Raw genomic sequence first — 60,948 nt, 5'->3', positions numbered from 1 at the left:
TTTATTTACAGCCACCAGTCCTGGCTCTCAGTGTTCGGTGCCGAATTTGGCCCTAAATGAATTTTCAGAGCCAAGTAAGCAGAGGAGGTCTTTGTAATGCTTCTGAACAATATTGGCCTCCTGTGGTCTGGCAAATTCTCTCGTTCAGCACCAGTCACATCCCGAGGGAGCCAAGAGAGGTTGAACCTGTAGTTTTCCCTGGAGGGGTAAAAACCATTATTTATTTCCTGGTTAAAGCCATCTCTGGTAAATACCCTGACGGGCAGCCATTAGGGCTGGGTAATGTATAGGGGACGTCGTGTCGCACCCCATAGAAAGGTCCCAAAAATTACTTTCCCCCTAAGCAGTTAAGAGGGACCCTAGAGACAAGGAATTGTGAGGGTGCCTCCTTCTTTGGGGTTCTCTACAGGCCCTTACTCAGGAACAATAAACCTTTGTGCATGGGATGTCTTCCAGGTTGGACTAAACCGGGTCCTGATCTGAGTGAAACCAGCCTGTCTCCAGAATAGCTCCGTTCTCACCCTCTCCCTCTATCTCCTCATCCAGGCTGGGCTTGGATACCGTAGTGAGGCGTGTAGCATAAAGCACACAGGAGAGACAGAGCGAGGGGAGAAGCCCGTGCATGTGAATTGACACGGGGGGAACACAGGGATAGCTAGCTGGTAAGAGAGAAGATATAGGCCAGTGGTTCTCAGCTCAGACTCAGAGGTCTTCCCGGGGGTACTCAGCTCATCTACATCGGTGTTTCTCAAGTGTAAGTGCAAGGCTGGCAAACAGGGTGGTTGTCCAGAGGCCACACGAAGCTAAATTACACACTTCAGCCCTGGAGGGTAGTACTTGGAGTTCCTATCTCCCCTGTGACTGTGGAGGTGGGTGATTCTGCTTAGGCTTCCTCTCCTTCATGGGGGTGGAGGAAAGAGGGCCGATCCCCTCCTCCCTTCTCATGAAGCCCTAGGGGAATGGAAGCAGCTCAGCCGGTCCCATTGTTCTTCTTGCGATTTTCATGGCATCTATAAAGGAGGGATCGTCACGCTGAGTATTGCCACCTCTGTGCCTTTGGGGTGGACCAGAAGGAAGCTGAAGCTGGGGATATTCCCAGCAAACAGCACTGTGGCTGTGAGGAGGACTGAGAAGGGCACCACGCAGGCAAACAGCCCTGAGGCCAGAGAGGGGTTGTTGGGTTCATACCACAGACACGTTGCCAAGTCCCTGACAGCAGCAGTGCTTCCAGAGTGCACAAGCACTCGGGGTGGGAAATGCAGACTAGGCACTTCTGGCTGCCCAGCAGGGAGGCAAAGTATTTACCAGAGATGTTTTTAACAGGAAATCAATGGTGGTTTTTACCCATCCAGGGAAAAGTACAGGTTGAACTGGTCTGGCACCCTCAGGACCTGACTGGTGCTGACCAAGAGAATTTGCCGGACCATGGGAGGTTGATGCCAACATTTCGTCATAGGGAAGTAGACCTGAGAAACTCTCCCGTCAACTTCCCTTACTCCTCACAACAGCCAGGAGTGCTGGGGTTGACACCCATGCCATGACAGTTCGATTTAATGTGTCCCCACTAGGCATGTTAAACCAAATCCAAGAAGTCATTCTTCCGCTCTACTCTGCAATGATTAGACCTCAACTGAAGTGCTGCGTCCAGTTCTGGGCACCACATTACAAGAAAGATGTGGAGAAATTGGAGAAAGTCCAGAGAAGAGCAACAAGAATGATTAAAGGTCTAGCGAACATGAGCTCTGAGGGAAGACTGAAAGAACTGGGCTTGTTTAGTTTAGAAAAGAGAAGATTTAGAGGGGACATGATAGCGGTTTTCAAGTACCTCAAGAGGGTTACAAAGAAAAGGGAGAAACATTGTTCTCCTTGGCCTCTGAGAATAGGACAGGAAGCAATGGGCTTAAACTGCAGCAAGGGAGGTTTAGGTTGGACATGAGGAAAAACTTCCTGTCACGATGGTTAAACATGGGAATAAATTGCCTAGGGAGGTTTTCTCCATCACTGCGTGCCCTAAACATGGAGCCTGGAGCCTCGAGGTTGGCATATCCACGTCAAGCAAGTCTTTGCCTGATGTATAAGCCTGTGGATTCTACTGCCCTTGTCATGCGCTTTCCCCTCTGGGCACGGCTGACGACTCAAGCACCACGCAGGAGAACATAGGGTGGTGTACTGAGATTAAGTCTTATTTATACCGCAACAGTGCCAGAAGGTTCTGTCCCCACTGTTAATTTGCTGTGCAAATAGTGAAGAGGTGGCCCCTCCCCAGACACACATGTGGGGTGACAGACAGACAGACAAGGGTTTGTTGGACAGACGGGTATTTATCTTTTCCATTTAATGTAGAGGTGGAAAATAATTATGATGGGTGGGGGGGGCGGGGGCACTTCATGATATTAATGGAGGAGGTGAGGAGTCAGGAACAGAGGTTTGGTGCAGAAGGGAGCTGGAGGGAGGGACTGAGGTGCAGCAGGAGAAGGTGGGGTCTGGCACAGAGTTAGGGGGCAGGACAAGGTTATGACCCGGGGCAGGGATTGGAGAGCAGGATCTGTGGGGGGGTGTAGATGCAGGAGGAGGGGTAGAGGATTTGGGTTAGGTGGGGTGTTGGGCAGGTGGTGGGGCAGAGGTTGGGGGTGGAAGGGGCAGGAGTCCCAGAGAGGCAGGCTGTGGCTGGGAGACTTACCTGGGTGACTCCTGGCCAGCAGCTCAGCAGGTTTCTTAGGCAGGCGCCATGTGCTTTCTGAGTAGCCAGAGCCTGATGGGAAGTGGAGAGGTGCTTTGCCCACCTGTGCTTCAAACAGCAAGCTCCCATTGGCCAGAAACCAGCCAATAGGATTGTGCTGGAGGCGAGGACAGCAAATGAACCTTCTCCCCTTTCCCGCAGGATTCAACACACCTGCAAGATAACCAGAGCCACACAGCCCCTTTCCTGAGAGGTGCCACACTGTGTCCACGGGCGGGATCCAGCCTGCAGGTCAACCCCAATTTAATGTCCCCCTCTTCCGGTGTTGCAACCAGTCTCCTCCTCCAGCCTACATCTGTATTGCTCTTTCGAGCACTGTTGTGATCCCGGAGTGACCACTGGCAAAAGGGTCCTGGCCTCTGTAACAGCTCCCGACATGCCTGAGAAATTGGCTTCACTGTCATCGCATTTATCTGTAAGGAATGGTACGTGAGAGCTGAAACGAGAGTGAAAATCACTTTGGTCCACCTAGTCACAACATGCTGTGGGCGCGGACAATATTTAAGAAGTTGTCGTTATGTCCTAGAGCTATGCCTATGTCCCAGGCAGGGAGATAGAAAGAGGATAGAGAGATGTCCCCTCCCTCTCTTTTCACATATAAATTAAGAACAGTAATCCATGCAGTAGAACCTAAGCCAGGATTCTAGCCTGGGTAAAGTGAAATTTTGACCTCAAGAAGCATGTTATACTTTTTGTTTTCCGTGTAACCATTGCTGCGTCCATAAGCCGTACTCAGAGTCTCTTAAATACACTTAGGATGCTTCACTATAAATCTCTGTCCATGCTGTGTGGTTACAAAGGATCAGATCTTGAGTTGTACTACTCATGAGGTGTATTCGCTGTTCCCTTGGAAACATAGAACCTGGTAATTTACATCAGGTATCCAGTAACAGGTTGGCTACCCCCAGGGCACAGTTTCTGAGGGATTTGGTGCGCCTATCATTCATCTGCAAAGCACAGTCAAGCTGGAAGAGCTCTGAGGAAATAATTTGAGCAGCATGAGTGGGAAGCAGGAGCAGGGTCCATGTACAGTGATCAGTTGAGCAGCCACCCAGGAGAGATTCAGGTGCTGCCCCGCTGATTATCAAAGCGCCCATGGACACACTCAGTCGACAGCATGTGTTACAATTGGTGGTGCACATCCACTCAGGCTTTGGTGCATAACAAAATTTATTCCATGCATGGATGGAAAAATTGAGAGGTTAACCCTGGAGCAGGAGCTGACCCCAGGTAAGCACCAGCAAGCCTGTCTCTCACTGAAGCAGGGGGAGTAACACGTGGCTCGCAGGTCTGGCTGCCCACCCCCTCAGCAAGCATCATATCTGCTCCTGTTTCTCATGTCACATCCCTGTTTCCCACAGCTGTGAGTGACTCAAAGGCAGGTTGCCAGAAAGGAAGACAAAGAGGCAGCGCTTGGTAAGAAGAGACGTTTAATGAGACTCAGTTATGGGTGTTACAGTATCTCTCTCTTACTACACATGTTCCTGCCGGCCCAGGGTGTGCTTTGTAAATACACCGGCTATGTTCTACGTGAGACGGCGAGTTCTGTGCTTTGCCCTGTACAGAAGGGTTTTGTCAGATATGTGCTTTCCAAAGCGTCATCACCACAGCAGCTCACACAACACACCACGGCCACACTTAGGGTTCTGCCACTGCTACTGCTGGGGCCATCTCACCGTGGCTGAGCCTCTGGAGCCAACGGGAGCCTTTCCATCGACTCCCCCTCCTGGGGAGCAGACCCTGGGTTTCTAAATGCGAAGGATCCTGGGACATCCTTCAGGCATGATTCATACTTCAGTGTTTGCCACCCTGCAGTAGCAGAGTGCCCACTGGGCTCAGGACAGGCAGAACCCCCCATTCAGGACTAAGCCAAAGCTCTTTGGAGTGAATGGAAAGGGATTCCCAAAGACTTTGGATCAGGTCTGTAGGCCCACCTGGCAAGTCCCTGGGCGTTGGCAGCACCGCTTGGATCGCGCTGACACAGGGAACAATAGCAGTGTGGACGCAGCAGGGTGGGGCAACAATGCAAGGACGAATCCACTCTCCACAATGCACTCGTCTTTGGGCTGCCAGCCCCCACTAAGCCCAGGCGCCTGTCCTCATTCCTGTTACTACACAGGCTAGCCAGATTTATGGCCACACCGACCCACCTGCAGCGTAGCTACACCCTGCCTCTGGTGGGCAAGGAGATGCAAGGCTGTCCCACCTCTCCTCACTCCCACACGGTATCACTGAGGAGGTATGTCCACACTACGGAGTTATTCCAGAATAGTTTATTCGGAAGTTATTATTTCAAAATAAGATAGTCCAGAATAACACGTCCACAGGAAAGCTCCAAAATAAGCAAGTTATTCCAACATAGCGTGTCCACACACAATAGAGCCTATTTCAGATGAGAGCCCCTGGAAGCACTTATTCCATAAGTTATGGCTCTGTCTACGCAGCAGCGTTATTTTGAAATAAACTAGTCTGGAATAATTTATTTCAAAATAGCCCCTCCTCCCTGCCTACACAACCCCGATTCCAAAAGATCAACTTTAGAATAGGGGCTATTCTGCATCCAGTGAGGTTTACAGAATTTGAAATCAGCCACCTGCTATTTCGGACTTATTTCAGAATAGCAGCTTTGCTGTGTAGACACTCACCAAGTTACTTCGGAATAGCCGCCATTATTCTGAAATAAATTTGCTGCGTAGACACACCCTGAGTCAATTGAACCAGGAGCTGTGCAGTGATTCTGTAGCTGTTCAGGACTGCCTGGGGGGTGAAGTGGGAGGGCCCAAAGGTTCCCCCTTTGCCAAGGGTCATGGCAGAGTCTCCATCACTGGCCATTTTTCCATCAAGACGGGATTTTTTTCTGGATGATCTCCTCTAGGAGTTATTTTGGGGAAGTCCTGCAGCCTGGGCTGTACAGGACATCAGACAAGAGAACCACAATGCACTTTTCTGGTCTGGAGATCTCTTTCCGGTCTGCCCCTTTCAGCTTCCCACTTCACCCCTCGCCCATGGACTCCCCTGACCAGGAGGAGTCCCCCTCTCGGTACAATCAAAGGCAGGGGATGCAGAGGGCATAGCTACAAAAATAAACTCCAGAAGACAGGGAGATCTGGCTCTTGTCTAAAGGACCTGAGCAAAACACCAGCCAGCCAGAACGGTGGGGTATCCGGAGTGCAATGCTGCGGCACCCGTCTTTTATGGGTAATGGAGTGGCAGGTGGAGTTGACATCACCCAGTAATACTGCACGTGGCCAGTAGGGGGCAAGGTGGAGGCTCACGCAGCCCATTCCTTTGGTGTCAGAAATGGCATGTGGGCTGTATCGTTCCCAGAGGAATTACACCGAATATTCAGATGCTAACAGGTATTGGCAGAGATGTTGGTTATCCACAGTCTGGTATTAGGAGTACTGTGCATGGGAAAGTGTTGTTACCCACCCCACTTCACCACCACCAGGCTAGAAATGTCACTTGGCGGTGGGGTAGGGCTGCCACTCAGTCCCGACTGTGGCTTTGCAGTGAAAGGGAAAAAGCAGGGGTCTGTTCAAGAGACACTTAGCAGCATCAGGCACAACCCCCCAAACCTCAGATCTGGTGTCTGACCAGCTCCAAAGCACAGCTCCAGCATTTTGTAAAGACCTGGGTCAGACCTAAAACCAGAAGTAGGATTTTGACTGTCCCATGGTTGGGAGTGTTTGCATCAGGGGGTTATTTCACACCATTAGAAGGAGGGTGGTGGGGAATGAGCCCCAGCAGGTGGACATGAACACAGCTCTACTGATGCCAGTGGAGCTGCAGTGCCTTAGGATCTGGTCCAGCACCCCGGGCTCAGATTTCTAGTTCAATTCTACAAAGGGGCCACCACATGGGAGCAATCCCCTGTGCTGGCCATTTAGCTGAAGCAGCAGAGACTGATGCTTTTGGATGCAAGCACTGTAGCAAAACCATCTGGAGCATCTTTGCCAAAACATCACCAAAACAGTGGGGAGTCTGTTACACCCCCAGTCTACTCTACAACCCTGTGGCCTGGTCCCCAGAGTGATATAGGCCAACATATACCATGAGCACAGCCATCTAATCTGGCATTAGTGCACAAGGATGCTGAGCCAAGCCAGTAGTAGCCAGCATGAGCTTTGCTGGGAGCAGCCTGAAATGTAACCCAGTTGCATTGGCGGGGGCAGATGGGTTGCCCCTGTTGGGTTTTCCATCCAAAGGCAGATCAGTGGCTCAGGACCTGTGAAAGTGAGTCTCCATCACCTGGGTTCACTCCCTAACTGGGGAGAGACCCTGTCCAACAGCCAGCTGGTGAGAGTGGGGTTGCAAACCCTGCTGGTAACTCCTAGGCAGACTGTGTGAGTCGGCCAAGTCTCAGAAAGTCAGTTCTTCCCTAGAGGCTGTTGTGCTTCTTGAGGTTGTATCCTGTGCTGGAGTAAACTCACCTCCCCTAAGCAGACAGGTGAGATGCCAGCTGAGTTTCCCCTCCAAGATAGGTGGGGACACCTTTGTGAGAATCTCTCTTATTGCAACCCTATCCTCAATGGCCCTGATACTAATTCCACAAGGTGTCAACCTATTTGATTTTTGCAACTAGGAAAAACAAGTGCATGCAGCCATAATATTGGCTCCTCCTCACCTCTGCGGGAGAGCAGTAGAAATTGATCATCGCCAATAAAACTCTGCAGCTGTTATGCTTTAACACTTCCCCTGGCAGGAAGAGAGCAAGACCTAGGAACACACCTGAGACATGACACCGAGGCCATGTTTTCGGCTATAAATAGACTAAAGTTGGTCGGTAATACAAACTGAAGAGTGGCCGGATTACAGAAAAATTTTAACATAACACACACACCCACACACACACACACACACACACACAGCATCTACTAACCATAACACACACACCCACACACACACACACAGAGTGACTGCATACAGCACCTAACACTTGAACCTGCCCTGAACGTAATATCTAGCAAATGCCACAAACAATACTGTACTTCCACAGGAAAAAAACGAAGACAGCCCCCCCCGTGGACAGTGCGGTGGTGAGGGGGTAGCTGCGAATCGCGTACTAGAAAAAAGAAATTATAAATATATCAAATATACAATGGAAATAGATCTGTACAGCACTGAGAATGAAAATAGCCCACGGGTCACTTTGGAATATGTTCATCATTTAACGAAATTTACACTGATATTTACAGAATAAATATACAATAGAAATAGAATCTATAGATCACTCTGTATATATGTATATAAGTGAGCGAGCTTTTCTCCCCGTTCCTGACTCCCTTGCCACCACGCAAGCAGCAGGAGGGGAACAGAGTAGATTTGTTGCTGGCTTGAAAACAGAACTCAGGTGCTCTCAAGCTCACCTAAGTCAGCATTGCTTCAGGGAACAACGTGATTTTACACCAGCTGGAGCTCTGGCCCCATTGATGACAATGGGAGCTAGAAAGACATCAGCCAGGGATTGTTTGGGAATGAACTGATGCCACTGGAGCTACAGCTGATGTACAGGCCCTTAATTTGAGTGGCATGACACTGATTTACACCAGCTGGGGCTCTGGCCCTTAATGCTAGTAGAGCAGTATTTGCACCAACTGGTGGCATGGTCTGTGGGCTCTATAGACAGCTAGGGAAGGCCATACTGGGCATAATTATTGTGCTCCTTTGATAGTCCCCTGCTTGTGTGGCCTGGAACTCCAGCCTCAGCCCTCAGCGGGATCCAGGAGGGAAGGGCTGGGAGGGGGAGAAATAAAGGGAGTTTGGAAGGACCCTCCCCAATGGGCACCTTATTCCATGACTGAGCATGAGGCAGTTCCTTGCACATTTCTCTAAAGCACCTGGTACTGAAAGATGGCCCCCGGTGTGATGCGGTGGGGCCATTCCTGCATCTGTATGCACTGCGGGAAGGAGAAAGTCACAGAGACGGAGATCGGGAGGGGGGGGGGGGGCGGGGCTTGGATTCTGACTGCACACGGCCAGCTGTCCAAGCAGAAGTCCTCTGCAAAGCCCTCCAGGGGAGAGGGGCCCTGAGTGGCAAGCAGAATGGACTCTGCTGTGGACAACCAGCAGAGTGGGGTGGGAGGACGGAGTTGCAATTCCAGGGTGGTACACTGCTCGGCTGAGCTATTCAAATGCCAGGCCCCATTCTCCTGCACCCTAACCCAAGGGCAGTGCTGGATTGCTTTGAAAGGGGGAAGCCGGGGGGAGCAGAGGGGATCCCTGACAAGGGATCAAGGGAAGCTACTGAGGCTGGTGGAGAAGAAGGGTAAGGAAGGCAGCTCCAGGTCTGTTGGACTCACTCTTGCTTTACATTGGGGTGAGAGGGGGAACCAGGCAGTGCGTGGCCAAGCCATGCAGCTTTTCTCAGCTCGGCAGCCAGAGAACCTGCAAGGCCGGAATCACCTCCCTCCCTGAGGCAAGATCTCCAGCTGGTGTAAACTGAAGTAAGAGCCATGAAGTCACTGGACCTCCTCTACTTTACACCAGCAGGGATTTGGCTCGTGAGGGCCAATTCTGATCTCATCTGTACCAGTGTCGGTGAGGAGCGTCTCTATTGGCATAGACCCAGCTAAAACCATGGTCAGTTCTGAGCTGGGCTGGTTTGGCTTTCTGCACAGCCCTCACTCAGCTCCGAGGTAAGCGGGTGTTACACCCACTGAAACCAATGGGAGCCATGACCATTTCAGCTTCGGTTGAATATACACCCAGGACAGCACATAAAATAGAGGATGGGGGTGTTTTGTTTCATCAAACTACCACTTACTAGTGGTCCCCCAGCTCTGCCCTTACTGACTACCATGGCAGTGCTTGAGCACCAAATCATGGCAACGCCAAATCTGACCCAGAAGATTACAAAGGAGACGTACCTCTTGGCCTGCGCTTGCTGAGTCATGTGACCTTCCCTTGGAAAAGCTCCATGAGTGGCTTAGGGGAGAAGGCCTGATTGTTAGAGTAGGGCTCGGGCACCCCGGTAACCATGGCCTGATTTGTGCCTCAGTTTCCCACCTGTAAAATGGCTTCGAAAGGTTTCAGTTAATGTCCATAATGTGCTTCTGGATGGGTGTAAATGGTGATTATCTAAAGGCTCGCAGGTTGCATCAAGCAAGCCCCTCTGGGCAGAGAAGGTGCTAATGAGAAGGAACGGAGCAGCAAAAAGCTCTGAGGCTTTTCACCCATCCTTCAGTCTTTCCATGTGCTCTCAAGAGTGGCCGGACCCTCATCAGAGAGGAAAGCAAAGGATGAGAGAGGAGGAAGATAAGTCCAGACCATGCACTTGCCTGCAATACCATCCAGCTGTCTCTAAGTGTACCAGGAGCAAGGAAGGGCAGGTTACAAAATTTACGAGCATCTTCAAGATCTCTGTGAACTGCTCAGAGGGCAACAGTACGTGAGCTAGCAAGACACCAGCCTCGCCTGACTTAGAGGGACCTGGGAAGCAGGATCAGTAAAACTCACTGCCCCAAATGACTCTCTGATTCCAAGGAGAACCCAGCAGATACCCTCCCTGGCCCAAGATAGGTCCTAACCTCTCTTGGATGGATGGGAGAGCCCCACAATGATTACCTGCCCATTCAGGCCCTAAACCCCACTGATGGGTCTGACAGACAGGGGCTTCCCGCCTTGCTACAGGAGCCAAGGTGGAATGCCAAGACCCAGCAATAACGCACAGGAGATTCCCTAACACAATGCTCATGCTGATGCAACCCGCGTTTCCATCCTGCTGCATTCTCCACACGGAGCCTCTAAGCATCCACATCCCTGCTATAAGGCCACTGACATCTATGGGGATACACCACAGGGAGGAACATGGACCCTCCCTAGTAGTTTCATGAGGAGTCAGCATCCACTGCATCCAGATGACAACCATTGAGGTGTAAGAAGAGCAGAATCTAGATCATGGGGTTCTACTTCCCACAAAAGCAAACCCAAAACTGTCAGTGGAATCCAACAACCCCAGTGTCTCCCTACTCACCTCTGCATCTAGGACACTACTTGCTATTCCAGGGGGGTTCTTTCACTCAGTGCATGGAAACAAAAGCTCTAGAGCTGGAGCACCTCCAGTGGTCACTCCTGATCTACACCAGAGTAACCAGGATCAAATTCTGTCCCATGGACCTGACACATGCTCACACGCCAGAAGTCATAGGTGCACCAGAGGTTCTGTGCCACTTTTGATGGAGTAACACTGTATGGGATGGGGGTGTGCTGGGTACGGCTCAGTTTAGAATGAGATCCTACCCCACCCTGACGTGGCTCACGGACACACTTCTGACAGCTGTAGCAATGCAGCAGACACCAATGGATCAGCTATTCGCTGCCACTCACTCTGAAACGTCGTCCACTCAAGATGAATCTCCACTGGGTAACAAATGTCCACTAAAGCTGAGCTCTTTGGCTCTCTCCAGAGCTACAAAACCAAAGGAGGTGCCTAACCACTAGCCCAGCTCAAATCTGGTCAGGAGATGACTGTCCATCGTGCTATGAACCAGGATGGTCAACTGTGATCAGTCGAATAAGGGCCATGTCCTCTCCTAGTTAGGGGAAAACAAGAGGAGTGGGAAGAACTCCAGGTTGTAGGAGGAAACATCTTTGGCTGTTGCCTCATTTCGTGTCCCTTTTCCAAACAACCAATGCTTGGAAATCTAGAGGTGCTTGGTTTGATCTCCAATTTTATCTTTGCGGAAACGTATGAAAAAGTTTATTGCAGTGTCTTGTTTTGTTATTTTCACAAGGGCCGCTGATAGAGGATCCTGCCTTTTTGATTGGAGATTGCCAAGATGGAAAACCCACAGCCTCCCATGATCCCTTCTTCACAACCTTGCCCAGGGAATGGCTGCTTGCTGGCTAACGTTCTAGGAAGGGTTTCTTCTTTTCCTCATTTTGTTCCACAAATGGGCAGGATCCATTCCCCAGACTCCTCCTCTCCAGGGGGAGGGGAGACCATGGGCAGGGAGTCCTTTACAGTTCAGATTCAGGAGTGCTGGCCATTTGGAACCCACTCCCATACCGTCCATTGGGTGCACTGCTCATCTCCATTGGGGAAGCATTTCCCGGGCCCAGGTAGGAACGGTGTGTGGGCATCGGGGATGGGGTCTCGCTGGGCACTTTGCTCAAGATGAAGCGAGTCTCGTCACTGTCCTCCAGGTTGGAGATGTCCTTCATCATCCGGCCCTTCTTGTAGGTGACAGAAAGGGCGTTGGAGCCATCCGACACCAGGTGGAACTGACGGAGGATAAAGACCACGGGCAGCGGGATGGAAGCCAGGATGATGAGAGAGATGAGGATGGCCATAGCCCACGTTGGGTAATAGAGGAACTTCTCTGCAGCCTGGAAGAGAAAGAGGCAGCATCACTACAGTGGATGAGATGACTAACTCCATGGATGCCCATGGGGTTATCCCAGTGGAGTTACGTCATTCCTCATTCCTCTGGTCCTAGGGAGGACCAGAACTTGTTCTATAGGGGAACTCAATAAAGCCGGGCAGGGGGCCACTGCCTAGCTCTTTGATGATTCACTTGATATCTATGTCTGTTCTCCTCTGCTCCTGCACCGGTCAGGATCGCTCCCAGTATAGTTCCAGGACCAGCCTCTGCTATTGGGAGAGAGGAGGTGAGGTTTTATTTCCAAGAGCGAGCTGTTGGGCCATCACACTCCTTCAGGGTAGCCCCGCCACATGGCATTGCAGCGGCAGGAGAGGTGCGCAGGGTCCGCTACAGAAAGCGGCACTCAGAGGAGCTCCTCAGATCCCAAGGTCAGATGCTGACCACAGTTACCATGATATCAATCTGGAGGCACTTCACTAAAGCCTACAAAGCTGGTGTAAATAGGTTCACTCTGGATTTATGCTCCCATTGAGATCAGAATTTGGCCTCTAGCCTCCAACTGTAAAAATGATCCACAAGCCCCAGACCGTGAGTCAGAATTAATGCTCCCAGACACCCCAGGCAGCTGGCCTATGCAATGGTGCATCCAAGCCAGAGCCCACCCTAGCAAGCTGGATTCACTTGTAATACCCAGAGGCACTAAGACCTCATCTGGGATGAGTGAAGTCTCTGGTCTACAGCCTCAGCCAAGAGCCAGCTGGCCTTCATCTCACATGGTAGAGTGCCAGGCTTTAGACCCTATGCTCGCAGGTTCTATCCCTGGGGCCAGCAACCCAGGTCTGTCAGTGTTACACACACAACAGTGTGTGAATTTGAGGATTCGCAATGTGCAGATGAAGCCACATGGTGATACACTAGTAAGGGTTCACCCTGTTGCAGCTGGAGCCCCACAGCTGGGCACACTAGGGAAGAGCAATTTTGCAGTAGTGGTTGTACTGGATATGCCCCTTTCATTGTAATTTGCAACATCCACACGAAATTTTAATTTGTATTCATAGCAGCAGTCGCACCATTTGCTGTCACAGACGTTTTTTGCTGCAGGCAGGGGGAGGGTGATGCGGGAAGGGGCACCAGTGAGATCGATGTACTGCAGATATGCTTAATGGCTGCACTCAGGAAGGAAAAACTTTCCCGGAGTCTGACTGCCCCTCGCTTGGTCTACACCAGCCAGAAAAGGCAGTTCAGAGCTTCACGTGGAGGTCAGTCAATCACCGTGGAAGCTGAGAATTCCCAGTCACCAACCTGGAACCAAACCTTCAAGTCCTTCACTCACTGTTGACTCCGGAAGACTTCCCACAGAGGTGGTAAGAACTGAGTGAAAACTGAGTAAGGACCTCAGGGTCGGAAATGTGGAGGAAGGAACTTAACAGGCGACCAGGGCTGAAGTCTCAGTCCTCACCTCCTCTCTGATCCAAGCACTGTAGCCCGGCGGGTTGACTCCCAGCTGAATGATGCTGGCTGTCATCAGCACCACCATGCAGAGGGGAGAGATGTACTTCCAGGCATAGAAGTAGAAGATACACGGCCGGAAACCCAGCATTTCTGTCAGCTCCTGCATAAACCTAGAGAAAAAGGATGGGAAACCCAATTAGCTGGAGCACAAGAGTCCTGCTTTCTCCTCACCCCTAACGTCAGGTGGAAAACTCCTACACAATGGCCTCCTCTGGGAACCACGCGGTGAGCCTAGAGAAGGACATCAGTTACGTTAGGTCCAGAGAGGTATCCAAAAGCTTCTCTTAACTCTCCAGAGCTCTTGAAGAGGCCTGACCTGGGAAAAGTCCACACAGGTAAATCCTGGAACTTCCTCCGGTTCTGACCGGCCCCCAGAGCCTCCCAAGATCAGCCACGGTAGGACTGTAGCAACATACCTGACTCTGGGCCCATCTCAAATCCTCAAGCAAAGGGGAATGACAATGAATGAAGATGAGTGTAGCCAAACATTTCTGACAGGGTTTGGGTCCAGGGTGGGGTAAGTTTCCAAATTACTTTAGCAGTCTGAACGCTTAGATCCAGTTCTAGAGTTCCACTCCTTATATCCAGGTGAAATGCGGCAACTTAGGACAAGCAGCAATGGGCTTGAATTACAAGGAGGAAGACTGAGGTTGGAAATGAGGAAAAAATTCCTGACAAGGTCATTAACGACTGGAATAAATTGCCTCAGGAGGCTGTAGAATCTCCATCATTGGAGATCTTTAGGAACAGGTTGGATAAAGATCTAAGAGGGATGATCTAGATAGCGTGTGGTCCTACCATGAGGGCAGGGGAATGGACTTGATGACCTCTTGTGGTCCCTTCCAGTTCTAATATTCCATGAGTCTCTGACTTGCGTTATAGGTGGAAGATCACAATCCATGACAATAATGGCCCCTTTCTGGCCTGTGGGACAGATTTTCATTAGCTCCGTGTCTTATATAATGTTGTACAACAGACTGCAGTGGATGCAATAAGGGCCCATTCTGGTCTGTACTCTTTTGCATGGGAGTTGACTTCAGGACAAGGGAGAACCTGGCCCAATGATCTGGTGATACCAGCTTCCTTTCCCCGAGGTTAGAACTCCTTGGTGGGGACATCTACAAATGCTTTCCGGTCTAGCTTCAGCTCTGGTCCTAACTCTGTGTCGTGAATGAATGCCTGGAAAAGGTCAACAGAGGCTCTCTGCAGAGGGTGGTAAGGTAAGCCAATGAGAGGAAGAAATTTTTATTTTTTTAACCGAGAACAACTGCAGTCTGAGGGATCTTTATGTGGGTCTGCGACTGGAAAAGGGACAGATCAAAAATGCTTGAATGAATCCAGTAAATCTGGCTGTCTCATAATCAGCACATGGATGTGTAAGTAGAAAGGAAATGTTTAGTTAAACATGATCAGGTTATCTTCATGTTGGAACTTGGTGTGGAGGTTCTCTAGTTAATGAAGTAATTCTCTGTGCTGCAACCGGAATGTTTTTGAGTTGTTTTCTCTCGTTTTTGTGAATAAATTAATTTTCAAAGGCAATGATTTGATTCCTGTGTTGTAGAGAACGGTCTGTATACACTCATGCCTTAGGACTGGAAGGCTAGCTATCAGATTACAGCTCTTTGTTTCCAAGATCTCTCTCAAGGAAGGATTAAAAGTTTGACGTTACCCCACAGGGAGACATCCCAAGCGTGGGGTTATTCTCAGTTGGGTGGTGGTGGTGGCTACCCCCCAGGCTCAGGGAATCTGTGACTTTGGGGAGCTTTTTTTAAGCAGAGCCTTTAAAGGCAAGGTAGTTTTAAGTTGGGGGTGTGGGTTGTGGGCCCACCCGTTCTGCGCTTGGAGTGTCAGAGTGGAGAGGCAGCCTTGACAACCTGTGAAAAGCAGGGCATGTTGAGTCCTCCTTCAGGCTTTGCCTCTCACTGCTCCAAACACTTAGGTGCCACCTTGGAATGGAGGTAGGTGGCTTGGCATTACCCCCTGTCCGTTACATATCTGGAGCAAGAGCAGAAAGCTTAGAAATGCAGCTGGGCTAATAGAGGCAGCCATAGCATTGCCTTGGTACGAGTTCTTACTTCTTGGTACCATAAATCCAGGCCACAGCAATGTTCTCCAGGATCACCACGACGGTGAGCGGCAGCGTGGCGGAGTAATCATCGAACATCGTAACAAAGTAATTCCCCGAGCGCTGCACGAAGATCAAGCCAATCAGGAAGGCGACGAGGCAACAGCCAACTGGAAAAAGCATGTGGTCACCGTCAGCATCCCTCCTCCAGGGGAATTCAGAGAAGGGCAGTGCAGGGGGAAAACAGGGCTCTAATAATCCTCCCGGGACAAATTATCGTACCCTCATATCTGCTGATGGAACAGTCAATAATAACAACAACAACAAGCATTACCGAGCCTGGAAACTGCCCGGGACTGCTGAGACAGTTGTAGCTACAAATCTACACTAACATACCCGTTCCTATTGTTGCCTCATCATCCCACTGTTTATCTCTTCCGTCACCTGGGCCCCAATCCTGTAAAATCTTGTGCACATGCTTAACTTTGAGCTCTGGGATCAGTCCCATTGCAATCAGTTGCAGGAGCAAGACAGACAGTCCTGTGGCTCTCAGACCAATATGGGAAGTTTATCATGCTAATGGTTTGCATTACAGCAGCACATAGAAGCTCCTGTCATGATTAAAGCCCTGTTGCACAAGGCAGAACACATACAGAAGAGACAGCCCCGCTCTGAAGAATTTCTTAAGGACAAAGGGAAACTGAGGCACGGAGTAGCCGTGTGACTTGCTCAAGTGGCAGGAGCTAGTCAGTGGCAGAGCCAGGAGTAGAACCCAGGTCTCCTGATGCCCAGTCTAGTCTCCTCCCCACAATTTATTCCCCTCTGCTTTGGGATTTCTAACAGGGCAGGTGCTGTGTTACCATTACATCAGTACATGCAATGAAGTGAGCTAAGGACGGAGGCGTACGACCATGGTAGAGGGCACAATGTGTGTCCAAACCAGTCCTCAATGCTGAGGTCACTCAAGGTAAAAAACAGGCCCCCCGCATGGTAAGGAAAAATATACGCTTTGCTGGGGCCTGGCCCAGGTTACAAACTGCGGTCTGTGTGTGGGACAGGACCTGTGTTACAAGTTTGTATTATGACCCAAAAAATTTGCTTGGGCCCTGGATCCAGATCCAGAACATCCCCAAACTTTTGGAACTGGAGTCTCAGTTTTGGGTTGTTCCCTAGTTGTTATTCTGCTTCAATGTTATTTGCAGTCCCGGATCCTCAGCCTGGGTGCTCCCAAGAGCAGAATGAAGCAGGTTCTTCCCACTTTCCAAAAGTCATCCTCTTTCCAGCCAGCTCCCAGCACCTGCGCAGTGGGACCAGTGCCCAGGAAGTCCTGGGCCCCATTAAGATCCAGAGTTCTATTTGCTGCCCTCCCTCACAAATTCGGCCACCTCACTGCCCAGGTGTTACTCAGGCTCTCTCTGGGAGCAAACTCTGACCCATTTCTAAGCGTCTGCTGGTCCTGCTCACTGGGCCCTTCCCATGGTGCAGACAGAGAGCCGCAGCATCTGCACACACGTGTGGGACATCCTAAGGTTCAGCCCAGCTGGTAGAGAACCTCTGTCAAACCTCCCGTATGAGACCCGACTGAGCCTCACACGCCAGCCGATGCCACAGCCTCCAACCCACCTTCTTGAGACACCGTGCCTGACCCAGGGAGTGCCAGGGACAAGGAGAACCCCCTCCTAAAAGTCAGCACAGCTAGGAAGAACCTCACCTGTGAACACTTCCTTCCGCACCTTGAAGGTGTCAACGATAGGGGTGGTGATGCCGGCCATGGTCCCAATCATGCTGCCCAGCCCCAGGTTTATCAGCATCAAGAAGAACATCACAGACCAGAAGGGAGATGCTGGGAAGTGGGTCATGGCTTCTGTGAAGGCAATGAAGGCCAGGCCGGTTCCTTGCACTGACTGCACAGGGGGAGAAGAGGGACAGCTGTGTCAGACCCATACACTTGGGCTCACAAGCACTGCCAGCCATCCACCCTGCTCCCCTACACAGTTCTGCATGTCAGCTCACCCCCACCCCTACACTCGCCGCACATCACTCGTACACCTGGCCTCACATCCAGTCGTACACTCCAAGCCCCTGCACACACCCCTGAGCGACCCCAGGCTCTGAAGCGAGCGCTCAGGACCATCCCCAGGCACCTTGTTGAGCTCGTCCTCCAGCAGGCAGGGGTCCAAGCCCAGCTCCTTGAAGTGGCCCTCCTTCACCGTCATGATCACTTGGTACATCTCGCTGTAGTCCTTGGCCGTGAGGTGGGAGAAGTTCACATGTGGCGGGATGAGGTCGTGGCTCAGGACGTGGCTGTGCAGGTAGCCCAGGATCTTCTCGGCATTCCTATGGGGAGCAAAGCCAGAGTCGCTCATGAACCCCCCTGCCCACCCATCAATGGGGATGTGGTTGGACGCGATCACCCCAGGTGGGCCAGACAGTGTATAGAGGGGAGGCTGGCGCAAGGCAGGTTATCTGCACTGGGGGTGATGCTCAGTAACTTCCCCCTGCTACATCAGCGTGGGGGGCTGCAACCCTCCATCAACTGCACTGAACGGTACACTCCCCTTCCTCCTGGTTCCAGCACTAGGCTCCCCCTCTGCAGCTCTCACCATGAGTCCAATGAGGAGAAAAGCTGCCAGGGCTACCAACACAGTGCTTTCTCCCCCACCCACCCAGGAGCTGCAATCCCTGTCCATTGCCGAGGCTCCAGCTCAGGGATCAGCAAGAGTCAGACCAGCCTGTGCACTGGGGACTGAACAGGGGCCTCCTTAGCCTGGAAGCATGAGCCTTTTATTCCTGTTCAAGAGGAATAAGGCCCAGATGCCCAATGTCACGTAGGCACCTAACTCCTATTAAACTCATCGCTGAGCACCTGGGCCTAGAAGATACTGAATGTCTGCCCTCTGGGGGGGTTCGCCCCATGGGCAGAGACCCCGGCCAGGAGAGCGAGAAAAATGCACACGTACTCCACCACACACTTCTCGTTCATTATGTTGGCCTTGAACCCCAGAACGGCGAAGACCACCAGGGTGGCCAGCACGGAGGTGAAGAAGTTGATGAAGGAGACGAGGGTGGCGTCAAAATGGCAGTTATTGTCCTGCTTGTTGTAGCTGGAGAACGCGATGACTCCTCCGAAGCCCAGGCCCAGGGCGAAGAAAACCTGAGTGGCCGCTTCCCGCCACACCTGAGGGTCCAGCATCTTGTCCAGCTGGAGGGAGAGAGAAAGGGGGAGGGAGCTCGGTGAGTCCCACCTACCTGTTCATTCAGCCTGGTGGGACTACACCAGGGTGGTGGGGGTGGGTGATGGCGCTGTCGGTAGGACCATCTGCTAGCTGGGGCCACAGGCTCGTACCTATTGTATCCTGGACTGCACTTCACCCAGATTTTCACGTACGCATAGGGATTTGGAGAAGCAAAACCAATAATTCCACTCCCAATCACTCACTCCTGCTAATGAGAGTACGGTGCCCATGGTGTCTATTCCACACACACAGCTCACAGAGTGAGGTGTTGCCATCTTTCATTTACAGATGGGGAAACCGAGGCACTGAGCTGGGAGAATGGCCACAGGGTGACAGAGCCGGGAATAAGCAACCAGCTTGCTTGATGCCTGAGTCTGTCCGTGTTTCGAACACTGGGCCACAGAGCTGTCATGGAGCCCAGAGCCCCTTCAAAGCAAGTAGGGTTAGTTTCCTTTTGGAGATGGGGAGGGGACAAGCCCAGAGAGTCAGACACTGAGCCAGCAGGGCTGGGAAGAGCACCTGAGTCACCTGATGTGCAGTCAGTTGCCCCAACCACTAGGCCACGCTCCCTCTCCAGGACCTCCCCATCTTTGACACTTCGCCTCTGTCTCCCTCCCACCCATCACACAGCTAGATGGAGCCATCTGCTTTCCCGACATTCTGGCAGCCAGCTCCAACCAGCCCAGCAAGACCACCGGCTGCTGCCTCATCCCGGGAGGACTGCACTGGGTTTGCTGCCCCGGGGAACCTGCGGAGGGAGCTGGATGCTGAATTAGGTTTGCAAAGCAGCCCGAGGATGCACAGAGCCATCTCTCTAGCTCTTCAGAGCACGCGCCTCCCCACTGGGCCCCAAGTGCCTTAGGAGAGCCCTGAGCATTAACATCATGTGAGAGCTAATGCCTGCGATTAGCCCAGTTTGTTTTAACTTCTCCCCCATCGCAGCTTCCCCCTTATAATAAGGACAGAAACGGCTGGGTATCACTCATCAAGCAATCATAATTAATATCTTGCAATGGCTTTGTGGGATGAGCTGATTCATCTACATCTCAGCTGCATTTAATTAATTAGCTAGTTAATTAATTGGTACAGAACACTGACAGCTGCCTGGGTTGGTCATGGTGGAGGTTTGCCTGCCTGCCAGCCAGCGTCTCTCATGGGGGCAGCTCCTTGGAGTCTTAAGCTGTCCCCCATGTCCACCAGCAGAGAGACTGCCGGTGCCAGCCAGCAATGCCCCAGCGAGAGCTAAGAGATCAGGCCCCCGCAGCATTGCATGCTGGGAGCTGCCGTCTCCATTCACTGCACGCCTCCGGTAACGTTAGTCTGCCCCGGTTGTGTAACTTAGGTGTGGTCTTGACTTTCACCTGGAGGGGGCATGTGCACCACTGACTGTACGTGTCTGTAGGGTTGCGTAAGGCTGTGTGCGGCTCCATTGCGTGCTATGACTGACTTGGCGGCACGTGTGAGATTAGTGTGCATATACAGCTGTGCATGTGAACCTGCTTCCTACTGGGAACCAACCACACAGGTAAATGGGATGGGGTGCGTGCACGGGGGGGTGGGGACTGCCTGTGTGGAGAGGTAATTGCATGTGCGCAGGGGTGATTTTGGGTGTGTGTTGTGTTACTGTGCCCTGAAGGTGGGCGCACCCGCCTGGGGTTGCTTAGGAAGCAGCCTGCTGCCGGCGGGAAGTGAAGGAGCCTGGCAGAAGGAATGGGAGCCTGTCTGAAAGCTCTGGTGATCATGGACCTCTGCCCCTCTCGCCCAGGCAAAATCGGACTGAAACCAGCTGAGCCCCCAGGCTTAGGAACTGCGCCTGTCCCTCTCCGGCCAGGCAGAGGGGCCGGCACTTACCTTAGGCGTGAACATGTGCAGGATCCCATCTATTGCTCCCCTCAGGAGCAGCCCTCGCACTAGGAAGCAGAGCAGCACCACGTAGGGGAAGAGGGAGCTGAAGTACATCACCTAGGAGACAGAAGAGCCAGCATGACAAGGACCTGTCTGCACAGCTACTGCCCCCGATGCTGGCACCCAAGCCGGGCCATCCTCCATGTCCTACTGCACCCAGTAGAGGGGAGAATGCCACTCTGCAGCAGCAGCATTACAGGGCATTGTGATGCTGGGACTATTCCCCTCCAACCCTGAAATATCAGCTCTCCTCTGCCGTGGCACCAGGGGGCAGTGCGCTACTCGAGATGCTCCCTTCCACATCCTGCAAGAGGGTGCAACAAGACCCTGCCCAGTACAGTCTCTCAAAGAGATTTGAACGAAGGTTATCACATGTGACCTTTCAAAATAAGAAGACACCTCTGAGAGGGAGCGTGCCTGTATGAGTATCCACCCGCACACCTTGTAGTCACGTACTATATATATATATATATATATATATATATAAAAAAATAATAATACAGGTTGGACCTCTCTAATACAGAACTGTCTAGTCCTGCAAACTCCGTAATCCGGCATGATTTTTGTTATCCAGATGACTTTTTATCAAGTCCCATAAGTTTCCCACGGTCCCATAAAGTTTTGCTTACAGCCACCAGTCCTGGCTGTCAGCGTTCTGTGCTGTTATTTAGCTGTAATTTACTCCTCCATGTCTTCTAAGAGCCCAGTAAACAATGGAAGTGTTGGTAATGGGCAAGGCAATATCGTCCACCCATCTGCCAGAAAATTCTCTCTTCTGGCACCGGTCAGGCCCTGAGGGTGCCAGACGAGAGAGGTTCAACCTGTAACACATTAGTACAACATGAGTTGGTGGAAACTCATAAAGATACTCTCCCTCTCAGGGGTGTCCCCTTTTTTAATATGCTAACCCTATTTGAACCTATCACCTTTAATCACTGGAACAACTTGAGCAGCCTTTAGTTGGTTGTAGCAGTAGTAGGTTGTTATCCGCCATCAGAGCCAGCCCCTAGGGAGGAGTAGGGGTGCAACACATCCCTTACTCGTGTGCTGCCATGGCAAAAGGGGCCCTTGTGCAGCGAATGCTGGCCACCTGTGTAACCGGAGAAAATTTCCAGGGCTCACATGAGCACGGAGTCCAACTTGTCAGACTCATTCTGAGCAGGGAGGTTTGGCTGCTTTTGGCCTCCGCGTGCTGCCAAGCATCTGGTGTCTCTCTGTATTGCAGGAATGGCAGCAGGGGACTCACTCTCCCGCCTCACCTGTCCACATGGCAGATGCTCTGCAGCAAAGTCACCGAGATACACTGCGTTCTGGCATCTCAGCTGGGATTTTACCCTTCAGAACTCCCTTGCCTGGCTCAGCAATGACATGCAGCCTTTTCCGTAGTGCCTAAGGCATACATAATCTAAATGTTATTTATAGCCTTCTCTCAAGCCTCTCATCTGGCCCTGCTGTGCATTTGGTGCCTGCACCAAGCTCCATGGCTGCTGCCCACCAAGCCAGTAAGACGGGCTGGGCATCACTGCAGCTGTCTTGGAGTAAAGATTCTTCAGCAAAGCCACAGGCAACTAACTATGAAGATCAAATCTCACTCTGGGCCAGCACTGGCCTACAACACTCCATAGCCAGGCATCTGGGCTGTTCTTCCAGGTGCAGGACACGCACAAGCCCCCTGAAGTCAAAGGGACACATGACTGGAAGGGCCCTTCTGGGTGATTGACTCCAGTCCCCTGCTGCTGTAGGTGACCCCCTTCATAAACCTCCATGTTAAAATGAGGGAAGGTGTTTGCCACTTCTATTGGAAGCCTCCTGTGAAATCTCGCTCCTCTGCGGGTTCAAATTTGAATCACCAGCCTCAATTTAGTCATAGAATCCAAGGGCTGGAAGGGACCTCAGGAGGTCATGGAGTCCAGTCCCCTGCCCAAGGCAGGACCAACCCCAACTAAATCATCCCAGCCAGGACTTTGTCAAGCCGAGACTTAAAACCTCGAGGGATGGAGATTCCACCACCTCTCTAGGTAATGCATTCCCGTGCTTCACCAGCCTCCTAGTGAAAAAATTCACAGCCAGTTGTTCCCCCTTTTTTCCTGGGCCAACACTGGCCTTTAACTAGCTCTTCTCCCTCCCTGATGTTTACCCACCTGGTGTGGTTAGAAAGGGCTGAGCACCCCACTCAGCTTTTTCTTGCAAGGGTGCACAAGTCAAGCTCTTTTGTTCACCTCTCATGACAGCCTTTCTCCATTCCTCTCCTCTTCCTAGCAGCCCTTCCCTGCACCTGTCCCAGTTTGAGTTCAGGTTGTCTGAAGAGGAGTGACAAGCATCCAGACTCACTACTGAAGAGGTCTCACTAGGGTCTTGTACAATGGCATTCACATATCACTGGAAACGCCTTGTCTGGTGCTTCCTGGATCATGAGACCACATCTGGAGTACGGTATCCAGTTCTGGGCCCCCAGTATAGAAAGGATGTGGATGCACTGGAGAAGGTCCCGCAGAGGGCAACCAGAGTGATTACGGGGCTGGAGCACATGACCTACAAGGAGGGGCTGAGAGATCTGGCCTTATTTAGTTTGCAGAAGAGAAGAATGAGGGGGGATTTGATAACAGCCTTCAACTTCCTGAAGGGGGGCTCTAAAGGAGATGGAGAAAGGGTGTTCTCACTAGTAAGGGATGGCAGATCAAGGAACAATGGTCTCACGTTACAGTGGGGAGGTGTAGGTTGGATATCAGGAAAAGCTATTTCCCCAGGAGGTGGGTGAAGCACTGGAACGTGTGACCTAGAGAGGTGGTGGAATCTCCGTCCCTAGAGGTTTTTAAGTCCCAGATTGACAATGTCCTGGCTGGGACGATTTAGGTGGATCTGGTCCTGCACTGGGTGCAGCCCTCGGATTCTCTGTTTCTGTGCTGGCCTTTTTCCCCAGTGGTCTCATCAGTGGGGGAAATGCAGGTGGTCAGAACATCAGATCCTCAGCCTGTTTTTTTTAGGGGACCTACAACCTGAGATTTCCACATGGCTGCAGAAGTTAATGACCTCTCAGAGGTCAGGATAAGTATCTGCAGAAGCCAGTCACAATGGTTGCACCAGCAGGGCCACATTCTTAGCAGGGATAAACTCGCTAGCTGTAGAAATGACCTACTACCAGGCACAGCCGGCTGCAGAGAACTCTACCTTCTCAGACGCTCCCTGGCTGCACCACTACTCAGTTGCTCTTTTGCAGACATGCCCCAGCAATGGACACATTTACTCCAAGTACCCTCAGCGTGTGTAATATGACATCAGCCACTGCCAGGAAACACGACTGTTGAGGCTCTGGTCTCTGCTGATACTCACCTTCCCCGAGGACTGGATTCCTTTGATCATGGCCAACCCCACGATGCTCCAGGCCGTCAGCAGGCACATGGTCATCTTCCAGTTCAGTCCTCCGCTCTCGGAGATGGAGCTGGAAATGTCCAGGGCCTCACGGTACCAGAAGTAGGTGGTAGCAGAGCTCTTCTCACATTCTGCCTCCATAACTGTAACAAACCAGGGTGGCTAGAGGTTGGGTGGGGTTTGCTGGAAAGCACCCCTCATCCCTGGAGGGCAACATGCTGCCTAAATCCCAGCGCAACCAACCAGGATTTGCAAATGTCTGTGCCGCACTTGGGAGATTGGATCTCAGTGCATTTTCATAGCAAAAAATGGGATATAAAGCAGCTAACAAATGAAAATAAGAAGTTAAACAAATGGGGCAATTTATACTTGCCATAAAATAATCGCAGCTCTACCAGGAAGAGGTTCCGCTGCTATTAAACGCTCTATTAACTTAAACATACTCTGTGCTGAGCTTTCAGGAGCCAGCTAGACGAATGCTCTGAGTGCACTTAACAGCTGTCGAATCCATCTGCTATCCCGCTGGCAAACCCGCCATGGAGGCTACCACCTTAGAGCAGCCAGGCCATCCTGGCAAACGGTCCCAGTACAACGCCACATCCCAACAGTAGGGAAATACCCACCAACAGACAGCAAGCGTCCCCTGGGTTGCCATATCACGGGATCCCAGCCAAGACCAACTATCAGCAATGGCTCCCCGAATCCATGAGCAGATGGAACCGTTTGCAACCCAAACGGTCCCGTCTCCAAGCAGCTGGAGAGACAAGGAAATTACTCACCGGCCATTGTGCCATTTTTAACGATGGGGCACTCGCTCCAGGGGAGCGGATACTGGAAGGATTTAAAGAAGTAAAAGATGCTCCAGCCGATGATCACATTATAATAGAGACCGACGAAGAAACAGACCTAGGGGAGGGGAAACGAGACAGTGTTTAGCTCCCACATGATGCGTCCCTCACACTGACCCAAGGCTGATCAGGAAGCCCGGGGAGAACAAGACAGATGGGGAGATGGGACCGAGTTAATTTGGCCCTCACCCAAAGTCTAGCAATGTGTATGGGAAAACTCTCCTGGACTGCAAATGGGCCTATCGGCCATTAAGATGTTCAATGCCAATGACCATTAGAGATCCAGAACTTTCCTATGATGAACGCTGAGAAAAAAAATACATTTTAAACTTGAATTCCAGGTCTCTCATCTAGTGTTTTAGTCCAAGTTCTAACACAGTCCAGTGGTTGGGGGCTGAAGCTAAACAAATGCAGACTAAAACCAAGGTGAACGTTTTTAACAGGGAGGGTAAGTAACCACTGGAACAATGTACTGGACCTGGTAATTTTTGAATTGGAGAGGGTGTTTATAAAAGGTTTGTTCTAATTCAACCAGGAATTAATGTGGAGAAGTCCAGTGGCCTCTACCATGCAGAGCAGACGATTTCAGCGATCCCTCCTGGCCATGTGATCTATGAATTCCATCTTCTCTGGGGCATTTGCAGTTTGTGCTGCATAAGCTTATTAAATACATGTTGTCTTTTGTGCTTTATGCAACAGCAACAACATGCAAAACCACACAGCTGGGTCCCAAATAACTGTGGTTGCTGACAATACAGTCAGGACAGGACAGACCTACTTATGAACAGACTCCTGCTTCATCTGGTTTCTGCCTTGGTCTAAAGACACAGAACACAGCAAGCATCACTGGATATTTAAAAAGAGATGCTGCCTTATTCTTCTATGTGATTCAACCTGAGCACAGGGTCGACCCCACTGGACCCCCATAACTGACAAACACGGCAATCCTTGGTGAAAATTCCTGCTGCACTGTCCTTAGTCTGAGCTTTATACAGAGAAGAAACTTGCAGGGAATTTTATCTAAATGGGTTTAATGACTTTGCGGTCTGCTTGTGTAACCCACACACTGATGGATGCGGCTCCCTGTCCCATGAAGTGGCACCTAGACCACTCACACAGTGAGAAACTGCATCTCCTCTACAGCCTGAGCTGAGCAGCACATGGCTTTTCACTCAGCCTGGGGAGGCTCCTACACAAAGCCCCAGAGGTTCCAGTCCATCTGTGGGTGGTTACATTTGCAAGCCAGAAGCAAAGGTGACCTGGGCTGAATGAAAGAGTCCTCACGAACGATACCCCCAGTTGTAGCAAACTATGCTCTGAGTTGCCTGCGTAAGCCAGTGATCAGGGTGTGGTGAGTGTCCCTTTCTGCCCGTGATCCACAGAGGACAAGCGTCTGACACAGCCCTAGTAGAAGAGGCTGGCTTTTCGCTCAAGCTGTGGAGAGTCATGTTTTCAGCTCTGCAGATCTCCAGTTCAAACTCTTGTGCTGAGCAAGGTGGCACATGTTTTTCAGTGATGTTGTTTTTCACCCTTAGCTAAGAAATGAAAACTTCACAGACAGGCCAACAAGGTCTGGGCTGAATGTCTGAGGCTTGGCCTAGATTAATGACCATAGTGGTGCACTGGACACCCATTAAACCCCAATCTCAAACTCCAACAGAACCCACAGGGAATTGCTAGTGAGGGTAATGCTGGGAAAACCCAGAGCCAGGAGTTAATGAGGCTGTAATTGGACCCATTTACTACCTAGGCAACATTTAAGAGTAGCATCTGCTGCAAGCCAGCACAACCAAATGCTCAGCACACATCTAGGGCAATCCAAGATGAATACCCCACCCCGTCATGCCCTGGAACTATGGTGAGAACCATTATCCATTCAGAGACTATCCAAGGGACTGATTCTTTAAGGTGCTGAGCACCTTCTAATCGCCACTGAAAGCACTCGGTAGCTCCCAGGAGATGCCCAGCCCTGTGTCGAACTCTGCCTCTCAGAGAGATGCCCCCCACGCTGAATTCAGATGGAGGTGGACAGTCGCACCCCATCACAGGCTAGATTAATTACACAAACAACAATGCATGTAAATTTCCATGCATACGAGTTACCTCCTCTGCTACCAAACTGCAGTCACCTCTGGGGCAGAACACGGCAGGTGTTTAACAGAGCTCATCACTGACTGACAGTTCCAGGCCAGAGATGAAGGATACGATACCCATTGGCTATGTAGTGAGCCATTGAGGCATCTGACCAGGACACTGAGGCTAGTGCATTGACTCTTGAGGACTACAAGTAGGTAGGACCCTGGTTTTACATTGCACTCACCTCATACCAATACTTCTTCCCATGCTCCACCCCAAGATGACTCAGGATGCCCAGCAGGGCTGCTAGAAACCTGCCTTGTATTGGGCTGGTCACACCCACCCTTGCTAGGAAACCAGCTGTTTGTGGCCTGCAATGTGTCCAGACAAACGGCCCATCCCTCCTCCCCACACAGTCCCTCCTGGTGAAACTCTTCCAAGCACTCACGAGACAGCTGGCGTATCCAATGCCCCCCAGGCGGGGACAGATGTAATTCCACACGCCGATGCTGCCCCGGCGGATTCTCTGACCCACGGCCAGCTCCAGGAAGAAGAGAGGGAGCCCAATGATGATGAGCAGCACCAGGTACGGGACCAGGTAGGCACCTGGCAGGAGACAGAAGGGTCATTACAGATCCTACCCGTGAGTGCCCAGTGAGAGCCAGGGCTCTTCTCAGCAGTGGGACAGGCAGCAAGCGGGAAACAGGGAAGGACAAGGAGGGAGAAGAGAGAACAGTTTTAACCACAATGTCTCACCAGCTGCTTGTTCATGACAGCCCAGAATCACCAGACTCACCCCCAGTGCCTGTTGTTTTCCTTACACACTGAAACACACCTAGGATAGTTGTGTGTGTACAAGAAACAAGCCCAGAGACGCACAAAGGCCTACGTGGCTGCACACTCAGCCACACACCCACAATTGACGGCACTGACTGACACACTAACACACTTACAAGGAGTGCGTACACACACACACACTCGCTATTCTGGCACTTACAGACACTGAATATATACAGCTGCCCTCCCACTTGTGCTTGGCAAAATTCTAGCTGCCGCACTAGAGTAAGTAGCTCCCACGAGGGCTAAAGGGCAGTGCTCCGTGCAGAAACTGCTTTCAATCGCAGCCCCATTAATCTCTGCCTAACTGGGAAGATGGGAGCGAAATTAGCAGTTCAAGCAGCGTGACCAGATGACCACAAAGAACGACTCACGCTGGGGCTCCCTGCTGATGGATGACGCAGGCACTCTGGAAGTCTCAGAGCAAAGAGGCAATTTTTCTGGCCTGTTTTCTGATTATGCTGCTTGGGAGGCTGTGGGTTTTTAGCTGCATCTTTCTGATGCTGTTTTGGACACCACACAAGGTCGCTCGTGCCTTGTTTGCAGGATGGGCTGGCTCTAAATACACACATGGGCTGCGTGCTATTATTAAGGCAAAGCACCTTCCTGCAACTAGCAGAGCTTCAGTATGTTAGCAGCACACCTGTCTTGTGCATCTTCACCCTTGTGCACCACAACCAGGGCTCCTTCTCATTTTTACCATCCACGGACAGAATAAATTTTGTTATGTGCACCAAGTCCTACATGGATGTGCACCACCCATAGAAACACACACTGCCCCCTGCAGGCTCTCTGCTAATCAGCTGGGCAGCACCTGAATCTCTCCTAGGCGGCTGCCCAAGTGCTCAGCTTACAGGGAACACTGACCCCAACTCATCACACCGAAGACAACGCAACAGCCAACACAATCCCGAGTGACACACATCAATAGCTTCTCCAGCCTGCTGTGAGCCTCGCCCTGCTCCTAATGCAACCTGGTGGTTGCATCCAGCACAGCAGCCTGACTGTGTTATCCACTGCAAACACAGACCCTGCGTGCAGGCCTTGATTAGCCCATGTGCGCTTGGTATCCCAGTCCCGGAGGGGCTTCCTGCCCAGAGGGGGAAAACCCAACACAAGCCAGAGAGGCACTGCGACACTGTGCACCAATCAAAAGGTCTTTTTCTCCAGTTTAGCCTGACAAGCCTCCCCGCCCCATCCTGATGCTGGGGCTACTGGATCAAACCTGAGTGGTGCTGTAGCCAACCAGGCTCGGGTTCCCCAGAAACGAGGCGGCACCCAGAAGGCGAGTGCTATATTTGGTTTATTGAAAGCACGTGACACCCGCGGCGGGAGCCCCGGAGACGCTGCAGTCACCAGTGGGGGGGAAAACCCGACGCGTTGGAGCTTTGCTCAGGGAGAGGCTCTGTAACAGGCCTCCTAACACTAGCTGATAAAGCTGAACTTATTAAGATAAGATTGCCTAAAATTGCCTATGCATTTCTTATCACTATCTTTTGTGGCCTACTGCCAGCATAGCCTTGAAGTGTTGGCAAGTGCGCCTTGCTCTGCAGTAGTCCCCATGGCAGTTATTTTGCAGCTTTTCACCTTGCACAGACTGGTTTGTTTAGATTCTCCTGAGGATTCACAGAGGGGTCGGACTGCACGTTACAATGTCTTCTTGCACCCTACGGGTGCAGAGCCTTCAGGGCAGGCCATGGGAGAGATCAGACAGGGTCAGAAGCAGCTGTCCTAGCCCAGAATGGGGACTGAGCTGGGGGGCGCCAGTAATGGCCCAGAAGATCCTGGGTTCCTCAGCAGATGGGGGTGGAGGTTTGATGCTGGTGGATTACAGGGGGTGGGGCTGGGGACATGGAATGGGGCCAAGGTGTTGGGAGTTATGGCCAGTGGGGCTGTGGTGAGAGGAACCTCAGAGCTGTTGGGATGTGGGAGGGTAGGAGGGCTGGCAGGATAACTGGCCACTGGGGGAGGGTTGTTGGGGTAGAAGTGGAGTGGACGGAGTGGGAGAGCATTCTGGGGCGCTGTGAGGGGTGACGTGTGGGAAATTCTGCGGCAGGGTTGGAGGGCATCCCAGGGTCCCTGGATGGACTATGCATCGGGACAGGGTGTTGCGAGGTGGCAAAACGTTCGAGGGTTTGCTGAGGACAGGGCATATCTGGGGGGAGCACGTATGGGCACTTTAAGAAAGAAGAGCAATTTCCAAAGTGCATAGAGCCCCCAAATTCTTTCATCTGGGCCTGCCTTCACGTTGAGCTCACGGACACCTCTGCCGCTGGCAGCAACATGTCCTCAACAACCACCACCAGGGCAGCCCACAGCACTGGAGACACCCAGCACAGAACCCTGCCTTACCACCCGCACGGGCACAGCAGGGCAACATCAGATGGTGGCCAAACAACGTCAGTCAGCTCTGGAGGCAAATGCACCCACAGTGCTCAGATACTGCCATGATCAGCAGCACCAGAGGCTTGAGAGAGAGAGACCATCCCATGAGCTGACAGGGAGAGACAAAGACCATCACTCTCATTGACAGTAAACAACTCCACCAGCACCCAAGGTGGGAACTTCAGCCCAGTGACATTAAGTCTTCCTACCTGCAGAGTACTTTTTGTCCAAGGATTACGAAGCACTTTATTAAGCTGGGTGAATGTGACAATCCAGGTCCCATTTCAATCAGCCCCACCCAGAGCTGTCGGATTATATTACCAACGCTCAACGCAGCTTTGTGCATCTTGGGCCAGATCCTCAGCTGCTGCGAAGAGACAGACTCTAGCCCTAATTTCTGCCCCGATGCTAAAACCTCCCCACTCAGGAAAGTCAAAGCAGCTAGCTTGCCACCTGTCATGGAGGTCACCCATTTGTGAGCACCCCTGTATGGGGAAGGGGTGCTGTGTAAGGTCTTGGCGTGATCATCTTTAAGCCCTGCCCGGGACACGGCTGGTTCTTGTGTTAGGCTTGCGGACAGTCTTCAGCCACTCAGAGTTGTCCAAAGTGCTGCTGGTCTCCCAGGCAGTATCTAGACCTGCCTGGGTCAAGCTCCCGTGAGGACCTAAGAGGCCCTAGCCCAGCAGCTTCTTTTATATCAGCCTGCTGGATCCTGATTGGCTGCCGCAAAGATAGCCACTCTATCCTGACTGGAGGACCTCTTTTCTGCTCCTCTCACTGGGATGGAGTGTGGCAAGGCCTCTGTCATCCTGAAGGAGGATCGGGGCGTAGTCCACCCAATTACACTATGCTTTTAGCTACTCTGTAACTCTGGCATTCAAGGCAACCCCACTTCAACACACAGTCCCTAACAACATGCTCTAGTGCAACCCTCTACTGTAGCCAGGAGAACAATAGTCTGCCTTCGCAGATGTCTCCACTTGCAACCGCATGCACCCAAACGCACGCGTGGCCATGTCTAATTTGCATGTGACAATACTCTGATCATGACTGTAACCCCGGCAACTGCGTATGCTAATCAAGCCAACCACTTGCATCATTGTGGGAGCTTTCAAGCACATTGAGTTCCGAGGCGCTGGCCGAATATCACTTTGCTACCAATTCAACATAGGCACACTTGGTAACCAGGCAAAACGCAGCCTGCCACCCCCACACATCACAGCGTTTCCAACCCACGCCCACCACACACCGGCTCTGCATCCACTGCACTTACCTCGGCCTCTGGTGACCTCAACCTAATGGCCCACAGCTATTACTCAGGCCCCAGGTCAGCCAGGTATGTAAGGACGTGCCTAACTTTAGGCATGTGATGATGATAAATACTACTTCCTTGGAACATAATGTAGCTGCATTTCCATCAGACACCCTATAAATACCTTACTTTGCCTGGGGAAACCAATGCTACCCCAACAGGCCAAACCTTTCAGATGCTCATGCAATCTCCAAGGTCTTAACCGTGGTTTGGAAACTTTGGACATTGGTCTATTCTTGAAAATCCTTCAGCTAAATGTTGAAGGTCTCTCAGCTGCTAAACCTGCTGTTCTTCGGCCCTTGGTCTTCGAAACAGAACACGGAAGAAACGTGCCTTCTGGAGATGCACGCTGACTCCCTATCAGCCAGCTGCTGTAACTGCAAAGGTTCTGACCTTGTGCCAAACTTTTTGCATCCTTAGCGTTGCTGTCCTACCTTAGTTGGAGACATAGAACTGCTCCCACCAATGTCAGGCCTCTGCGACATTGAGAAGGCTGGTCATTTCTGAGAGGTGAGCGTGTACCTGTCCCTAACCAATCTGGACCTACCCAAATATTCTAAGCTGCCACCCCCTATCATTTGTGTTGGAGATCTGAATAGCCACCACCCCAGTGGGGGATACAGGGCCTAAGATCAAACAGTTGACCTTTTGAACTCCAGGACCTTCACCTTATCCCAGCCAGAATCATGAGCTACTGGCCATTCAGCCAGGTGGACCAAAATGACTCCCCTCCTCACAGCTGAAGAACCAGCACAAACAATCGCCCTCCTAAAGTTATAAGTCAGTGTATTGAACAACTTCTCACAGTCCATCTTGCCTGACCTTTGCCACGGCTGGAATAACCAGAGCCTCACAGGAACTGCCCAGCAGGTCACACTTCACTGATTGCCAGGGCACTTGTAACATCTCCAGCAAAGCAGCTCACATGCATTTCATGAAAGCCATTACAGAACTGCCAGCAAGTCAGTTCCCAGAGGGTATCTGACCTACATCCCCTGGCTAGATAAGATATGTGCAACACTCCAAAGCATTGTGAGGAAAGTAGCCATTCAAACCCACCATTCATTCTTTTGGACCCTTATACAAGAGTGACATGGGCCCACACTTCCACAGAACTAAACACACTAAGATCCAATAGCAGAACCCAGACACTCATTAGTTCCTCGTTACCCACCTGATAAAGGCGGGTAGGACAAAAAGCTTCCAGAAAAGGGGAAGAAGAAATGGGGGCAATACAAACAGTGCATACCAGAAACCAAAGAGGATTTCCTGCCTCTCCCTACAGATGAGATAAAGGTGATCAAAATGATGAAAAAGGGAAGGCCACGGTCTTGGTTCCAGCTTTCCCAAATTGCTGAAGAACCTGGGAAATGCCAGCAGACCATCTTTCTATCTCAAGTCATCCAGGAAAATAAAATACCCAAGATCTGGTGTAGAATAAAAATACTAGCCTTGCCAAAACCTGGGAGAGACCATCCACTTGTAACAAGTTACTGCCTCATCTCTTGGCTACACTGGGTAAACAAAATTACTTGACAGGCTAAGCCTTCTGAAAATGAATCATATCCTGAGTGCAGATCAAGCCAGGTTCACACCAAAAAACTCCTCGCAGATCCGCGCATACATGTATACATCTCCCTGCACACACAGCGCGACCCCTGCACGCATCTCCCTGCACACACAATGCAACCCCTGCACGCATCTCCCTGCACACACAATGCAACCCCTGCACGCATCTCCCTGCACACACAATGCAACCCCTGCACGCATCTCCCTGCACACACAATGGAACACAAGCCATGCATATCCCTCCGTTTACTCTGTCTTGACCCAAACTAGGTCACTCTTAGCTATATATATCAGATCAGTGGCGGGGGGAAATCAGGTGATAGGGAAGTGCTGGCACACTGGAGCTGGCCTCAGCTGTGCTCCCTGGACCGACGGGGGCAGGGCGCGTGAACAGGCCCAAAATGTGAAGTGCTGACAGTTCAGGTTCAGCCCATAGGGTGATTCATCCCCGAGATCACACTAGAGGCATTTTAATTATTGAGACTGCTGCAGCCTTTGCAGCTGCGGAGATGCTGAATTATGCAGTGCTAGGAATAGACACAACCGTGAGGAGGGGTCATGTCGGAACGGGCCTGGTGACTTGCAAGGGGGCGGGTAAACTGTGAATGGAAATCCAAGTTTGGCTCCGGAGGAATGAATTCCACACTGGGGAATTCAACCCTGACAGAAGAGCTGTATCTGGGCACCAAGAAAGGTTAGCACGAGTCTGCTGCAGCCTCCGTTCGCTCCAGGAAAGGTTCGCACTGCAGCGCAGACACACCCAACACTGGCTCTTCTGAGGTGCTGTGCAGCCTCAGCTCTTCCAGGGGAGCCCTGGAGCTAGGAGCCCCGGAGTGCCAGACTGAGCACTCAAACATGCACCTCATTTGGAACTGGACATCCATGATCCGGCAGCAGTGGAGACAAAGAAGTAAAACCAAATCTAGTACAGTGCTGCGTTCAACATAAAGTAATATCAGAAAGGGAAAGCAGTCTGGTTCCTCTGCCCAGTGCCAGGCCAGAACCAATGTTCAGTTGTGAACTTGGAAAGAACTGCCGTAAGGTTTTGTTCAGAGTTACAAACAAATCCTTTCCTGGGGGGTTGTAACTCTGAGGCCAGGGCTACACTAGACCTGAAAGTCGATTTCAGATTCACAATTCCAGCTATGGCAATTGCATAGCTAGAATCGACATATCAGAAACCGACATTTGACTGTCTTCTCTAAGGAAGGTTGATGGAAGCTTCTCTCCTGTTGACCTCCCTTACTCCTTGCGACAGCGAGGGGTACAAGGGTCGACTCCTGACCCCAGACAGATCGATTTCACACATGTTTAGCAGATGCACAAAATCAAACTCTGGAAGATTGACCCTGTCTGGGAAAGTTGAGACATGGAGTGGTTAGTTGACTTGCCCAAGGTCACAGAGCGAAGCAGTGGCACAGCAGGGGATAGCGGCCAGGAATGCAGTCCTCCCTTCCCTGTTCTGTTCACTAGATCACAATAAAACCAGCCAGAGCAGAAAATCAATTCTCCCAATTGCATACAAACAAAATTCAGATGCCTGTTCCCAATACAGAAGTCACCACTAAAACGCTAGCTAGCGTTCACCCACATTGCGATGTCCGATGTCACAGCAATGACGGCTTGTTCTACTCCTGCAAAGGAAACCAGCACAATAATGTGCTCGCAGCTGTGAATAAATCTTTATGCCCTTTTAGAGTGACTGACAAGTGAGAAAGACAAACAGACAGAGACATTTGGTATTAATTTCAATGATTTTTCTGAGCACATTTATACCATTTAAGGAGCTGACCCCCTCCCATAGGCTAACTTGGTTCAAATATCTAATGCAATTTACTTTCCTCTAGTAGGGAGTGTAGTGATGGCCATATAATTGTTTTTTTTTCTGGTAATTTTGGAGGGAAAAAATAATTTCATGTCAGCCTGAAGCAAAACACGCTTTAACTTTTCAGCAAAGAGAACGGTTTAAAAAAAATTATTGAAGGTTAAACAAAAGGTTTAGTTTCACTTTAATGCTTTTTTTTTTTTTTAAATAAAATTAAAGAAATATCTGAAAGAAAATACTGGTCCAACCCGGAGGAAAAAAAAATACATTTTTCAGTTTTCCAATTTTTTCCCCCAAACAAACAAGCTGGTAAAACTGATGAAAATTTGCTGGAAGTTTCTGCATGGCTGAATTTGCATTTTCCCCCTGAAAAAAGCAGGTTCAGACAAACACTGGCACAACCATCAACTCTTAATTGCCTAGGGGAGTCTCTCTGCTCAGGTAAGTCTACACAGTATTAAAAAACCTGCAGCTGCAAGTTGCAGAGCCCAGGTCAGGTGATTCAGGCTTGCAGGACCCTGAAGCCCAGACTCTGAGACATTCCCCCCATTGCAGGAGCTGGGAGCCAAATGTCTGCACTGCAATTTGATAGTCCCACAGCCCAGTCCCTGCAGGCCTGAGTCAGCTGACCCAGGCTAACCACAACTGGGCCACTGGTCTTTTACTGCAATCTAGATACCCCCTATGTACATGCCCGGAGCCCAGGTAGTACGTGTGGCTGAACCCTGCCCCAGCTATGCATTTCCATCTGTGCTGTACTCAGTGTGGCCAACCACCACCACCAGCCCTGGGGACAAAGTGGGAGGGAGGCCTAGATCCTCACGCCTTGAAGAGGCAGGGCCAAGGGCAGAAGGGGAGGGGCCAAGGACAATCAGCTCTCAGCGCCACTGGTCCTGCAACAGCCACATGAAAAGGACCTAGAGCGCTGGCCACCGCTGCTGCCAAAGTAGCAGAGGTAGCAGAAGAAGAAAGGCCAAGCCCCACGGCAACTCCCTCCCCGACCCCAGACTGGGGGGGCCTGGTTGCACCGAGTCTGAGCCTGCTGTGTCTCTTACCTCCTCCATTTTTCTGGCACAAGTACGGAAACCGCCAGACATTCCCCAGCCCCACCGAGTAGCCGATCTGCGCCAGGATGTACTGCAGTTTGCTGTTCCACGCTGGCCGCTTCTCCACACCCGGCTCCTCTTCCACATCCTTCTGCTTGTCCCAGGCCTCGCCCGTCACGTTCAAGACGCTGCGCTTGTAGTCCACGGGCTCCTCGTGGGCCAGCAGGTCAGCCACCGATTCGGTGACATGCTCGCTGCTGTGCTCTCGCTGCGTCACTTTGCTGTTCTTCGGCATTGGGGATGCTCTGGCGGCCCCAAGAGTCAGGCCGGGAAGAGACGGGAGGTGGCAGGAGAGGCAGGCGCTGCTTGGAGGTCAGCCCCCTCAGCTGCTGTTCATCAAGGGGACCTACAAAATAGGCACAATTAGCTACCACTTAGGACCCAGCTGGGGCTGTACAAATAGAGGCACTAGAAGAGGAGGAAAGAGGACTCTTGCTCCAGCTGTGGAGCAGAAGGGACCTGGCTGCCAGGGGACCTACAAGGGCTGCCTGAGACAGCACAGCTGGGGGAGTTCTGGCCAGGCAAGTTCCCAGGCTGATAACAAGGCCTGAAGGTACTAGAGCTGCAGGGAGACAGCTAGGGCAGCAGAAGGCAGCAGGCCCCCAACCCCTTGCCAATGACGAGGAGCCATTTCAGGCAGCAGTTTGCCCGGACGTAAGGGACTAAGTGAAGACCCGCAGTGGGTCACTGAGGCAAGGTGGACTTCAGGGCTCGGGGATCCCTGTGGGGGAGGGCCCCAGTGTGTGGGGCACTGCCTGAGGGGAGGGCCCCAGTGTGTGGGAGAGATGCAGGCCCTGATGAAAGGTGGAGAACAAACAGGTGACAGCGAGCGAGGCACTGCCAGGACAGGGCGCTCCAGAGGCTGGATTGAGCTAGTTTCCAAGGAGACCAGCAGGAGGCAGTAGCAGTGAGTCGCTCCCTGTGTTACAGAGACCCACTCTTCACCTCGGGGTGCAGGAGAGATCACCTCGTTTGGGGGCATAGCTGTTTAGTTGGTTTTTATGGACTGCTAGTGGCCTGAGAACTGCTGTGATAGCCAGAGGCCAGATGGGCTAACACAGGCATCGCACTGCATCAGGGCCTTCATCAGGACCAGACGGAAGAGCTGGAGGTTTCAAGTGTTTTGGTGGGTCATTCCCCTAGTTCAGGAGATGTTTGGAGGAGCCTCCAGGCACCCACTGCAGGTGAGACCTTCCCCTGGTCCAGAGGGGATGGCGAGGGCCATCAGTGCTAGTGGGGACCTGCACCTGCTCAAGGTTGAACTGAGATGATATGGCCCACACCTCCCTCCTCTCATCTCCCCACAGCCTCCTGCTCCACCACCTTCGGCCACTGACTGCCTCCTGCAAGGCCTGATGGACATATCCCAGGTAGCATGATCCCTGCCCTCCTCCAGTGTCCTCTTTCCCTACAGCTGCTCCCTGGCCAGCCCCTTCCCCATTGGCTGAGAGCTGATGAATGCCACCAAAACATCTGAAAACATTTTAAAGACAAAAACAGACATCAGTTGCATTGGTAGGACAGCGACAACCTCCAGCGTTATCTCTCCCTCCTGACATTATCAGAGCAGCTGCAATAGCTGGAAACCTGTAGTAATTCTTCCAGGGCTGTTTTACAACAGATAACGGCTACAGCTCATTGGCAAGCTGCGTACAGAGCCATCCCTGGGCCTTCCCCTGCGCATGCCAAGCCTGCCGCTGCTGCGGACTGTAAGATCACAGCTTCAGCTCCTGCAAATCAACACGGTCCCCTTGACTCGGGCGGTGCTCCAGTGAACTACCTCCGCTGGGAATCTGGCCCATAATGTATCCAAGACCTAGGGTGTCTGCTTCACTTGAAAGTGTTTCCGAATGAAAACGATGAGGGGAGATGACTTTGGAAAGCTGTTTTCATCAGGGTTTCTCCAGGGCAATGACAGCTCCGCAGTGTAATTGCATTATTCTGGGGAACTTCCTGCCGAGCTTATTTCAGCGGGTCTCATATGCTGCATCGTTCAGTGACCTGACCCCATACAGGTCATAGATGGGGGACAGAGGAACTTGGGACCCTGTTTCTTTTGCCTTTGCATGAAAGAGCATGTAGAAGCCCTGGCCAGGATCAGATCCCAAGGTGCAAGGTGCTGCACGCGTGCGAAGAGAGAGACAGGCCCTGGCCCCACAAACTCACATCCCCAACAGATGAGGTGGACAAAGTGGCAGAGAGAGGGGAAGGGACTTGTCCAAGGTCGCATAGCAGGACAGCAGCAGAGCCAGGAAGGCACCCAGGGCTCTTGTGCCCCTTTCCTGTGCCCTAAGCAGTAGCAGAGCTAGGTTTTGCAGGTAGGATTGGTGAGGGCGGGAGAAGAAGCTCATCCCACACTCACCCAGCAGCAGCAGCTCTTGTCCTGCAGGACTGGGCCAGGCAGCCGCTCTGGGCATTGTATGGGGCTGCAGTGCCATTCAGGGGCAGCTCAGGCATCCCTCATGCGCAGGGGGGCAGCTGGCCCCTTTGCATGAATGCTGTGACAACCTGGCCAGAGGACTGCAGCACTGGGCAATCCTGTCGCCATCTCACAGCTCCTGGAGTGGGCAGCTGGGCCCAGCCCCATGGGACAGGAGCCTTCACTGGCCAGGTGAATGCTGGATAGATTCACTCTCCAACCCAGGCACATGTTGTCTATGACACGCACACTCCATGCCCTAGTGCCACCCCTACTCATGCTGGGCCAGATCCTCCGCTGCTGGAAATTGGTGTAACTCCACTAAAATCAGTGGCGCAAGACTGGCTTGCACCAGATGTGGGGCTGGCCAGTGGGGCAGTAACTTCGTGTTCAGTCCTGCCCACCCTGAAATCAGAGGCAAACCCCCCCCCCCAAATTACTGTTAATGGCGTAGCCCTTCTTGGTTCACTGGAGCAAACCACAGACATAGGATTAGTCGTGTAGGAAAGTCTTGTTCCACATAAGCACAAGCAGACTGTGAGCTTTAATAGATGTCCAGGCTCATCTCCCACCAGCAACGGAAACCCAGCAAAACATTCAGTGGAAGCTATTGCATGGCATGGGCCAGATCCTCAGCTGGGAGAAGCCAACAGAGCTCAACAGACCTCATCTCTTCCAACCTCACTAACAGCTCTGTGAAGAGGAGCCTCAGCCGGGAGGTGGCAGCTGGACTCAGAGCTGATGTCCTGGGAATAAACCTGTGCTCTGACCCAGTGAGCTGACTTCAGTGCTTTGGGACATCGGAGGAGCCTGTGCTCTTGACCCAGCGCTCCCAGAACGTGACAATTAGCAGACTCTGCCCAGTCTCCTGTCACAGAAGCAATCCAGAAACGCCTCTCACCAGGATCAGGTGAGGTCGGCTGCACAGAAAACTGTCAGACTAGTCCTGGGCTTTGACATTCCAACCCAGCCACTGATTAGACAGAAAGCTGTAAACCACACAAATCCACTGGACTTTGATGGTCTTCTGCCAGGCCAGAAATGAAGGCACTGGATGGCAACGTGCAATTTGCAAAGCCACCTACTGTGTTAACTCAGTCACAGGCCCAAAGATAATACCAATGTGACTGTAGTTCCACCAGAAGCATTTATTGGTCCTCACCCCCCACCATCTACAAATTGACAGAGCTATGGGCCGTCTACTTCTACTTAACCCTTGTATGCCAAGTGGAGCACAGGTCATCTACAAGTCTCCTCCATTTCACACTGTCTTGGGACAAAACTTCTAGCTGATTCCAGGAGTACCCCAGGTGTGGTCCTTAAATCTCAGTAAATCTTCTCCACGTTATCCCAGGTCTTCCTCTTTTGTGTTTTCCTCACAGGTTCCATGGGAAAGCTTGACAGACTGTGCTGGAGGATGACTTTCTGATAGCGTGGCCCAGCCATCCCCACTTTCTTCTCTTGATTTCAGTGTCAGTTGGTTCTTGTCCTGCTCTGTTCCAAAGCTCCTCATTTGTAATGAAGTCTTGTCATTTGATGTGATGGGCTGTCTAACAGACAGATATGTTTGGAACATAAATGATCCTTACTCAAATGCTCCAGGCCTCAGAGTCGGTGGTTTTCTCCATTTGGCTTCAATGACACTGAGATCTGTCTTGTGTCAGTATCTGTGCATATCTGAGACTTCTTCTTTACTCTTTTATTTCCTTTTTCTCAGCCCCTCTTTTGATTTTCTTCTCAAAAACAAGCAAGAAATTTTCTTGGAAGAAATACGCTTTCCAAAGAGCCCATGTTGTGTCTAATATTGTAGGGGTCTTGCATCCTCCCCTGTAACAGCTGGCGCTAGAAATCCCTCTTTCACCAGTTTTACACCAGAATATATCCACCACCCTGGACAGAGTCACTCCTGATTTGCACCACAGAAGGAGGAAGGAATCAGGCCTTGTGGAGTGACTCTTGATTGACACTGGGGTGAATGAGACAAGAAAACTAATACACGGCAAGAAGCGCCAGTAACATCTGATGACACTGGTATTGAGGATGCTGGCACATCACGTACCTTCACTGCATTATAAGCAGATCAGTAGGAAGAAACAAAGCCATTAAAGCCCCTGGAGCAAAGGCCAACAAGAAAAAGCAGAAATCTTGCTCTCTGCGCTAATCTTTGATATTTAACACCATTGTTCAGTCTGTCCTGCTGTATGATGCTATAATTTGGAGACTCATTAAGACTGTGACGGGATGTTCCCTGGTGTGCTGATCATGCCATGGACACCCACCTTGTTGCTCTCTGAGGGGAAAGAGCCCTAAAACAAAGGATTCCCACCCCAGGGGACGGTCAGTTTAAGCCATGGCAATCTTTCCATTTCTATGCGGGCAGCCTGCCTGGGAAAGTGCCTAAGTGCCTGATGCACCCCAAGAGGGAGAAAGACCTTTACAGTGAACTGGAATAGGCTTTTTTCTGCCTTTTCTTGAACAGCAAGTACAGCTGTTTAGGGTAAGAACTCACATGTGACCAGATCCTTAGTGGAATAGACTAGCCCTGTGTTTTCTGTTCCTTTGGCAACTCACCGCCAGCTGGCTATTTTTACTTATAACCATTTAAATCCTACTGGTTATGCTTAAGAAACTTTTGTTTATAATCAAGCCCAGTGTAAGTAATTATTACCTGGGGAGGGCTTCCACTTTGCATCTCCCCCTTTCATTGATAAAGGGGGTTACCTAATGAGCCTTCCCTGTACAAATATTTTGCATGGAGACTAATTTATGTGGGGTTTAGAGGCCTTTTGGGGGCTGATTTCCCAGATGCTGTGCCCCAAAACTGCATCTGCCCAGAGCTGAAGTGGGTCAGAGTTTGCATTGCTCTGCAGGGGGGTGGTAACTCCAGTTCTGTGCCTGCCTCAGCAGGACAGGGTGGTGAGGAGCCCCAGAGATCAAGAAGATAGGTGTAAATGGCACGATCAGCACATTGGGGAACAATCCCAAGACATCTTCTTTGCCTGCACCCCATCACAGTTCCCTCCAAGCAGGGCTGAGGCACATGGGCAGGTGGGCTCGGGCGCTGTGTTCTGTGCATAAACAGGGGGATCTGATTCTCCAGCACTGGTAACCTGGCAACTTTAACAAGTGCTAAATGATGGCTCACATCCATCTTGCAATCAGCTGTTCCTCTCAAGGATCATTCCAATACACCCACTGCTGTCTCAGTTCTATGGCATTTCCCCCTCTTTAGGAATTCAAGGCAAGCATGCCTGGGATTTTTCCCTCCCCTCCTCTTTTCCCCTGCTTCATTCATAAACAGTTTGGAGATGGCATTTCCGAGAATTGCTTTCCACCAGCCCCACAGTCACACCCATGCCCTGGAGCCCTCACAGTCCCTGCCTGCATTTGACAGCTGGGAAAGCTGGTCGTTTCTCCAATTGGTTTCTGCCATCTGGCCAAGAGCTCTGCGGTCTGCTGAGGTAACTCACACATGAATCAGTGAACATTTTAATCTGCGGCATGTACCAGAAAGGGAATCCATTCAGTCAAGAGGGACAAATTCATTCCTGGGGCAAATCCAGTGGCTTTAGCAGAGTTACACCAGACCCACATGCAGGCCAGAGTTTTTTTAAGTGACTGCTTTCCAGGGCTCTGCAATTTCAGAAAATCTCGTGAACCTGGGTGCGTTAAGTGAAGGGCTGAGTTCCACATCTAGTTACCAACAGATGGAGCAGTGTCCTCAATTATACACACCCTTTGGATACCAATCTGGGTTCTGCTGTTCTCTGAGGGCTTTCTGGCGTGTTCCCTGGTGTGAGAGAAGGACCAAGAGCAGGACCATCACAGAAGCTCCTGAGTCATCCCCCATTCTGGCCCATGGCACAGAGGAGACAGCTGAGACAAAGGGCCTATTGCTATGCCTAATGAATTGAGCCTTAGACTGGGACTCAACAGATCTGCCTCTGCCACTCGCACGCCTTCACAAGTCATGTCCCCTCTCGTGCCTCAGTTTCCCCATCCGTAAAACAGCGATACTGAGACTGCCTCTTAAAGGACTCCAGGGATGGAAATTCCACAACCCCCCTCAGAACCCACAAGCGTCCTTATAGTTAGAAAGTGTTCCTAATATCTAAGTCCATTATGTCTTGCTCCACCTTCAACAGACATGGAGAACAGCCAGTCACTGACCTTGTTCAAACAATCCTTAACACATCCAGCCATCAACATATTCCAGAATGGTTATCAGCATCCCCTCCTTCAGTCTTTATCAGATTAAAGCTGTCCAACGTTTTTAACTTTTCCTCATTTTTATTGCTCTCCTATGGACTTTCTCTCCAATTTGTCCATCTGTTTCCTGAAGAGTGGTGTCCAAAATGTTGGTGTAGTAACCCATCAGGTGTGGTAATCTGCAGCCATATAGGCTTCAAGGAGAAAACACCACAGTGCCCTATAGCTGCAGAAAACTGTACCTGTGCTTATACTCGTCTCATAGAACCAGAAGGGAGCTTCAAAGGTCATTGAGTCCAGGCCGAAGCACTCACACCAAGACCTACCACCATCCCTGGAGAACTTTTGTTTTAATCTATTTGCCCCAGATCCCTACAGGCCCCACTCAAAGTTTGAATGCATGACCCTGGGTTTAGCAGCCCAATACACAAACCACTAAGCTCCCCCTCTCCTGGGCCATAGGCTTTATATCTGGCTGTCATAGACAAAATCTTCTGTGGGCCTGGTCCAAAGCCCATTGAGATCAATGGAAAGATTCCCAAAGATTTCTCCGGGTTTTAGAATCAGACCCTCCACCCTTCTTTTACAGAAGTAGGTAGAGAAAATATTTCTCCCTCACCCTGAGGGTCAGTTACACCCTGAAGCATTCATAGCTCTATTTGCATAGGATGCTCCTCTTGCAGGCAATTTTTCTACTGTAGTAATTGCCATCAAGTTGTGAGATACTGGCATGAATGGTGCTTTATTACACAATTAAACTATTGCATCAATCTTGACAGAATATTTAAACTGCTTCAAGGTATCATTTTTGGAGACTCCTGCTCCAGCAGAGCTCAGAGATCTGACACTGTAGCCTAGCAACGGATGCAGAATGCAGCTTAAAATAGCTTTTCTAATAGAAGCAGGAGCCGGGCTGCTGAACTGCGAGCTTTCTTAAAGGGGGGGATCATGAGTTGAAAGGAAGCCAAACAAACAGTCAGGAAATTGACCCTTGCCAAGCACCGATTGCCCAGCCATGCCGCTCTTTCACTCCTTTCAGCAAGGGGTTGTCATCTGTTTGGAGTTCAGCCTCGGAATAATCATAGGTCAAATGTTGAGATCTTTGTACTGTCCTAATTCAGAGAAAAATCTGAGTCATTTTCAGTGGACATTTGTCTAAATAAAGATACATTTGCCTGTTAACTAAGTAATGACTTCCTATTAAAATATGCAGTATGGTTGTCCTCGCCCTCCATTGGGCCCGCTTCGCCCTTCACACATGTCAATGTAAATCCAGAATAATGCCACTGAAACCAATCCAGGTACATAGGTGTATGCAAGAGGAGATTACTACTACTTAACCCATGTACTCCGCGTGGAGCATAGGTCATCCACAAGTCTCCTCCATTTCACACTGTCTTGGGACAAAACTTCTAGCTGACTCCAGGAGTACCCCAGGCATTGTCCTTCAGTCTCAGTAGACCTTCTCCACATTGTCCAAGGTCTTCCTCTTTTGCATTTTCCATGTGGGTTCTCTGCGAGAGCTTGACGGACTATGCTGGAGGATGGTTTTCTGAGAGTGTGGCCCAGCCATCCCCACTTTCTTCTCTTGATTTCAATGAAAATTGGTTCTTGTCCTGCTCTGTTCCAAAGCTCCTCATTTGTGACCAAGTCTCGTCATTTGATGGGAAGGATGTACCTCAGGCATCCATTTTAGGAATGTCTGCAGCTTGTGATTTGAAGACTTTTTAGTATACCACGTCTCACGTCCATAAAAGAGCACACTCCTCACATTTGCGTTGAAGATCCGCAGTTTCATCTTCATAGATATTATTTGTGAATTCCATATGGGATGGAGAGTCTTGACTGCAGCTGTTGCTTTCCCTATCCTGACATTGATATCCTTGTCCGTTCCTCCATCTATGTCCATAATACTCCCCAGGTAGGTAAACTGCTCCACATCTTCCAGTTCATCCCCTCCCAGTGTGATGGTGGTAGTGTTGGATTGGTTGCCACTGAAACCAATCCAGTTACATGGGTGTATGCAGGAGGAGAACCAGGTCTATAAAGCAGAATCGACTGTACAGTAAGTACTACAGGAGTGTGTGGCGGAGCTGTCCTTGGTACTGAAACCAGCCCATAGGCTCCAACGTTCACTGATGAAAAGTCAGGGAGTTTGAGAAGTGAGATATTTTTAGTCAGGGCTAGGTAAGTTTTGTCTGCCTGAGTGTTGTGTTGGAAGAATCCTGAGGATAGCTTCTAACCAGCACCGAGTGCAGCCATGCACCTCTTTAATATGATTTTTTTCATTTCTCTCCTTCCCATCTTACCCTATTAGATGAGACACTCTTCTGAGTGGCATGGTGTTGTGACTGTAAAAACAGGCGCTATCAGTCAGGGGCCTGGATCAGTTTTCACCCACCTCAGTATAAACCAGAAATAGATGTGTTAAGGTCCACTCAGTTACATTACAGGTTGTACCTCTCTGGTCTGGTGCATGACCTGCCCGGAACCAGGGAATTTGCCAGACCATAGGAGGTCAATGTTGGCCCCACTGCTGCCACTGGCTAGGGAGTTTCACTCTGACAGCAGCAGAGGGGTTTGCATTGACCACATAGGGATGAGAGGATGCTTGGGGGAAGAGGCAGGGTGACTGTGGAGCCCACAGCCAGGGGCCAGGACTACAGACCTGCAGGAGCACACCTAGTCCTATGGCCGCTGAGCTGCACTCATGGTCCCAGCTGTAGGATGTGCTCCAGCTCCCAACAGTGGGGCTCTGCAGCCATCTGCCTCTTCTCCCGAGTGTCTTCCTGTCCCTATTCCTCCTCCCTCCCTCCCTGAGCCTGAGTGCTGCAAATGAGCGATTTGTGGTGCTGCAGAAGCTCAGGGGGTGGGGTGGGAGGAGTTGCTGAGCACAGGGGCTGGGTTTTCCCCAGGAGTGCACCAGCCCAAGGACCACAGATGTTGCCAGGAGATGGAAGTTTGGATATAGAGGGCCAACCTGAAGCACAACCCCACTAGCATCAAGGAAGCATGAGAGAAGAGAAGTTGACCAAACACCCATGTGTGATCAGAATTGGGACCACACAGAACCCCATCATTTCCATGCACCCGTCTGAAGCAGCCTCAGCATCCCAAAGGGCCTGATCTGAAGCCTCTTGAAGCCAACCAGGGTCTTTTGCTGGGATCCAGGCTCACTCACCAAGCCTCCCTTAGTTTGAAAGTGCATTTTAATTCCACCTCTGTTGATTGGAAAGGGATTTAATCAAAAATTCATCTTCACAAACAAACAAACAGCTGAAGACAAGTCTGGCCAGCTGACAAACAGGAGCCTTTCTGTTCTGATTTGCTGTAGAAAGCCCACGCTCCTGACAGATGGGGACTTTGTTTACTCAGGCCTTAATTTTCTTAAAATGTGCATGTTCTCTCTCTTTAGAAGACAGATAAGGGCATTTCTAGCTCTCAGGCTGCCCTAATCAACACTTAAGATACTCAGTGGTCACCACCTATTTGCAGTAATATTTCACCTGGAACGACTGTGCTGGTTGTTCAATCATCTGCCTCTGGAAATGGGCCTATTCACAGTCAGGACTTCCCAGTGGCAAGGCTGAGAGAATTTGCCAGCTAAAGATGGTTTTGATGTTGGGGCAACATCCCTAAAGGACTCATCAGAGAAAACATTCTCCATACCCCAGGATTAAAGCTGGCTGGGCTGGATCCATCCCTCGAGTGACCTCACTGACGTCAGTGGAGTTATGCCTGGGATGAATGAGCACATGTGTCAAATAGGCCTACATTTAGTGTTTCCTAGCTTTGTCCCAAGGGCCTGCTCTATCCTCTTAAGACTGCTGAGTTACTTGTTGCTTAGCGTTGTTACGTACGTGTGCTGCTCGGTATTATGTGCACGCTTACAGTATGGAGTGGCTGCCTTTGTGTTGATAGTCTTACTCCAATAAATTGCATGTGACGCTAGAGCTGAAAAATGCATTTGCCTTTTACTATCCGAGAATCTAGATAATGGAACAATGTGACACCCATTGTAGACTCTCCCCCCCGGCCCCTGCAAAAACAGGTGATTTCCAAAGGCCAACAGGCAGCCAGGAGTCCAACTCGCACTGGAAGGTAACAGGAATTGGGTACCATGCTCCCCTCTGTATCTTTTAAAATCTCCCTCTAGACATGTGAATAAAACATAGTTATGCAAATAATGTAGCCCACAATAGATGTATATTCCAATAAGAACACAGGGGTCATCTTGATGGAACAGGCCAGAGGTCTGAATCTCATCTCTAGCAATGACCAATGGGGAAATGTATCAGAAACCCTGCAGAAGCAGGCACCGGAGAAAGTGTCTCCCTAACACCGATACCCAAGCTCTGATTTAAGAGCCAAGCAAAGAAACTCAGAATGTAAACGTGACAGGAGGGGCAGGAAAAGTGTCTTGTGGAACATGGCGCGTTCTCACCCAAGAGATCCACACCCTGCAGGGATCCAGCCTATTACAACAGCTCTCCATCAGGGGCCCCTTTTCTATATCATGCCCTGCCATGAGACCTCTCCCAGCTGGTGCTAACCAGGCGCCTCTCCCATTCATCTACATGGAAAAGCCAGGGGGTGGTTCATGACCCCCAGCTGGAGAACATCTTCTCCAGAGCTAAATCTCCTGACTTTACATGACAAATATTAGTCTCTGCTCATTGCTTTTCACTCCTGCCAATGCTGCAGAGCCAGCACAGCTCATGGAAAATGTGTTAGCACCTTTGTTAACTGTAACAAGAAGTCCTGTGGCACCTTATAAACTAACAAACATTTTGGAGCATAAGCTTTCGTGGGCAAAGACCCCTTTGTCAGATGCAAGTTAACTGTGCTCAGACCCAGAGTCGGTCTGCCAGTGACATAGGAGCTGGAGAGAAACTCAGCTTGGCTATCCAAGTCCAGCTGGGACTGTGGAACCAAGCAGTTAGAAAAAGCTACCTTATTTCTAATAACTTTCAAGGGGAGTTGGGCAGCTAAACACCTTGGAGGCTCTGGGCTAGAGAGCTTAAGCAGCGTCAAGGTATTCTGCTAGCCCTCTGCGAGACAGTTTGATACAGCGCTCCACAGCCATTTGCAAAGTCACTCTTCCGAGCAGCACTGTCTTAAAACCTGAAATCCAGCCTTCAGCCAGGAAATTGCAGTGTAGGGGCCTGATCCAAAGCCTACAGAAAAATTCCCATTGACTTCCCCTGGCTTTGGATCAGTCCCTAAAGGCACAGGATTCAGGACTGGCTGGTGTCAGGGGACTCCTGGATAACTCAGTGCTGATGGAGAGCAGGAGCAGTTTATACTGTGGCTGCCAGCACTGTCCTAATTCTATGGGCCAAAGATTCCCAGGACCTAGGGGCACATCTGGCCAAAGTCAGTTCACTTGGGAGCACAGGCCTCAGGCTCAGGGGCTGATTAATTGAGGTGTAGACATCCAGGCTCAAAGCCAACTGGCTAAGTAGCAGTACAGCAGAAAAGAACCTGGGAATTACAGTGGGTGAGAGGTAACAGAGAGGTAGCCATGTTAGTCTGTACTTCTGCTGCTTTGTTTTAGTGGATGAGAGGTTGCACATGAGTCAACACTGTACCCTTGTAGCCAAGGAGGTTAATGTCATATTGGGGTGCATTAGGAGAAGCATTTCCAGCAGATCTAGAGAAGTTATTATTCCCCTCTCTTCAGCACTGGTGAGGCCACATCTGCAGTATTGTGTCTAGGTCTGGGTCCCCCAGTATATAAGGATGTGAATGCACAGGAGAAGGTTCAGCAGAGGGCAACAGAAATGATTAAGGGTCTGGAGCACATGACCTATGAGGAGAGACTGAGGGATTTGGGCTTATTTAGTTTGCAGAAGAGAAGAGTGAAAGGGGATTTGATAGCAGCCTTCAACTTCCTGAAGGGGAGCTCTAAAGAGGATGGAGAGGCTGTTCTCAGCAGTGACAGATGGCAGAACAAGGAGAAATGGTCTGAAGATACGGTGGAAGGGGTGACGGGTCCAGGGTGGATATTAAGAAAAACTCTTTCCCCAGGAGGGTGGTGAAGCACTGGAATGTGTTGCCTACAGAGGTGGTGGAATCTCCATCCCTTGAGGTTTTTAAGTCCCGGCTTGACTTAGTCCTGGCTGGGATGAGTTAGTTGGGGTTGACCCTGCTTTGGGCAGGGGGCTCGACTTGATGACCTCCTGAGGTCCCTTCCAGCCCTCAGATTCTATGATTCCATGACTCTCCCCTATCATGGGGTTCCAGATCCCAAGCTCCAGCCAGAGCAGTTACACTGCAATTTACACCCCTTAGCCTCAGTCAGCTGACACGGGCCAGCTGTGGGCGTTCAAGAGTAGACATTCCTTATGGGTCCCACTCTGGCGCCTGCCATGTGCATGCAAACAGCGGAACATGCTTCCCAAACCAGCTGCCTAGAACTGGAGGCTTCTGGGAGAAGCCTGTAAGTGTTTTGCAGTAGCACTCAGCGCTCTGGACTGTTCTCACAGGAGCACACTGGCTCTGTGTGTTCCAGTTTAAAAAGCCTGATTAAGCCAAGCTTCCGGTGGTTATAAATAGTTTAGTACAGAAGGGAGCTGCAGTGCTGTGCCTGGCCTCTCTGGGTTTCTCCGGGCAGCAGCCAGAGAACTACACAGTGTCGGCTCGGATTGCTCTGAGCACCAGCACGCTGGGATGGGCCATTGACTGATGGGATAATGCAGCCAATTACAGCAGCCTCTCCGGCCTTTGCATGGGAGAGTTATTGGAAGCAAAAACACTTGGCCCTGGAAAACTCGCCTTTCGTTGCAGTGACGTAGAACCCTTTTCTCCAGGCGCATCTGCTCCGGCATCTGACTAATAAGACTGAGCCCCTGGCCACTGCAGTTCTGAAAGCATATTACAATGGAAAGTATCACTGTGCTCATAATATGAATGGGGAAACTGAGGCACAGAGGAAGGCAGAGGCTTCCCAAGTTGTCAGAGTGGATTTGCACCAGAACTCAGAGTGACATCCAGGTTGCACACGTCCCATGCTACCTTGCCACCTGAACTGCCCCTCCCCTCTCCTCTGCCAACCTGGCCTAAGTGGAAGGCTCATTTTTCTCATGGTCCAGTAGTCTGGGAGAGGAAGGTTGTCCCCAGAGGATATCCTGCCTCTGCCTGACAACGTGTCCGCCTAAGGAGACCTACCAAGCCAGCCTGCTCTACGCTAATGAGCAGGAACTCAAACATGTCTTCTAATCACCTATAGGCTACTAATTGCTAGAATAAGTGTTTGCAGTACACCTGTCGTGCAACTCTCAGCAAGAGATATTCCAAAACAGGTGAACTATTCTTCGCACATACAGGGCCCCAGCAACTGAGCACACCACACTCTTCAGCATATTTCTCTCCCCAGCACCCCTGGGAGGTACAGCTCAGCTTTTATCCCCAGCACCCAGATGATGAACTGAAGCACAGAGCTCTCCAGGTACTCACCCAAGGTCATATGAAAAGCCACCAGCAGAGCTAGGCCTTGAACTCATGCCTGTCTCAGGTCAGATTTGTGCCCTAAACATTGGGCTATCTTGCTTCTCTTTTCCAGCCTCATCTTCAAAAGCTCTGTGCAGACATGTATGGCTTCACCCGCCCAGCACCCGTGAGTTTGGCCAGCCAGCGTCATTGCTCCACTTTCCAGAGGCACAGAGCCCCACACGATGTTATCAAGGTGAGACTGCAAGAGTGTCACAGGCACTGAACATAGAGACAAGGAACTAGACTCATGAGAATCCCACTGGGTGAGGCCCCTTGCAGGGCATCAGTCCTGGAGCTCTTCACTCAAACACAGGCAAGACCTTATTGACTGTCAAGGGAGTTTGCCTGAATAAGAGAGTGATTAAAAACCACTGGGTGCAGTCGCCTTCTCCTGAAGGAAACCCAGCTGGAGGAAATCACAGGGAGACATCGCCCCCAGTTGTTTTAGTCATGGGCTCCCCTGCTGCAGATCCTGCTCACGATACTTATCACCACAGCTCCTGGGGATCAGTGGAAAGCCAGAGCCATTGGCACAAAAAGCCCCCCGCCTCCCCATGCCCCTGATTCGTAGTGGCACAGCTGCACTGCACAACTCAGCTGAATCACTGACCTTCTTCAGAAAAAAGCTGAGACTTTGTTCAAGACCAGGAAGAACCGAGGGACGGGATTTTCTTCCAGGCAGATTTCATGCGGGGCCCACTGCGCACTGAGGCTACCTCTTGAAGTCTGTCATGTCTGCTGTGACACATACCACAGCCTGTGAACATGGAGCCAGCTACGGCTGTCAGAGGGTGATGAGAGCTGCCAAAAACTAGTCAGCCCCATGCTAGGGAAGGGAAACCAATCAAAACACCAAATGGGGCTTTTTTAAGAAGGACTTCAGGGCTTGATCCTCGCAGGCTTCGCCACTGAATTGGATGACTGTAGGATCAGGCCTTAACTGCTGGTTTAATGGGCTTATCCGGGTTTAAAGAGGAGATCGTTAGTCAAGGGACAGATTTATTTGAGAGTTTGCATTGAGGAGATCACATTTCCAGATCTGTCTCCATTTTGGCATCTGCCGAAATTTACAAGCTGCATTTGAGGTGCCCAGAGGCTACAGTGATGGGCAGCAGGATAAAACCCTCGGATAGATTTTTTGAACTGTGAGTACAAATATGAGCCATTTCACCCCTGCAGATCAGACTTGCACCTGTGTGTGAGGGAAGTTTGCACCCAGCCTCAGCTCTTTTAAAAAAATGCCCCCTTTAGATCTGGATATTGGTCGCTACGGCATATCTCCTCTCGCTGTCTCCGGCTGAGCTCTCCAGTGCCTCTCCTTGTGACCCAGAGACTGGCTTTTCAGCTGGCATAAATCAAGCAAATGCAGTGGGGATGAGTTACTTTACACCAGTGGAGTTTCTGGCCCCAGAACATTTCAACGCAGTAAGAAACAGCCTTCATTTGTTTGTCTGTTTTTTTTGGTTTTTTTTCCAGTATTCCCCATTGCAATACTTCCTCGAGCACATTTCTGCCGAGGATCCCAAAGCACTTCCCAAGGGCAGATTGTGCTGCTGGAGAAAAACACCCAAGTTGTTTCCCTTCAGTTTCTGCAGTGTTGTTAGGTGGGTAGGGAACATTCACATCCATCTTGCTAATGGTCCTATTCTCCACAGGGGAAGCTGAGGCAAAGAGCAGGGAGGTGACTTGCTCAGAGTCATACAGTGAGTGACAGGGCAGGAAAGAGAACCCAGGAGTCCAGGCTCCTCCCACCCCTTTGCTGTAATCACTAAACCACACTCAGGTGGCTCTCAGAGGTGTCCTGCTCTCCAAAGGCAGGGACCAAGGACAGATCCAGAGGCCAGACATTACCCAACTCACTAGTGGGTCTCACTTTCTCAAGGGAACAAGGGAGGAAAGATCAAAGGCGCAGGAAAGTGGCAGAATGTCAGCAGTGGGGAAGGTCCATTCATTTGTGCTGGATCTGGCACCAATCAGTTCTTATCCACCCCAGCTCACCAACCATTTGTATTACAACAGCACCTGGAGGCTCCAGCCAGGATCAGAGCTGAGCTGGGTCAGACGCTGCACAGGCACATGGTAAGGGAAAGTGCCTGCCCTGAAGACCTTCGGATCAGAAGAGAGGAGACAAAGGGTGATTAACACCCCTGAAGTTCTGGGCCTAAGTGGCCTAGGCAAGGTCACACATGGAGCCCACAGCTGAGTAATGAACGTGAGTATCACATCTGGGCCCTCACCATGAGCTCTGGCTCCCTCTCCAAACACAAAGTTCACAGGTTAGGCCAGAGGCTGAGGGCTGCAGAGCCCTGGCTCCAAATCCCACCTGTACCACAGTAGGAGAGTGACTTGGGAGAAATCACCGATGCTACCCAAAGCCTCAGGTCATAAAGTTAGTCCTTCCTTTCCCCACAGGGTAGCATGAGGCCAAACCCCAGTACTGCTTTAGAGGTGCCCAGATACAGCCGTGCTGCGAGTGAGAGTTCCCCTGAGAGCTCCCACCATGCGGCCCTGAGAGGAGATTCTTGCCCTGGTGGTGGCAGCCGATATCCCCTGCTCTCCTCTCTCAACCTCCTTTGTCAGAACAGAGGAGCCCACACGCCAAGCCACACTCATTTTCCAACCAGGCTGCTGCTCTCAAGGACACGCAGCTCCGAACCTGATCTCCTTCCTCGCTGGCCCCGTGGGAACGCTTTGCCATCTGGACTCATTAGTGCTTCTGCCCCTCCCCCCACCCCCGCCCCAGCTGATCCATGCTAATTAGTTACACCGAACACACACAGGCAACAACAAAAATGACAAGCTGACTTCAGTGACTCAGTCTCCACAAATGGCAGGCACAGGCTGTCCCTCACGGCTGATTCACACTGACTCACCAGGAAAGCCAGGACTCCAGGCAGGCTTGCGAGCGTCAGCAACTGCAGGTGAGCGACCACCAGGTGCACTTCAGCAGCTTGGCTCAAACTGGGGGCTCAGATCTCGAGAGGGACAAGCCACTCCTCATTGGGGAGATCAGCTGTAGACCAGTCAGCTTACTGGAAGGGGGGTGGGGGGCTTTCTAAAGGGGCTCAGAGCCTGATTCTTTCTTCCACAGTCACTTACCCCAGGGCAGAGTGAGGACACAATGTTACGATTCTGATTGGCTAGTAGCTTACATTGCCTTTGCCCTGAGGCATCAGACCTCCATATACCCCGGGCCTATACATAGTGGAATAGATTTAAACAGTGAAACCCTGTGCCTTCTGCATGGCTGTTACCAGTGATAACAAGGCCCTGCCACTACAAGGAGGGGCTTAATCATCAAACCTTTCCCATTGCTTTGCGTTCGGGGTCCACCACACAGGGCAGCTGCATTTCATTGGCATTTTATGCACATGGTGGGCTGCAAGGGGCCACCCCATCCAATGATCTTCTTAACTATTTAGCCAGACTCCTATTATCTATTCAGCGAGACTAAAGAGCCCAGACTGGGCAGACTGGGTGGTTATAAAGCCACATCACAGCGTTTATCATCTCACAACATTGGAAGGGGAATTTTGGTACTTCATTAGTCGGGAAGCATCTGGACAAGTTTAATCATCTGATTTGGTCTCCTTTGATGTAAACATATATCAGCTGCAACAACGTGATGCTGAACATGAAGTTAGAGCCAACAGTCATATGACTCCTTGGACGCTGCGAGCTGTATTATACTCACTAAAAGAGATGGTTCTAGCTGGAGTAGAAACGTGCTTTCTCCCCACTCAATGGCATGAACTTCAGACTAAAGGCTACCCCGGCAGCAGACTCCTGCTGGAGGACTGAGTTCTAATGCAGCTGATGCATCTCAAATCACAGCTTCCCCATTTCAGATCATCTTCATCAATTGCAACACAATGAGCCACTTCATGTGTAAACAGCACTGACCAGAGCCATCCAATTCACACTGAAGTAAGCTGAACTCAGCTGAGTTCCTCTGGATTTGCACAGGCCCCCCTGACTTTAACAGGCCAGATTCTGGTCTCACAACGTGTTTATACTGATGGGGCCACAGTGGAGCTAATTCTTCTCTCAGACTGGTAACAAGTCTCGAGTAACTCCGCAGGTGGTGTATTCCAGATATACACCAGGAAAGGAAAAGCCGCCTTTGGACTAGTGACTTCAGGGAGGCTGCTCCTGATTTACACCAGAGCACGGGAGATCAGAACTGACTCAGAAATTTGGTTTCCATTCAACCTGGGACATTACAGTTCTCACAGACTTAATGCCAGAAGGGACTATCGTGACCATCTTGTCTGACCTGCTGCATATCCATAGGCCACCAAACCACCCCCACCCACTCCTGTCCAAGATCCAGTTACACCCCAGCCCAGTGAGGCTATTCACAGCACATCTGGGGAGACACCTTCCAAACCACACCCAAGCTAAGTGATTTTTGTAATCACAGAAATGTAGAACTGGAAGGGGCCTTGAGAGGGTGTCAGGTCCAGATCTCTGAGCCAGGAAGGACCAAGCAAACCTAGATCCCACTTTTTCTTACAAACCTCCCCAGCCTCCTTTGAAAGTCTTTTCCAGACTAACTGCTCTTAGAGTGAGAAAGTTTTTCCTAATATCTAAGCTAAATCTCTCCTGTGGCTGAATCCCCCCATTATTTCTTGACTTGCTATTCCCTTAGTGTCTGTGTAAGAACAAGCTCTTGTCTCTCTTGCCAAGAGAACTTGGCCCAACACACAATCAGCTCCTCCACCTTGTCTTGCCCACACCTGCTCCCCCTAGCAATTCCAGGTCCCAGGTGGGTTTGCCAGGGTGTGGATGCAAGAATAACATCAGCTGCACCTTTTCCATAGGGGCAAACTCTTCAGCTGGTGCTAACCCTCATGGCTACATAAGGGCCGTGGAGCTCTGCTGCTGATTTGCACTAGCTAAGGAGGTAGCCCAGCAGGTGAGACAGTGAACTGTGCGTCATTGGGCAGGCCCAGTGGTTCACTGAGAAGCACAGAGGCAGGTGGGGAAATGAGACATCCCTGCATGCCCTGACAGCTGATGAACCCACAAATATCACTGCCCATTCTCTGCCCCCCCCATAAGACCCCTGCTCCGAATTCACCGCCTGCAAATAAATCACTGAGCGTCACCCAGGGGGCTGGAAATTAAATATGCACGAGGGCAGCGCGTGCCTTCTGCCTCCCATCTCAATGTTACAGTCAAGGTCACGCTGGCAAGCTTGGAGCCTGCAGGGAGCTCGGTGGAGCCTGTAGCAACACAGACCCCCACAGAGAGCAGCCAGCTTGCCCCAGCTCCTGCAAAAGCCATGCGCCCGTTCACAGCTCTCTCTGGCTCCAGGCCGCCTCCCCGGCACCGCTTGGTGCAAGGCCTGAGACGTGTAGGTGCCAGCTGACCCTTGCTCTACCTGCTCTTTCGTTGCCAACTCTCTCGACCGGATGGACCGGATGCCGTTGGAGGCAATGAATCCGATCTGTCCGGTCCGGGAGACTTTGGTAACGCTCGGTCCCCCGATTCCCTTCGCCCCCGGAGCCCAGCAAGTGGGGCGGCGGCGGGTACGTGCGGCGGAGCGTCTCCCGGGGGAGCGGGGAAGAGACCCCGGCGTGGGGGGGGGGGGCGCGAGCGAGTCTCACCTGTGTCCCGGCTGCTGGCGCCGCCCGGGCTGGAGCAGCGGCCGCTCCGCTCCTCTCCGAGGCGCAGGTCCTCGCGGGGGCTCTGGCGCCTCCCCCGCCCCGATCCTGGGCGTGCAGCGGCTGCGAGCGCCGCGCCTGGCGCCCTCCCGCTCCTCCGGCCGCGGCGGCTGCTCCGGGACCGGCCCGGCTTCGCCGCTGGGTCAGCCCGTGTGGACGCGCAGCCGCTGCCCCGTGCGCATCCCGCTGGAGCGCCCGCGCCCGGCTCGCTCTGCCCGCCCCGGGAAGATGGGCCGCGGGCGGGCGGGCGCTGCCTCCTCCCTGCGCGGGGGTGACGCACGACTGAGTCACGGGCAGCCGCGCGTCAATGGAGCTGAGCGGGGCGAGGCTGGCGGGGCCGTGCGCGCCCGAGCCCACCCGCCTGGCAGTTCCTGCAGCAGCGGCTGCCCAACCAAACCAGATCGCCGCTAGGGCGCCCCGGGCCCCCTCCTTGGTCTGGCCTGAGCGGTAGAGCACCAGCACCCGCGCAGCGCGCCGGGGGGGCACGGTCTGCTTGGTAGTCCCAACGGGGGAAACTGAGGCACCGACCGGGAAAGTGAGCTGAGGCCAGAACTCAGGGGGACAAAACCTGTCCTCACTAATACCCCTGTAAATATGTTGAGCCGCCCCCTGGAAGCAGACGGCGTTAGGGCCTGGAGGCAAAGCTTTGACTCTAGATCAGGGATTCCCAACCTATGGGGCAGGACCCAAACATGGGTCACCAGCTGGGCGGCTCTGAGCCACCTGTGGCTCTTTAAGGAGCCATTTGCGGCTCCCGCTGCTGCTCACTCCTCCACCTCCCAGTCCCTGCCCTGCCGTGCTGAAATGGAACTCAGCTTAGTCGGTTTAACAGCTGGCAGGAGGGATCCCGCCCTTAAACGAATTAAACTGAGTCCCATTTCAGCCCATCAGAGCCAGGAACTACCTGCTGCAGGTGGGGGAAGGGAACAGGAGGGCTGGGGGAAATTGCAAGGAGGAGGTGGCAGCCTGGCAAAGGAGCAATGCGGGGCAGTAGTAGCGCTCCGGTGAGTTAAGGGGTGTGTGTTTGGGGGCAGCAAAAGATTTAAGCTGGGGGGCACAAATCAAAATTTATGAATTTTTCCCTATGGGAGAACCTCCCTCCCGCCCCCCCACTGGTTTTGAATTGCCTTGGGTCACAATAGCTTATTTCAATGTAGCGAAATCGAAATAAGCTATTTCGATGAATAGCGTCTACACATCCTCCAGGGCTGGTGCCGTCAACGTTCAACGTCGACGTTGGGCAGCAGCACATCAAAGTAGGCGCTGCAGGGGAGCGTCTACACGCCAAAGCAGCCCACATCGAAATAAGGGTGCCAGGAACAGCTGCAGACAGGGTCACAGGGCAGACGAGCACTTCCTGGGCAACAGCGAGCCACTCCCTTAAAGGGCCCCTCCCAGACACACTTGCACTAAACAGCACAAGATCCACAGAGCTGACAACGGGTTGCAGACCCTGTGCATGCAGCATGGATCCCCAGCTGCAGCAGCAGCAGCCGGAAGCCCTGGGCTAAGGGCTGCTGCACACGGTGACCATAGAGCCCCGCAGGGGCTAGAGAGAGAGCGTCTCTCAACCCCTCAGCTGATGGCCACCATGGCGGACCCCGCTATTTCGATGTTGCGGGATGTGGATCATCTACACGTGCCCTACTTCGACGTTCAATGTCGAAGTAGGGCGCTATTCCCCTCTCCTGTTGAGGATAGCGACTTCAACGTCTCGCCGCCTTACGTCGATTTCAACTTCAAAATAGCGCTCACCACGTGCAGACGTGGCTAATGTCTTGCTGAACTGTCTGAATGGGTTGTTGTCTTGACGCAACCCTACATTTCACCAGTGCCACTGACAGAAGGATTTGACCCTCCTGACTCCCACAGGGGCTCTCTACCTCAGCTCAAGATGCCCATACAGCTGATAAAGGGAAATTGTCCTCTTGGAAGTTTCTGATCCTCCTTGTTGGAATTAATGGGTTATAATGAGAGCTCCAGCTGTTCAGACAAAACTAAATCACAGCTGAACACTTGATGTTGGCTCTTTAGTACAGACGACCCCTGAGGCTGTGTGCTTGTGTTGGACTCACCTGTCACACAAGCACATTTGCTGCCCAATCCAAGTATTATTATTTCTATAACAGAATAAAGATTGGGGCCCTTGGGCTAGGTGCTGTACATACACATAGCAAGACAGAGCCCCTGCCCCAAAGAGATTACAAACAAAACAGGCAGCCAGCAGAAGTATTACTATCTCCCTCTTATAGGTGGGGAAATGAGGCTTATGGGGATAAGGATGGAACAAGCTCTGGTCTAAGCCAGCACTTTTTTTAAGCCTGGGTTACATGACTTGTCCAACATCACACAGAGAGTCTGTGGCAGGGCTGGGAATTGACCCAAATCTCTTGAGTCCCAGCCCAGTACCCTAAGCACAGAAGTTCATGGGAAATCTGCCAGTTGCTAGTAGATGGAATAAAATGGTCCAGGGTCTCCATATACTCAGGCCAGCCTGAGCTTCCTATCATAAGCCTAGCAAAGCTGGTTAACTTCTGAGTTCTCGGGCCACATGTATTATCCCAGGTTCTGGTTTCAAACCTCTCTCTGGTTCCACAGCAGAGCTTTTCTCTTTCCTTATTTACACACATTTCCAGCCTCAGCACGTACTGGCATTTCCAGCTTAGCGTGCACAAAGCTGATGATTCCCTGCGTGTTCACATTCTTACCCCTGCGTGCACTTACCCAAGGAGAATGTGTATCAAATACAAGAGGCCTTGATCCTCATTTCCCTCCCTCTGACCCAGGGGAGGATCAGGAGTAACTCCACTGGGCCATTTCCCCCTTGCTAGCCCTGGTGTAAATCAAGAGTAACCCCTATAATTTCCCTCTCACCCATCCCAGCTTAGATCAGGAGTAACTGAACTGAAGTCAATGGAGTTAAACCCACACACATGAGAAGTGATGTGTGTTGCTGGCCTGATGGTTCAACTACTACTGCTGCTTTCCCAGCAAAATGACCCTGATGTGGCCACTCATGCCAGCCCAGGCAGGATACCCCTGAAATCCAAGGAGTCGCGCTGGTGTAAGTCAGACGTGAAAGGGGACTCATAGCCAGGTTTTCTTAGCACACGTTACATGAAGAGCCTGATTTGGCTGCAGTTGACACTCCTCAGCTCACCTTCTGGCTCCTCTTTCAGCCCTTCCCAAGACTGTTCAGCCCCTTCACCTACCTTTCCTCCAGTCATCTTTAAGTGAGCATCAGCTCCCTTAACTCGCTTCATAGACTCGCAAGGTTAGAAGGGATCTCAACGGTCACCTCGGCTAACCCCTGCCAAGAATCAGGACTGGTTGTAGCTAAACCTCCCACGACAAATGCTACCCAGCTGCCTTCCAAAAGCCTCCAGCGAAGACGCTTCCACAACCTCCATAGGCATCGGTTCCATTATCCTTCTGATCTTGCAGATTGTATGCTTCCCCCAGATTTGCCTCTTGTCCTGCCCTCCGTGGCCAGAGAGAACAACTGACCTCCGTCTGTTGTAGACAAGCCTTTCAGGTATCTGAAACCTGCTGTCATGTCCCCTCCCAGTCTCTTTTCCTAACTAAACACACCCAGTTCCTGCAGCCTTTGCTCACATGGCTTGTGTGCCATCCCTTTGGCCATCTTCGTCACTCACCTCCAGATCCTTTCCCATTTCTCCATATCCTTTATGTGCATGGGTAACCAAAATAGGACACAGTGCTCCAGCTGAGGATGACCGAGGGCGGAGTACAGCAGTTCTATCATGGCCCATTGTAACAGTATAACTATATGGTTTCTGTATAACCATACTGAGAGGCCTTCCTCCGCAGGCAAAAGGACGAGCAGCCCAGTAGCTGTAAAGCTGGGAGTCGCATCCTCACATTCCATCTTCCTTTCATTACAATAGTGTCTCTCCAGGCTGTTAGGACACCCCATCCTCATGCCACCAGATAAAGAAACAGTTCCAGATGGGTAATGAAAACTTAGTTATCAGCATTTTGTCTGGCAAGAAGCTATTTATCAACAACTTGAGGTTGCGGAATCCCCATTCTATGATGATTGTCTTCACTTTCCTACTGTTTGTCTGTATGATCTCTGCCTGGTTTGTAACTGTTCCCATCCACTGTATAATTAAGTTTGCTAGGTGTAAAACAATGAAGGTGGCAGGCTATGATTGGTTAGGTAATTCTGTTACAGTGGGTTATGATTGGTTAGTCAAATTACACTAAAATAATTGAGCAAGGTCTAGCTAAGCAGGACTCAGGTCCAAGAAGGAAGGAAGAAAGGAAAAATACCTGGAGAAAAGAATTCACCTACAAGATACAGCTTAAGAGCAGAGCTGCCAGAATTCTCTCCCCATGACCATGAGGTGCAGCAACCGGAATGCAGACAGATCGACTTTGTCCGTCCAACAGGAGAAGTCTGCTTGCCTTTATTGGGATAGTGAGCGTGACACTGCGTGTTTAGCATGTGTTCTGCTTGCTTGGTAATTGCTAATAAATAGAGAATAAGACTGTTACTGTGTAAAGCTTTTTCTGTGGCACAGATCCTGCAGGCCTGCAGCAAGTTACTCCCTAAGCCCTAGGACTTGGTGAGGGTGGGTGTATAAATTAACAGAGTTGCACCTTGAGCCTTAGGAACTGGGTAAAGGTGCATGTGTGTGTCCCTGAAGCATGGAAGGGCTAAAGGAATTTGTCTGGGTAACACTGTGACTCGCAGGCTATGCTTCTGTCAACGTAACCTACAATTGCATTTGCTTTTTTTGCAGCAGCATCACATCACTGAGTGACGCTCAGGTTGTGATTCACCACGATTCCCCAAGCCTTCTCAGCTGTGCTGCTGCCGATCCAGTGACTACCTATTGTGTAGCGTGCATTTGGTTTTTCTTCTCTGCTTTATATTTGCCTTTGTGGAATTTCACTTTGTCATCTGCAGCCAAATTCTCGAGCGTATCAGGCTCTTACTGAATCTTAGCTCTACCCTCCAATGGGCTGGCAACCCTCCCCCTCCTGCCAGCCTTGTGTCACCGGAAAATTTTTTCAGTA

At 51.2% G+C, this 60,948-nt stretch overlaps 1 protein-coding gene across 1 annotated transcript; it reads right to left on the bottom strand.

Annotated features, from left to right (window-relative positions):
* Positions 1 to 4,161: 4,161 nt before the first annotated feature.
* SLC6A17 (solute carrier family 6 member 17) lies at positions 4,162 to 56,154 on the bottom strand. The gene is made up of 12 exons (XM_074977502.1): positions 55,846 to 56,154; positions 36,061 to 36,457; positions 27,526 to 27,683; positions 24,933 to 25,059; positions 24,115 to 24,296; positions 20,731 to 20,841; positions 18,604 to 18,845; positions 17,788 to 17,980; positions 17,355 to 17,547; positions 15,654 to 15,813; positions 13,526 to 13,688; positions 4,162 to 12,070 (listed from the first exon to the last, which is right to left on the bottom strand). The coding sequence occupies exons 2-12, from the start codon at positions 36,344 to 36,346 to the stop codon at positions 11,702 to 11,704; spliced, it is 2,184 nt and encodes a 727-aa protein (XP_074833603.1). The 5' UTR covers positions 36,347 to 36,457; positions 55,846 to 56,154; the 3' UTR covers positions 4,162 to 11,701.
* Positions 56,155 to 60,948: the final 4,794 nt, after the last annotated feature.

Source organism: Carettochelys insculpta, chromosome 26, assembly GCF_033958435.1.
Source record: "Carettochelys insculpta isolate YL-2023 chromosome 26, ASM3395843v1, whole genome shotgun sequence".
Lineage (NCBI taxonomy): Eukaryota > Metazoa > Chordata > Testudines > Carettochelyidae > Carettochelys > Carettochelys insculpta.
This window is presented reverse-complemented; position numbering and strand designations above follow the sequence as displayed.

Bases quoted from the DNA above. Each gene is read 5' to 3' on its own strand.
- SLC6A17 (XM_074977502.1), bottom strand. From the start codon at position 36,346: ATGCCGAAGAACAGCAAAGTGACGCAGCGAGAGCACAGCAGCGAGCAT. The intron at 18,846-20,730 runs GTAAGTGCCGGC...CTCTCCCTCCAG, and splicing joins TGCACATGTTCACGCCTAAG to CTGGACAAGATGCTGGACCC. The intron at 15,814-17,354 runs GTGAGGTTCTTC...TGCTTTTTCCAG, and splicing joins GCGGAAGGAAGTGTTCACAG to TTGGCTGTTGCCTCGTCGCC.